The sequence below is a fragment of the Pongo pygmaeus genome, chromosome 4 (genome assembly GCF_028885625.2).
Source record: "Pongo pygmaeus isolate AG05252 chromosome 4, NHGRI_mPonPyg2-v2.0_pri, whole genome shotgun sequence".
In the NCBI taxonomy this organism is placed as follows: domain Eukaryota; kingdom Metazoa; phylum Chordata; class Mammalia; order Primates; family Hominidae; genus Pongo; species Pongo pygmaeus.
In genome coordinates, this window is record NC_072377.2 from 160263036 (window position 1) to 160335124 (window position 72089).

At 38.1% G+C, this 72089-nt stretch overlaps 1 pseudogene; it reads left to right on the forward strand.

Annotated features, from left to right (window-relative positions):
• Positions 1-2762: 2762 nt before the first annotated feature.
• LOC129036262 (peptidyl-prolyl cis-trans isomerase G-like) lies at positions 2763-50762 on the forward strand (annotated as a pseudogene).
• The last annotated feature ends 21327 nt before the right edge of the window (positions 50763-72089 follow it).

A 72089-nucleotide genomic window follows, 5' to 3' on the forward strand; every position in this document is an offset into this window, starting at 1 on the left:
AAGCTGAATCCCTGTGTATCTGATGGTAGTAGCAACATTTGAACAGAACTTCATAATTAAATAATATTTTCACGTACATTATGACATTTGTTTATAATATCAGCTTTGTATTCAGGATACTTCAGTATAATGTTCAATCTCCTTCATTTGGCTGAAGAAGGCCTTCTGGTCTACCTCCTACTTGCCTCATCAATGTTTCTTTCATTTCTCCCTTCCTTGGACTCTATCCTCCAGCTAGACCGAACTGTTCATTACTAAGTCACAAACTGTTTGTTGCCTTCAAGTCTTTGGATATCTCTTCTCTTTGCCAAATCCCCTTTTTGTCCAACCCCTTTCAAGAAGCCTGTCTTCACCCCTACTAGATAAGTAGTCCTTCCTATGTGTGTCCTGAGCACCCTACATATCACCTAGTATCATAGAGCACCTAATCCTATATTTCAGTTCTCTGCTTGTTTATCTTCCTCACTGACTGAAACTCCTTGAAGGCAGGAACCATATTTTCTCAATGTCTATAGCCCTAGGTTTTGGCACACACCTATCAAATATAACTATTTCTTGAATTATTTTGTTGGGTTAGGTAGGGCAGCTTTCATCATTGCCATCTTTCAGATAAGTGAGTGAAAATTCAAAAAGGATGAAAAGTCCTGCCAATAGATATATACCTAAAAGCAAGTAACAGATCTAGAACAGAAAAATCAACAATGGCAATACTACTACAACTACTAATGATGGTAATGATTGTGATAAATTTTACTTTGTAAGAACCATGAGAGTTCTTAAAAGCCGTACACATTAACTCATTAAATCCTCAGATCAACTCTTTAATGTAAATGCTCATACTATCCCCTTTACCATTGAAGGATTTAAGCTTCAGAGAGGTTCATTAACTTGTCCAAAGCCATACAGCTTGATGGGAGAGTCCGTAATTCCAGTACTTGTCCTTCATCTGCTCTCCTTGCTGTTTCTTAGAGATTTTGATTAAATATTCAGGCTGTCTTCCACTGTGCTACATCGAGTAGCAGCCAATTATTAAAAGAATAAGACAGCAAATCAATTGGTTGTTTGCCTGCAAGTTGTTAAACATTGGTCTGACTAGGTGAATTTCAATGAATTGATATATCAAGTCCAAATTAATCCTGTTCAGACTACTATTGATTCTATAGACTCTATATTCTTTCTCACCTCAAGTAACCTAGCTAAATTTAAATTTGCAGGCACAGAATCTAAAGACCTTAGAATGTATGGGGGAAAGTCCCAAATCTTCACTCTTGCCCTGAGGAATATATAAGGGATGTTTCTTCCTGATACGCCTTCGTACATGTCACAGTCAGATGCAAAATTGTTTATCTCGGTGGTCTGGCAATTTACGTAGTTGTAATGGGTTTATATTTTGCTGAGTTGGAATTGACAGGCCTACTCCCTTCCTCCTTTGTGCTCCCCATCCTTGAACACCCACTGCTCACGAAACCCTAATGAAATGGTGCTCTAGTAAGTTAAGAATGTGTGGTCTCTGCCGTTTTCCCACCAGATTAGAAGCCCCTTACAGGGAAGGAGCACATCTAATTCATCACTACTTCCAAAGCTGGGACACTTGCTTGAGCTCAGTATATGTGTGTTGAATAAATGAGCTGCTTTGGCATTGATAGGACGAATCAGCCTGAAAGCCCTTCCTCTTTCTATAGCATTTTCCCTTTTCATTTCAATTGTGTGGGGCAGTCAGTGTTTATATGTATTCTTTCTCCAGCCTAAAGCATCATGCCTCTTTTAGTTGGTAGCATCATTTATGGTATCTTAGATGGTGATCCAAGACTATAACTACTGTGAAACATTAATATCTTATCTTTAAATGATGGTATAGCATTTCCTGAAGATGTTTCAAATGCCTTATAAAATCATCAGATTAGCATGACAGCTTCTTATTGTTTGTATTACCGGGTACCCTGCTTTATATTCAAGCTCTGTTTTTTAAAAAACAGCTTGCTGAGGTATTATTGACATGCAAACTGTGTATTTTTAAAGTGCATGATTTGATAAGTTTTAATATATGTATAAAACCACGAAGTTATCACCACAATCAAGAGAGTGAACAAATCTGTCACAAGGGCAAGTTTCCTTGTTCCCCTTTGTAATCATTTCCTCTTAACCCTTCCCACTCTCTCCCCCATCATTGGGCAATTACTGATCTTTTTCCTGTAACTATAAATCATTTTGCACTTTCTTAAATTTTATGTAAATGGAGTCACAAAAGATGTATTTCTCATTACCTCGCTTTTATTACTCAGTATAATTTGTTTTGCCATTCATCATTGTGTGTATCAATAGTTAATTCACTTTTATTGCTGAGTAATATTCTATTGTATAAGTGATATATCATAATTTGTTAAGCCATTTACTTGTTGGTGGGCCTTTGGTTTGTTTCTAGCTTTTGGCTAGCATGAATAGAGTGGCTGTGAATATATGAATACATGTTGTTATTTTTGGGGGTAAATACCTAGGAATGGAATGGCTGTTATTTTTGGGGGTAAATACCTAGGAATGGAATGGCTGAATTGTATGGTAGGTGTTATAGGTTGAATTATATTCCTCAAAAACAACATGTTGAAGTTCTAACCCCGAGTACTTCAGAATGTGCCCTTTTTGTGAAATAGGATCTTCACAGAGATAATCAAGTTAAAATAAAGTCATCATGGTAAACTCTAATCCAATATAACTACTATTCTTATAAAAAAGGAAATTTTGACAAAAAAGTGCACACAGGGAGGATGCCATATAAAGATAAAGGTAGAGATTGGGGTTATGGTTCTAGCCAAGAAGTGCCAAAGATTGCCAGTCAAGCATCAGAAGCCAGGGAGGAGCCTGGAACAGATTCTTCCTCACAGACCTCCAAAGGAACCAACGTGGAATTCTGTCCTCCAAAACTGTAAGATAATAAATTTCCAATGCTTAAGCCACCCAGTTTATGGTACTTTGTTATAGCAGCCCTAGCAAACGAATACAGTAAGTGTACATTTAACGTTTTAAAAATCTCCCAACTGTTTTCAAAGCAATTATACCGTTTTACATTCTCAGCCCAGTTAGAGTTAATTTTCATTTCCCTAGTAACTAGTGATGTTGAACATCTTTTCATGTGCTTATCTACCGTCTATATATCTTCTTTGATGAATTATCTGTTCAAATCCTTTACTCATTTTTAATTGGGTTGTTTGCTTTATTATTATTGCCTTTAAGAGTTCTTTTTGTTTTCTACATATAAGTTATTTATCAGATGTGTTTTGAAAAAAATTTTCTCCTAGTCTTAGTCTTAAAAATAAGAAGTCCTAGTCTTCTTATTTTTTTTTATTATACTTTAAGTTTTAGGGTACATGTGCACAATGTGCAGGTTAGTTACATGTGCCATGTCGGTGTGCTGCACCCATTGACTCATCATTTAGCATTAGGTATATCTCCTAATGCTATCCCTCCCCCCTCCCCCTACCCCACAACAGGCCCTGGTGTGTGATGTTCCCCTTCCTGTGTCCAAGTGTTCTCATTGTTCAATTCCCACCTATGAGTGAGAACATGTGGTGTTTGGTTTTTTGTCCTTGCAATAGTTTGCTGAGAATGATGGTTTCCAGCTTCATCCATGTCCCTACAAAGGACATGAACTCATCATTTTTTATGGCTGCATAGTATTCCATGATGTATTTGTGCCACATTTTCTTAATCCAGTCTATCATTGTTGGACATTTGGGTTTGTTCCAAGTCTTTGCTATTGTGAATAGTGCCGCAATAAATGTATGTGTGCATGTGTCTTTATAGCAGCACAATTTATAATCCTTTGGGTATATACCCAGTGATGGGATTGCTGGGTCAAATGGTATTTCTAGTTCTAGATCCCTGAGGAACCGCCATACTGACTTCCACAATGGTTGAACTAGTTTACAGTCCCACCAACAGTGTAAAAGTGTTCCTATTGCTCCACATCCTCTCCAGCACCTGTTGTTTCCTGACTTTTTAATGATCGCCATTCTAACTGGCGTGAGATGGTATCTCATTGTGGTTTTGATTTGCATTTCTCTGATGGCCAGTGATGATGAGCATTTTTGCATGTGTCTTTTGGCTGCATAAATGTCTTCTTTTGAGAAGTGTCTGTTCATATTGGTTTTTTTATTTTTATAACAGTCAGCACAGAACCCGTTCTATTGAGATTTGTAATTTTGGCCCTTATGTTAGCATTCATGGGATTCCAAGTGATAGTGACCCAAATACTTTTAGATTAAGGAAAAGCTGTTACTTTATTGAATCAAAGAAAGAGATGCATATCAGGGCCTGGAGCTCAGGACCTGATGGCAATTAGATTCACGGTCTCTTAGTGTCCCAAAGTTTCTCCAATGCATCAGCTTCACTTCCTCATGACATTCCTTGCTTAAGATATGGCCCCATGCCATCAAGGGCCACATCCTTACCCTTTGTGAATACAGAGAAAAAGATAGTATTCTCAGTCAACCTCTTTGGAAGATTCCTGGGAAGCACTCTGAATGGTTAGGTTCACATATATAACTTTGGACCAAATACTGTTGCCAATGCATGTGGTACAATGTAGGATTGTAAGGACTATATTTCATCTTTGTGGTCAGAGTATTAGAGTCTGTTGCTAGAACAAGGTGGGGAGAGGATTTAGAATGGAAGTTCTAGGCAAAGACAGTAGCCATTACAACCAGCAACAGAATCTCCCCAGATCTAAGCATGAGCAGGAATTCAAAATAGAAGCCCTATCATGTACCTTTTTCTCTATTGGGAGTATTGTCGTTCATTAACAGACACTCACTTGGACATTCTCAATGTTTCTGTGTGTGTCATCTCTGCTGTCATGAACTGAGGGCCTGGTTGGAAAGTACTTCTCCATTTCTATTTTTTTCCTTTCCTCCATCTAAACAATGCACATTTTCTTTTATGCCCTTGGCTTCCAAAGTCAGATCTAAAGATGAGGTTACCAGGTGTATTAGTCTGTTTGTGTTGCCATAAAGGAATATCTGAAGCTGGGTAATTTGTAAAGAAAAGAGGTTTATTTGGCTCATGGTTCTGCAGTCATGGCACCAGCATTTGCTTGGCTTCTGGTGAGGACTCAGGAAGCTTACAATCATGGCGGAAGGTTAACGGGGAGCAGGCATGTCACATGGCAAGAGAGAGAAAGAAGAGAGATTCCAAGCTCTTTTAAACAACCAGCTTTCACATGAACTCAGAGTGAGAACTCAATTATTACCATGGGGAGGGCACCAAGCCATTCATGAGGGATCCACCTACTTGAGCCAAACACCTCCCACCACGCCTACCTCCAACATCAGAGGTCACATTTCAACAGGAATTTGGAGCAGATGAAGCATCCAAACTATATCATTTTGACCCTGGATCTCCAAATCTCATGTTCTTTTCACATTGCAAAATTCATTAATCTCTTCCCAATAGTCACCAAAAGTCTCAACTCATTCCAGCATCACTCAAAAATCCAAAGTCTGAAAGCAAGTTCCTTCTACCTATTAACTTGTAAAATTAAAACTAGTTATTTACTCCCAAGATACCATGGCAGTACAGACATTGGGTAAACATTTCCGTTCCAAAAGGGATAAATCAGCTAAAAGATAGGGGCAATAGGCCCGGAGCAAGTTTGAAAATCAGCAGGAGGGACATTAAATCTTAAAGCTGCAAGATAATCTGTTTTGACTCCATGTCCCACATTCAGAGCACACTGATACAAGGGACGGGCTCCCAAGGCCTCAGGCAGCTCTGCCTCTGTGGCTTTGCAGGGTACAGCCCCTGTAGCTGCTATCACAGGTTGCAATTGAGTGCCTGCAGCTTTTTTAGGCTTAGAATATAGGCTGCTCATGACTCCACCATTCTGGGGTCTGGAGGGTGGTAGCCCCATTCCCACAGCCCTACTAGGCCATGCCCTAGTGGGGACTCTGTGTGGGGGTTCCAACCCCACATTTACCTTGAGCACTGCTCTAATAGAGTCTCTGTGTGAGGGCTCTGCCCCTGTGGCAGGCTTTTGCCTGGGTACCCAGGCTTTCCCATACATCCTCTAAAATCTAGGGAGAACCTTCCAGGACTGTTTCATGGTTGCATTCTGTGCATCTGCAAGCTTACCACCACATAGAAGCCACCAAGGCTTATGGCTTGAAGTGGCTTGAGCTGTACCTGGGGTCCTTTGAGCTGCAGCTGGAGCTGGAGCAGTGAGGACGCAGGGAGCAGCCTCTTACAGCTGCACAGGGCAGTGGGGCCCTGGGGTTGGCCCAAAACTCTTCTTTCCTTCTAGCCCTCTGGGTCTATTTTGGGAGGGGCTGCCTTGAAGTCTTCTAAAATGTCCTAGAGACCTTCTTCCCATTGTTGTGGCTATTAGCACTTGGCCCCCTTTTAGTAGTGTGAATCTCTCTAGCAATTGGTTGTTTCACAGCCTTGGATTTCTTTTCTGAAAATTCTTTTTCCACATGACCAGGCAGAAAATTTCCCAAATTTTAATGATCTTCTCTTTTAAATATAATGTCCAACTGCAAGTCATTTCCTTGGTCCTGTATCCAATTATAGATTGTGAGAAGTAGCCATGCCACATGTTGAATATTTGTTGCTTAGTAATTTCTTCTGCAAGGTACCCTAAGTCATCATTATTCTTATGTTCAATCTTTCACAAATCCCTAGGATGTGGACATAATGCAGCCACGTTTTTGCTAAGGTGTAACAAGGGTGATCTTTTCTCCAGTTCCCAATAACTTCCTCATTTTCATCTGAGACCTCATCAGCCTGGCCTTCACTATCCATATTTTTATCAGCATTTTGGTCACAATCATTTGACCAATGTGTAAGAAGTTTCAAACTTTCCTTTGTCTTCCTTTCTTTTTCTGCCCCCTCCAAAGTCTTCCAACCTCTGCCCATTACCCAGTTCCAAAGCCACTTCCACACCTTCAGATATCTTTATAGCAATGCCCCACTCCTCATTACCAATTTTCTGTATTAGTTCATTTGTGTTGCCATAAATGAATACCTTAATCTGGGTAATTTATTTTGAAAAAGATTTATTTAGCTCATGGTTCTACAGGCTGTAGAGGCATGGCAGTAGCGTCTGCTTGGCTTTTGGTGAGGCCTCAGGAAGCTTACAATCATGGCAGAAGGCAAAGAGGGAGCAGGCATGTCACATGGCAAGAGAGAGGAAGCAAGAGAGATTCCAGGCTCTTTTAAACAACCAGCTCTCGAGTGAACTCACAGAGTGAGAACTCATTCATTATCATGGGGAAGGCACTAAGTCATTCATAAGGGATCCACCTGCATGACCCAAATACCTCTCACCAGGCCCACCTCCAACATTGGAGGTCGCATTTCAGCAGGAGATTTGGAGGGGACAAAACATCCAAACCATATCAGAGGGCCACATCCAAAAAGGAAAAAGATGAGTTACAGCAAGGAGATAGCCATTAGAATAGGGAAAAGTGGCAACAGAAGCATCTTTTGGTTTATTATGATTGACAGTCCTGAATAATATATTTTGCTTCTCTAAGCTTTTGGTTTCCCATCTGCCATTTGGGAGTAATATGTTTTTTGCAACTTATTTCTTAAGAGGTTTCTACCTTTATTAGGTTTCAAGTTTAAAACAGAACTGAATTCTGGTGATGGCATTAGATGCCCCCTTCCTTTCCTCTCTCTTCCATGCCCTCTCCCCCAGTGGCATAAAATTAATTCTAGGGTGGATCAAAGAGGTATCTTCTGACAAGCCCAGCTTTTGCAGCCTTATGTGAGCATGGGAGAGTGAGAGTGTGGGAGTTCTGCTTCTATTCCTTGTGGGAACAACTATTTCTACACTTACATAAGGGATCCAGGCTGGCATTCTCTGTGTCCTCAGCTAAAGAACCGTTCCTTGAATGGTGATGAAGGTGAATAAAATTCACTTATAGAGAGGAAAGAACAGGTATCTGTTATTCTGTAATCTTTCCCCATCTTTTACTTCTGTAATACCCCTTCCAGGTCCTAATAGTAAGAAGCAAAAGTGAAGGAGAGGAAAAAAAATCAAAGAACAATGATCATCATGATGGTCATATATTAAGCACCTAACATATTCCAGATCTATTCTATTATTTTCTTGCTTCATTTAATCCTCACAGTAAATACATGAAGTAGTGCTGTCTCCATTTTCCAGATGAGAAAAACTAAGATCTGAAGATATTAAATAACTTGTTATGGCTATATGGCTAGTTATTGTTACAGCTAGCATTTGAACCTAGATGTGGCTCATCCCAAAGCCCCTCGACTTAACACTATGAAATCCTGCCTCTCAGGGAAGGAAAGGCTTTTAGAGAACATGTCATAGTCCCTGGTTCTCATCAACCCCTAATTATAGAGAAATCAGCAGACACTTAAATTGTGTAGTTTACCTTTAGTTGAATGACTTAGTTCTTGTGGTGAGAGAAGTGATGCAGAAATCCCTGGGTAATGTGTGAAATATGAGGATTCCTGGATTTTACCCTGTAAGCTGGTGGAGAGCGTGGTGGTTACATAGAAATCTGGACATTTATTTACTCCTCAGTACTCGTGATACAGATGATTCTTGGATCACATCTTGAGAAAAGCTAGATTCACCAGTTTTGATTATGAGGTCATGGTTCTGAATTCATTTTCTATAGGGCCCAATTTCTGTTGGTTTTGCCTTAAAAGCCTGTGTGTGTGTGTGTGTGTGTGTGTGTGTGTGTGTGTGTGTGTAAGGTGAAGGGATAGAAAGAGAAGGAAAACCATGAAAAGATAGCTAGGTTATCAGGAGAAAGGGATGTGTTATTAGGGAGGACTGAGGAATTGGATATATATTTTTCCTTTAGCCCAATGGCTGTGTTCAACATGTATCCTAGGTGCACATAGCTTCTTGCTTCAAAAAGTCCCAAAGGCATTGACTAGCATTGGTCATTTCTAAGCCATAGATTGCAATTCAGCTTTATTCATCTTCTCAAAATATTTCTTTTGACCACTGGGAAGATGAAGTAATGAAGCCATGCAAAACCAGTACTATTTTAGCCAAAACCAAACCAAATCCCCCCAGATCCCACCCCCCCTGCAAAAAAAAAAAAACAAAACAAAAAAAAAAACAAACCAACCCAGCATAAAATGCTACTTTAAAGGGGGTGTCAGGCATAATACCCTCTACTCAGAAGCACAGGAAGACTCCACTGTTCTCCATCTCTCCTGCAGATGCCAGACAACAGCTACCTGGCCTCCCTCTTCCATTCTTCATAGAACAACAAAGCAATCGTTTTTCAAATGTGGAAGAACTATAACCTCCTTCTGTTAGAGTCCCCATCTAGAATGTAAGCTCCAGGAAGACAGGGAATTTTTTGTTTTTCTGTATTGATGTATTCTGAGTGCCTAGAATGGTGCCCAGTACATGGCAGTTGCTTTAGTAAATTGTTGACTGGCTAATGAAATGAATGCATAAATGAACTCTCTCCATTGGCTTTTGATAAAATCCAGATTTCTTAACATGACCCACAAGGCCCTTTCTAGCCTTCAGCTTCATCTTCAGCTCTCTCTACTTTGCTTGCTACATAGTCTAGCCTTCTTTTGGTTCTTTGAATCCATCCCGAGCCTTTCTGCCTCTAGGTTTCTCCATTGCTGTTCCATGTGTGTGCAGTGCCTTGCTCTCCACTTTTACCTGCAAGCATCTCCTCATCATTTGGGTCTCAGTTTGCTTGTCACTTCCTCCTACCAGAGGCCTTCCTTGCCTTCTGTTCCCTATCTGAATTAGGTTCTCCTGTTCTTTTTGTTTTTTGTTTTTCTCATAGCATTTTTTCCTTCTGCTTTTTTTGGCTCTGAACACAATTTGTATTTGTGTCTATGTTTATTTGATTCTTTGCTAGGTCATTGTCCATCTCTGTCACTGGACAATAGGCTCCATGAAGGCAAGACCTTGTCTATTTAACTCTCTTGTGTATGCTCAGGGGCTAGCAGAGGGTGGGCACAGAGAAAACCTTGAATAAATAAATATTTGTTGACTAGACAGACACATTTTAGCTGCAGAATATTTCAACTAAATAAGTAACTGATAGAAATACTGGGTATCCTGCATTCATGAAAACGAAGCCAAATACTGGCTAACCCAGTTTTGCTAAAGGGAAAAGGGCGAACCTGTCATTGTGTGAGGATGTCAGAAATGATGGAATTGGTGCAGATGTGACAAGTGACCTGTCCTGCTGGTAATTAGTAGCCTGAGGCTAAGCTAGTAGCAAGAGTGGATGGGGAACAATACTTAACTACCCAATTAAAAGGCAGTACGAACTTAAATTTAGAAGCTGGCTGTGGCCATGCCATGGAAATCACACTGAGGGGAACAGTTGGTTGCACAGCCCATGCTCTGAGGGCCATTCTTGCATATCAGACAGATAATTAAAGACACTGTGACTCTGCACATTTGGAAATTATGTCCAGTGGCCCTCTTGTCCTGAGCAGATAAGAACACAATGAGTTAAGGTCTGGGTCATTGATAGGTGATTCCAGGTCAGAAAGGATTTAAACCTTCCTTTGTAAAAGGGAGGAAGGAGTTTTTATTGATGCCAAAAAGCAAGAGGCCTGAGGTGTGGTAGAATATACTCTGAGCTGGGTATTGGGGATCTGTGCTCATGGACCCACTCATCCGTTAAAAGACTCCATGACCTTGGGCAAGACTCTCAGCCTTCTCGTAAACCACTTTTACATTGAACAGTTAGAACTCTTTTGTTCAGAAGTGACTAAAGATGTGACATCAGGTTTTTAGGCAAAAAGTGTCTTAACTGGCTCACATAACTGAGCAGTGTTAACGGCAGGTGCTTCTGGCCTGGATGGATACAGGAGTGTAAACAACTCACCCAGATTTGATTCTCTTTCCTGTCTCTTGGCCCCATTCTCTCTGTTGGCTCTATTCTCATACCAGTTTTCTCCTGGTGATAAGATGGCTGTAGCAGCTCTGGCCTGTGTCTTTTCTGCATGTTGTTTTCCAGAAGTCCTGCGCTTATCCTGAAATTCACTGTAATTGACCCCAGCTCGTCACTGGGCTGGGGGGTCCACTCATGTCTGGAAGGAAGTCCTCTAACTCTACCTGGATGCTAAAGTCATTGGCTTTTGGAACTGGTTTTTCTTAGCCCTGACAGCAAGCCCCAGGAGTTCAACTGCTTCCCCTAGCATATCTGAAACTCTCTAGCCAAGATACAGTGGGAAGGGGACCAGGAGTCTAATAGGATGAATCCAGATGGGGAATCATTTCATTTCTTCACTCTCAGAACTCACTGAGTTCCAACATCAGTGTTCTCACTGATTTTCCACCATGTCACACATGATGGATGAAATTCACGTGGCATTGTGATTGGAATGGTTCAGAGGGTTGGGCTCTGGAGTTGGGCAGACTTGGGTTGAAATAGTGACTGCCCCAGCTAGTTGCTATAGAATCTCAGACAAAGACCTCTCTGAGCTCTGTTTTCCTATTGGATAAAATAAAATACTAATACTTGCTTGACTGTATGAGGATTGAACAACATCATTTGGAAAAGTGCTTTACACACAGCAAACCCACAGAATAAATGTTATTATTTTACTTATTGTTTTTGTATCTATAAATAAGCCTGAACATTTCTTTCTCTTCTATTTAAGAAAACTTGTAAGAATGCAAAGTTACAGGGATAACCTTGAATGTGTTCCCTTTAACAAGTGTTTTTCTCTCTATATTAGCTATAGTTTTCTGGTGATATACCCTTCGATTGTTTCATGTCATGATGTGGTATTTAATATTTATTTTGTAGTCTGACATCTTTTTCTGCACTAGATTGTGAGCTGTATTGAGGAGCAGGACCATGCTTTTTCATCTACCAGTATGTCCAGTGTCTTGCACTGATGAATGAATTCACAATTAAACTCCAAGTAGATTAAAACTTGCCTAAGAGCAAGAACCACATAAAATGTGTCTTAGTCATCCTCAGACACTTCAACACAATGGAAGAGTTATTATCTATTGGAACAAAGTGGGTGCTCAATAAATAATTGTTATATAATTTATGTCTTTATTTTAGCATTTCTATCAATGATCTATTTTATTCTTTTAACGTTTTTAGTTTATATGCAAATATGGAATGGCTATGGCTCGTTTCTTTGTCACATTATTTATCAGAAGAATGCACTCAGAGCTCTAATGTGTGTACCTTCTGTGAGTACCTAGCCAGCAGAGAAGAAGTGGGTGTGGCCCAGGGTGGATTCCCTCAGCTACTGCCCACTCCTTTTCTTGTGTTACTCTAAACAATATGTTATATAGTGTTATATAGCTGATGTGGTCCCTGCCCCTGGTCTGGGGTAGAGCAGGCAGTGGGCAAGCAATGAGCCAACACTGATCACTCAGGTTCTCTCTCCTGGGGGTTGGAATCTTGGAGCAACCCTGCTGCCAGTGCAATTCAATTTCTGGTTAATTGTCTCTTCTGTCAGGTTTGTGAGTAATCCCAGATCCTCCGGTTAAATTTTACTTTCTCCCTTACATGAAGTCAGTGTTAATTCCTGTTGAAGGCCTACAAAGAACCCTGATACAAATGGTACTTTGAAATCTGCACTGAAGTGTAGATGACTATTAGTCCTTTCCTACTTCTCCAGAAACATCTATTTTGAACCCAATACATTTCTAAATGGAAAAGTTTTCAGTGGTGAAAGAGAAGCCATTTCTGCTTAGAGTGGCTACTGAAAAGCATCTTAAGTCATAATATTTAGCCTACTCCAGTCTGGACTGATTCTGGGAAGACAAGGACTTGTGGTCAATAAATGATTAATGAGTGTCAGAGATGACCAATTTTTTGATCTTTGAGCTCTGTATTCTGAGGCCATATCTGTGGTTACAGCACTGCTAAGGTTGTGTCTGCAGTCCTTTTATTTTTTTTTTTGAGACGGGATCTCACTCTGCTGCCCAGGCTGGAGTGCAGTGGCTTGATCTTGGCTCACTGCAACCTCTGTCTCCTGGGCTCAAGTGATCCTCCCTGCTCAGCCTCCCGAATAGCTGGGACTAGAGGTGTGTGCTACCATGCCTGGCTAAATTTTGTATTTTTTGTGTAGATGGGGTTTCACCATGTTGCCCGGGCTGACCTTGAACTCCTGGACTCAAGTGATCTGCCCACCTCAGCCTCCCAAAGTGCTGGGATTACAGCCACCATGCCTTCCCCTCTCCCGCACCCCCCTTTGTTTTAGATAAAAAAGAAATTAGCTCTTTCTTCCCCCTTGGGATGATGAAAAGTCAGGTTAGCTTTGAAACATGGATATGGTCCATGTAATACCCTAAAGTTCCTATAGCCTTAGATGTTATGAACAGCTTCAGGTAACAAGACTCAGGTATGAAAAGCACCCAGCAGTAGACACAATGCTTGAAGCATCAAGAAAGGAATGTTTTTAAAACATACACCATGTGTTGGTGGAAGCCAGAGTTGGAGCCTTTAGCCTCCTGACTTCTCGGCTGGGTTCCCCACTATCCCTAATCACCTCCCTGAACAGAATCAAAAATGTTCTGCATCTCACTTTAAGCTGGGTTTTGAGTTTAGAAACTTTTAATGGAATTAATGGGCAGGAACACCAGTTAAGGCAGATTTTTGACTGCCAACATGCCAGCCTGGCATATTTTCATAGGTACCCAAGTTAAGAGTTTATTTTTTCAATTTGCTATAAATGGAATTAACAACAGGCCACTTGGAGACCTGAAAAACCACAGATGCCAACAGAAGCAGCCACATCTTTCATATTTTATGCTTATTTGAGTCACTGAGTGTGGGAACCATCAAAGAGAAAAGTGTAGGTTGATTTCTATCATCATCATTGTCATTGCTGTTGTTATTGTAAGTGCTATTAATCAAAGCCTGAGAGATTTCAAGTGAAAAAAAAACTCTGAAATATGATTGTGCCCTGAAGTGTCCCTCTTCTCTCCCTCTCCTTCTTTAAGGACTATATTTGAAAACCTAAGCTCATGTCTGAATAAAAATAAGTTAGATTTTAAGGTTCATTTCCAGCAAATTTTAGAAGGAGATATGGTTGGACTTTGTGTCCCCTCCCAAATCACATCTTGAATTGTAATCTCCAGGTGTGAGGGAAGGACCTGGTGGGAGGTGATTGGATCATGGTGACGGTTTCCCCTATGCCGTTCTTGTAATAGTGAGTGAATTCTCATGACAGCTTATGGTTTTAAAAGTGTTTGGCAGTTCCCACTTTGCTCTCTCTCTCTCCCTTCTGCCACCATGTAAGACATGCTTTGCTTTGCCTTTGCCTTCTGCCATACTTATAAGTTTCCTGAGGCCTCCCCAGCCATGTGGAACTGTGAGTTAATTCAATTAAACCTCTTTCCTTTATAAATTACCCAGTCTTAGGTAGTATCTTTATAGTAGTATGAGAAAGGACTGATACAGAAGGCAATACCATTTCTTTTGGCATGGATGGCTTTCAAGTCTTCTCTTCCCATTGGGTCAACCATATTCAAATAACTAGGCTTTGAGTATTTCTAGTCACAAGATACATGAGTTGGAACAGTTCTAGGTGATGTTATAGGGTGTTTACAACAGACCTAGATGAATGAGATATTATAAATTTCAATGTCTTGTGTCTTTGAGAATAGCCCTGGAACATTTTTAAAGTTGTTTTTATTTCTGGAAAGTGGTTTAAATCTCTTCTTTGAAGAAGTCTGTTAGAGCGGTAAGAGGACTTGACTCAGAGTGGGAGCTTGGCTCTGGTCCTTAATCTCTTCTTCTACCCTGGGCAAGTTACTCTTCCTCTTTGGCCTTGAGTTTTTTCTTCTCAAACATGGAGACTCAATAATACTCACAATGCCTTTTAATGTGAGAATTCTTTGATTCTACAAATTGCTTTCAAAGTCAGTTTATAGGTGCAAAGTAAAAATGTGATCATAAATTTAGACCAGTTATATGGGTCATTTATAGCAGTAGTTCACAGACTTTAGTCTGCTTAAGGCTCACTTGAGGTTATTGTGAGAAAGGCAGCTTCCAGGGCCTCATCCCTACAGATTCTAATTTGGTAGGTCTATGGCCAAAATCTTCATTTAAACAAATCCTCTTGGGATCGTGTGTGTGTATGTGTGTTTCTAATGATGGGGAACATGGTGCAAATATGAGAATCTTCGTAGGGGTAAGCATAAGTTGAAAAAAAAAAAACCTCTTTCCATAATTCTTTTTTTTTCTGGAGTAAACTTAGCCATCTGATCCTCAGGAAAAGACACAACAACTACTTTAAGCAGATGTTCCTTGATTTCTGCAGGATCAGATGAGGTGCAGGAGTTGCTGGCACAATAATGAATAGAAATGCCAGCTGATTTGGAAGAGTCCTGGGCCCTTGAAGAGGACGGAATTAGAGGTCAGAAAACATAACTTTTGTTCCTAGCACTGCTATTTCTGTGCTGTGGTCTTGGACAAGTCATATAGGCCCTGTGAAGCACTCTTTGTACTTTCTAATTGGGATGGGCTCTGTGATGCACTCAGGAATCCTCTTAGAAATGAATTGTTTACCTAGTTCAACCATTGTGGAAGTCAGTGTGGCGATTCCTCAGGGATCTAGAACTAGAAATACCATTTGACCCAGCCATCCCATTACTGGGTATATACCCAAAGGACTATAAATCATGCTGCTATAAAGACACATGCACACGTATGTTTATTGCAGCATTATTCACAATAGCAAAGACTTGGAACCAACCCAAATGTCCAACAATGATAGACTGGATTAAGAAAATGTGGCACATATACACCATGGAATACTATGCAGCCATAAAAAATGATGAGTTCATGTCCTTTGTAGGGACATGGATGAAATCGGAAATCATCATTCTCAGTAAACTATCGCAAGAACAAAAAAACCAAACACCGCATATTCTCACTCATAGGTGGGAATTGAACAATGAGAACACATGGACACAGGAAGGGGAACATCACACTCTGGGGACTGTTGTGGGGTGGGGGGAGGGGGGAGGGATAGCATTGGGAGATATACCTAATGCTAGATGACGAGTTAGTGGGTGCAGCGCACCAGCATGGCACATGTATACATATGTAACTAACCTGCACATTGCGCACATGTACCCTAAAACCTAAAGTATAATAATAATAAATACATAAATACATAAATACATAAATATATAAAAAGAAATGAATTGTTTACTCCTCTAGCTTCTGGAAGTTCTCCTGGAAGATGGCCCTCAGCTTGGAGCCCTCTTTAGGGATGGCCTCAGTTGAAACAAACTGCTTTTCCCAGGTCTGCCTCCTTCTAGAGCAACCTATAATACTGATTCATCCATGTAGGGGTAGAAAGGCCCAGACTCCTTGCCCCAGCCAGTGACAATTTTGAAGAGCCAGCCTGGACCAGATGTCCCTGTGGCCCTGACAAAAAAGCCCTGAGGCCTTTGTTGTAACTGTCGCAATTCACCTTCTCCCTCTGCCCAGAACTGCTTCCTTCTTCCTTCCTTCTACAGGTGTTGATTCTGAGAGCACTCCCCTGTAAATGGCTGATGTGCAAATATCTCTCCCAGGAAACCCCATTTGGGACAGCGATAATAATAATGCTAGTCATGATAACAGCAGCTACCATTTATTGCATGCTGACTATAGGTCAGGCAAGATACCAAGTCTTGTATAAACATCATTCTGTTTTCTCTGCAAAACTATCCTGTCAGGTAGGAATTCTCATCTCATTTTACAGGTGAGAAATAGTTTTATGAACTTAAGAGAAAACAATATATGTAAACGTGCTTTGATTATTACAAAATAGTATTACTTCTATTTATAAATTTCAACCAAAGAGATTTTCTTAAGCTTTGCAGCAGTACTCTCTAGATGAAAGCCTTCCAACTAGCTCTCAGTGGGAGAGAAGGCAGCTCTTCTCTCATCCTCTACCACCTGCCCCATTCAACCAACTCAAAGGGAACCCAAGAGGCTGCTTCCTAGCCTATGACACTTTACAAATGCCGTGTATATTGTGATATCACTCTCTTTTTTTTTTTTTAAACAAATGTACTTTGCTTGGAATTCTGGTGGCATTTTTTCTAAATCCAGAAAATACATTTGCATAGGAAAAACAACAGCAACTCTCTGTGTCTCTGTATTCTCAGCCTTTCATGGTCTACATTACAGCTCATGTATTTACTCACCCATCGCACACCTTTCTAGCCATCTATCATATATGAGGAAGTGTGCCCAGCACGAGGTAATCAAAAACAAGACCAAGCTGCAGTCCTTGCAAGAGGTTATGCCCTAGGTGCTATGTCCCAGACCTTGGCTGCAGTGCCTTCTTTGTGTAGCTCAGTCTTCATGCCTCAGTCCCATCAATGCATCCAAAGGTGGCAACAAAGGCCCCCTTTCCTATGGCCTACAGCCTGAAATTCTTCCTATTTTGAAGGACTAAACTCACCCTAGAGTGAAAGGATCCCTGAATTAAGCTAAACATACTTCTCGACTGAGAATATCCATCTTGGTTTTTGCTTAAACCCATGTTAAGGTTTTCTACCATTTCCCACCAAATTCAGTGACATTCACCCTAAGAAAGTTAAGCTCTTGTTTAAAAGTAATTTTTAAAATTCCCTTTCTAATTAACCACCGACAAGCTGTCTGCCAATAACTGTGTTTATTTTTTAGAAAATCAATTGCATTCTCTACAAAAGACTCATCCTTTTCAGTCAATATTCCCTCCATTACACACAGATAACGTTTATTGTGGCAACTTCAGGGACCAGAGTCCAGTTCTTTCATGGGGTTACCTGCAGCCAATCTAAATAGCAGGTGTTTGGAACATCATCTCCCTAAACACTAACAGATTTCACCTTTATCATGTTTCCTAGTAAGTAGATGTGTTGGGAATACTAGGATTTTCTGCCTTCCTGCAGCCCTAAGATAAAGGTGCTGACTATGGGCAGTGTTTGCTGACTCAGCCCCGAGCTGTCTGTTAATACTGCCCAATGATTCCAGCTCAGGGTAGTCTGTGGTATGTGCAAAGCAGTCATTGTTCTTGGCTCAAGGGAAGCCTGAGAAAATGGGGATACTGGATTTTGCTATTGTATGATGTAAGATACATGGAAAGCTGCGACGATTTGTTAAAAATAATCATATGAATCTTGTTTACTTCCAAATTCATTTATTCATTAAACACACTTTATTCAGCCCCTGCTAGGTTCCAAGCACTGTTCTGGGTATAGATAGAAAGACATGAAGGCAGCCTTTCTGAAGCCTACAGTCCAGGGTCAAAAGTAGAGAAACAATACACTAAGAAAGCAATATATAATTGAGATGGATATTATGAAGTAAATGAAAAAATGATCAAAAATTAAGGTGGGTGTGGTTTGGGGGCATCAGGAACCATTTAGACTGGATTATTACTGAAGGCTTTTTAAAGTAGATGATCTTTTTTAGGTTTACTTTTCTCATTCCCTTCATCACTGCTTATTGAGTTACCTGTTTAAATATTTGCCCTCATTGGTCCATAAGCTCTATGAATACAGAGACTTTAGCTAGTGACTGTTGTAGTCACTAGTGCATTTTCATGCACCATGCATACTTGGCACACAGTAAGTCTTTAAATATTTGCAGAATGAATAAATGAATGAATTAGACAATAGCTCCATCCCAAACACGCACGTGCACATACACACACTGACGCAGTAGGAGAGAAGAGGAACAGCATTTTTAGAGCTAAACGGGATAACATCCTGTCCTCCTTAACAGGAAGGATCTTGGAGTCAGTGCTAGGAAATCTCTGAGCTTATAAGAAATGGATCCACATCATTTGTGAAACTGGAATTATCTGATGGGGATTAAAGGTTTTGTCCATAGGACTCAAGAAGTAATAAATCTATATTCTTTGAAGCTTAAGATAGGATATTTGTTAGGCTACTTGCTGCTAGATGAGGCAAGATTGGATTTTTGTGGTCTCCTCTGGAAGATGCCCTCATTGTAAGCTGCTGGAGGCTGGGTTTATTTGCCTCGGGAACATGTAACACAGTGATAATCTCCCATGGTTCTAGAAAGGCTGAAAACTATAGGTAGGGGTTTGATCCACTAATCCATCTTCTATGGCTTACTATTGATTGAATTTGGTTAATGGTGAGATGGAGACTTTACTGTCCTTCTGCAGTAAATTTTGTTATGTCCTGGAAGGCATCACACTCTCTTTCCAGTCAAATTGTCCGAACAATTGGTCTTCTTTTTGGTTACCTCTTGTGCTGGGCACACTTCCTCATGTATGGTAGATGGCCTCAGTACATCTTCCTTTCTTTGTGTGTGAGAGAAAAGAGAGATGCCAGGGTCTGACTCCAGAAACCCAGAGAAAAAGAGTCTAAAATTAATAAGAGGTTATTACAGACAACAACGGCTCTTTGGAATCCTAACAATAGATTTCACTTCTGAGGAGGAACTATTATTTACTTTAGGAATAATAGAAAGACATTCTTTCCACTTGTGAGTTCTGTAGAGTACTATCACATTCCAAGATTGATGTGTGGTAATAGGAATTAAAAACATATTGTATTTACAAAGGATCAAACTTGTTTCACATGAAAGTATCTATATTATTACAATGCCCAAGACCTACTCTCCGGGCAACTTGGACCCTTAGTATCCCAGGGATACTTGAGGTAGAGACCAGAAAAGACTTGAGCTATTTTGTCTCTGAGTAACATGGTGCTCATCATGCCAGAGAATTGAGCAATATTCAGATAAAATCCTGACTCAGTATTACTTCCATGAAGATTTTTTTTGGCCACAATTTTATATTATTTTTACTAATTTCCTTCAAGAGCAACCCCTCATATCTTCATGGTAACGCCTGTAATAAACAAAGCAGATGGAGGGTTTCCGATGCTATCTTTACTAGGAGTATTGTTTTTCCTTGTTTTGGGATGTTACCAATAGGCCAGCATCCTTGGAAATCTGTTTTAACTTTTCTCCCTTTGAGGATCTTTCTCTAAGGAAACTGAAGGTGCTTCTATGATAAGATAACTCTAGACCTGAGCGAGATATCAGTAGAAGGTTTCTAATATATCTGGTTTGGAATAAAAAGAAGGCCGTATGTGAACCCAGTGTCATTTGACTTTGGGGAGAGATGGTCAGTAACCTAGCACAGAATGTGATTGTTAACTGATTAAAGTAGTTTCTGCTCACCTGAGTTTATACTAGACTATTATGCTGATTTATGATTAATACTGGGCCTTAATTCAGACCCAACTAAGGGCTTGAATTACCAATTAATAGGCCTTTGAAACCTTAATTAACTATTATTTCTTAATGGAATCATAGAAACTTAGAACTAAAAGACTATCTGACCCAATTCCTCTAATGTATGGAATTTGAGACCCAGAAAGTAAAAATAATTTCCCAGAACACTTCTTCCATTGTATGTGTCCTATGGTCTTGTTAGTGAAAATGCATCATGTTTAATTTTAAGGTTTCTGTCTTCTTGGAATTATCTGAGTCTCCAAATTCATTTCAGTGTAATTTTTTTAATTAAGAAAGAAGGTAAGCATAAATCAGCTATTCATTGTCTTAGTTAATGAATTTCCTCTTCCAAGTCAAGATATTTATGAATATGATGTTGCTGCTTTTCTTTTACTTTATTCACAAAATCTTTTTTGATGTCGACTTTTAGAAACATTCTGGGATATTAGTTACTGAATATTGGGCTAGACTAACAATTTTAGGGACTCTTTGACAAATCATTCTGACCCAGCCCAGCAGAACCTATGTTCCCCTCTAACCACAAATGCTTTAACAGCAAGTAGGGAAGAAATATCGCTAATAATTCTGAGACCTGATTTGAAATCCATGGTCAGTAACAGAAATTGTATTACAAACTGGGATTAAATTCCTGAACTAGATCACAAAAGCTTACTTAACTCACACTTTTTTTGTTTCTGTTAGGGTTGTTTCTGTGCAATAAAAAGAATATATTAGTCAAACAAATTATAACTTAAATAAAAAAGACTACTTAATGGCTTATGTATCCGAAGAGTCCAAGGATAAACCTAGCTTCAGTAATGGCATGATCTAGAGTTAATGTGACACACCAGCACCTAGTTTTTCTCTCTCCTTGTCTTGACTCTCCTTCTTCTGTTTGGAGTACATTATCACACACTTTCACTTCTAAACGAGGCAAGTTGATTGCAGCAGATGCAGCCTACTTCAACTAGGTTCAAGTGGAAGAGTAATCTCTTTCTTGAAGTTCCCACATGAGTCTAATTGGACAAACTAGAGTCACATGTTCTTTCCTCATCCAATCACTGTGACTAGTGAAATGAAGTGAGCTGATTGGCTAGGGCTGGCTTATGGGTTCCACTCTTGGATTTGGAGGGAATCCTCACTCAAAGTAAATAATTTGGGAGTGGATAAGGGGATAAAGTTTCAAAAGAAAATCAGGGTAAAATAATCAAATAATGAATGGCTGTAGGAAGGCAAAAACATAAACTATACTTGGCCTTATTCCCAAAGATATGGAAGGTGAATTTTTAAAGACTAGGTTTTGATGTCATTCTCTATGTTGTCTATTAATGTATGAAATGAAATTGGCTGGAAACCCGAACACCTTATCACATATTTCCACAGATCCATCTTTTCTCTTTCAGTTGTGAGTCTTTTAGTATCCTGAATTAACTTAGAAAAACAAAAGAGTTTGGCCACTTGAATCGTAGGAATTTGCTTCTCAAAAGTGTGATTCTCATATTAGCAGCATTTGGTTTACCCGGGAACCTTCAGAAATGCAGAATCTCAGGTCCCACCCCAGACCTGTTGAGTCAGAACTTGCATTGTAACAAATACCTAAGGAACTTGTATTTACATTAAAGCTTTTTCATGGCTGATTAAGAGTTTTTTCTTTATCACTGGTTTTAAGCAATTTGATTACCATGTACCTTGGTATCCTTTTCTTCATGTCTTATGTTTGGGGTTAATTGAGCTTCTTGGGTCAACACATTTGTAAAAATTTCAGTCATTATTCCTTCAATATTTTTACAATACCATACTTCCTCTTTTCCTTCAAGTACCTCAACTTACATATACAATCCTGTGTAAAGTTTTTCTGCAATTCATCGATTCTATGTTCATTTATTTTCAGTTTCTTCTTCTGTGTTTCCTTTTGAAGTTTTATTTTGATGTCTTCAAGTTTAGTAATATTTTCTTCAACAGTGTCTAATCCCACAGTTAATCCTATCCGGTATATTTTTCATCTCAATTATTGCATTTTTATTATTTAGTTCAACTTAAATCTTTAAAATATATATAATATTTATATATATAATATATATAGTCATGTCTATAATGTCCTCCTGCCTTCCTCTACCTTCTTTAACATACGCAATATATTTATAATAACTGTTTTAATGTCCTTTTCTACTAATTCTATAATCTGTGTCATTTCTGAGCCTATTTACATTAATTGATTTTTCTCCTCATTATGGGTGCTATTTTCTCACTTGTTTGTCTACCTGGAATTTTTTACTGGATGCCAGACATTGTAGACTTTATTTTGTTTGGTAAACATTTTATATTCCTTTAAATATTCATATGCTTTATTCTGGGACATAATTTATTTAGAAATAATTTTATCCTTTCAAAGACTTGCTTTTAAGCTTTGCTAGGTAGGACAAAGGTAACTTTTTAGTCTAGGGCTAATTTTGTTCTACATCCTTAGAGGCAGAACAATATCTGATGTCTATGTATTACAAAGTTCTTCCTACTCTGGCTGGTGGGAACACAAACTATGACCACCCTGTATGAGCTCCAGGGATTATTTCATTTCCTTTATCCAGGAATTACATAGTTTTCTTACATCCGTGATGCATTCACCTGTACTCAGCTGAACCCTTTGCAGATTTCTGGGGCTCTCTCTCTGTGCAACCATCTCTTATCCAGCTCTGCTCTGCAAATTCGAGCCACCTTGGCCTCCCAAATTTTCATCACTGTTTCTTCAACTGAGGTAGTACACTGGGCTCTGTTTGGGTTCCCCTTTCCTGCACTGTGACCTTGAAACTTTTCGAGGTATTTAGCCAGAGTAGTAATCATAGGACCCACTTAATTTGTTTTTCTTCCTTCAGGGATCACTGTCCTGTACTGCCTGTTGTCCAAACATTTGAATACCAATGTTTCATATATTTTATCAAGTTTTATAGTTGTCTAAGGCAGGAGGGTAAATCTAGTCTGTATATGGAGTTCCTGAACATTCAAGCTTGAGAAAAAATCTTAGAAGACTTCCTTAGCCTCATTGTGTCCACCAAGTTCTATCCAAACTTGCTCAGAGATGGAGTCATCCCCTAAGATTTTATGAGATCCAATACAATTTTTTTTTTTGTAATTTCTTCTCAGATGCCACCCTTTTTCTGAAAAGAGGTTTCTGATGCCTTCTATGCTAGAGTTGATGTACTCTTGGTAAACCAAGATTTATGAGATCACTGATAAGTTCAGTATCCGTCTCTGGAGAACCCAAATACCTTAATAATATATATCACTGACATTCTTTTCTATTGAAAAGATCTGGGAGATAATAAAAATGATATTCTAAAGCAATTAGTTGAGGCAACAGAAAAAACACAAACATAAAAAAAGCCATTAGGCAAATGTGTGACCATTTGAAGCCATTCTGCTTTGAAATTAGGTCAGATAATAGGAAGAGGGTGGAACTCTGGAAATTTTCTGCCCATCACCAATTTGAATATTAGACCAATTCATTATTCATAGAAATCCCAGAAGATGCTCATGCATATCTTTGGGAACAGGTAGCATGAATTTGAAACAAGCTTTGGGAACACAGCCCACTCGTAAATGAGAGACACTTAACTCTCCCATACCCACAACTCTGGAAAATGAAGACTTTGGGTTTCCTTAGCATTTTTGGGTCTGCCCTATATTAATGTCTAAGAAACACCACTTGCGTTTCTCCACCTTTCTGCCACCACTCTTGCCAAGCCAACATCGTCTCCCACTTGGACTATTGCATGGCCCCCGAAGTAATCACCTTGTTCATGCTCTTTGTGTATTTCAGTCCTTTGTCCATACAATCAGCCAGAGTCATTTTTTAAAAGCTCATTTCTGATCCTATTACTACCCTTCTTAAATTTTTCTAATGGCTTTCCAAGGCACTTAGAGTGAAATCTAAGCTTCTTATCACAGCCCGTCTGGCTTCTGGCTTCCTTTCCAGCTCATCTCGTATTGCTTGTTTCCTCTGCCATCCTGGATTGCTTCGTTTTTCTAGCAAGCCAAGTTCTTTCTTACCTCCCTCTCTTTGTAGTTAGCCAGAGTAATCACAGGACCACCCTAATTTGTTTTTCTTCCTTCGGGGATCACTGTCGTTTACTGCCTGTTGTCCAAACATTTGAATACTGTTGTTTCATACATTTTATCAATTTTTAAGTTATCTAAGTCAGGAGGGTAAATCTAGTCTCTGTATTCCATCATAGCCCAAACTGGGAGTTCCTGCACATTCAAGCTTGAGAAACACTGTCTTAGAAGACAGTGTTTGTTGTTCTCTCTTCCCATGTGCACTTCATCTAGATCTTTTCATTGCTGGCTGTTTTCTTACTTTAAATCAGAGCTCAAAATCTTACAGAAGCTTTTCTAACCATACTACCTAAAGTAGCTTTTCTCTAATATCAAATCACTTTATTTTTCTCAATGGAATTCATTATCATTTGGAATTTTCTTGGTTTGTCTATCTCCCCAATTAGAATATAAGCTTCATGAGGACAGGTAACTTGTCCGTCTTGTTCACAGCTATAACCTCATGCTTCGAAAGTGCTCAGCACATGGCAGCCACTTGCTGGATATTGCTGGATGTTAAAAAGAACTGTGAGCCCACTGTGGGTGCAAAAATGTTTAAGCTAATTTATACTTATATTTTAAAAATCAATTTTTGAACCAATTTATGTCAGATCTGTCTATGCTTCTAATCTTGGTTGCTGGTACATAAATATATTAAACATATCTTTGGCTTTCTTTGAGCATTTATTATAGCATGGTTAATGTGCAGACAATTTTAGTGTATTGTATTTTTTTTTGTATTTCAACAAACATGTTTTGGGTATGCTAGACCTGAGAATCTGTGATGAAAATATGAAATTGTTTTTTCAAAAGTAGATTCTTAGATCCCTCCTTCTGAAAACAAACTGGAATGGGGTTTTAGACTCATAGGAAACTTCATATACATAAAGGAATATATAAATATATAAGTATATATTTTTTGAACATATATATATATACACACACACACGTACATTATCTTATTTTCAACCACATCAGGTACATGTGTAACTTTCATGTAATGCTATCTGATGTAATTTTACCTGAAGAAAGCAATACCTTACCTAATACCCCTTTGATGCCTTTAATTGAAATTATATAATCGGTTGTTATTTATGAGCACAGTATTTTAAAAATTTACATTATGAAGTACTGTGGGGTTTGTCAGTGCATACAGAGCATGGTGGGGATTCCCATAACAGGAAATTGATTCAGGGCAAAATTTCATTTAGTTTTTGAAAGTATGTTCCTTTCTTCCGGGCATGGGCTTTTCATAGGGCTGTGAAGAACATTGCACTTACTGGAATGGAGGGATGCACTGCCCTGTTCTAGGGACCTTCATGCTATTTTGAGTATATGTTTTTTCTATTCAAATGATTCCCCAACTGTGGTTGCCTATTAGAATAAAGAATCAACAGGGTCTTTGGTAACCATGGAAGCCACTGGCTCTCGGATGAGTTATTTTTAAATTGCTTCACGGAATAAATTTCTCTTCTTTCCTGAGAGGAAAATAGTGTAATATGATCTTTACAATGTGAGGCCTCAGCCATGGAAACCAGAAAGGGCCATTGAAAAAAGGAGGATTTTATATTGCCTTATTTTATTGATAATCCAAATTTTAGTCCAGATGAGACTTGGAAAGTTACATTAATGGTAGACACTTTACAAAATCTAGGAGTCATCAAACAGCTCTCATTGAGGCCTCAACTTTTAGAATCTTAGTTCTAGCATTTCTTAAATTTGTTTTTCCCTTTGCTAATTAGAGCCTCAAAGGAAAGCCTCAAGTAAATCCTGCTGGTACTTCAGTTGAAGATATTGAGAAAGCAGTTTATGCCTCTGACTTCTGGGTAGATTAAGATATAGTGACATTTCCATAGGTTGCTTAATTCAGACTTGGTTTTCCCTTTTAGCCTCAGATTAGGAAGAAGAAAAAATGACTGTGATGAGCTAGCATTTCTTAACAATAAACTCTTGTCTCAGTATTATTTTGAAAATCTGCATTGATAGAAATTTTTAAAAACAGTAATTATGAGTTCTCCCCTGACCAAAGGACAAATTGCATTTTGCTCCTGGAAATGCCTCTATATTATTAATGCTATTATTGTTATTTATGAAGTGACTCAAGGGTGTGTTCATGAGTGTTGGAAGATGTATGGAAGAAGCAGAAGACCAGATTCCTCTCTAATTAGGTCAGCCAAGGCTAGAAAGTGATTACGTTCATATTATTTCTGCTTTCACCTGAATAGTCTTTTAAATAGAACCTAGAAAAAAATGGAATGTCAGACCTGTAAAGAGCCTTTAGCACGGGCCTCATTTTGCAAAATGAGAAGAAGCCCCAGCCAGTTGTCTCTCGTTTCTCTTGACTTGGGATCCATTGATCTGTCATGGACAAGCCTAAGATCATACCAGGGGACTCAATGTTAGGGGCTTCCCTTCACACCTACAATGAAATCCAAACTCATGATCATGGCTACCAAGTGGGCTCACACCTGCTGTTGCCTCCTACCTCCTGTGCTCCCTCCCTATGCCTCATCCACATGTTTCAGTACACCCATTTTTCCCTTTCCTGAAAATACAAGTTTGTTGAAATGTGTAGGCTCTTTGTGCTTTCTGGGGACCATGCTTTAAAGCCTTTTCCCTGATTTGGAATGGCTGTAGGCCAAATTCTAAGAAGGCCCCCAAGCGTCCCACACTTGAGAGTTTCCCATACCCTATACAATCCACTGTTCTTCCCACACCCTGTATAATCCACTGTTGTGCTGGATCCCTTTGAATCTCAGTAGGGATGGCACCAAGTTTGAGAAGCCAAAGAAGAGACCTGAAGCCAGCAAATGAGACATGAGGTCTTACTGGGGGCTTCCATACAGGGTAGAGAGTCCAGTGGTGGTGGCTGGGCAGGAAAACGGCAACCACTTACAAAAAACATGCAGTTTGTATAGCATTTTCACTTTGCACCCTCCCGCTAACAACTTCCACCTGGCAGCCTTCATTTAACCCAAAACAAAGGGCCCGAATATCTTGTATGGCCCGCCTAACACTGATGGGACAGGGGCTCAGGTGTTCCTCACAGATAAGGAATGGATCCCTGGGTTGGCCACTCCGGGATTCTCTAGCTCAGAATCCCTAACCCCACTCAGGTGCACGTGCCATACAGGGTCATTCTCAAGGTATGCTGAAGTTATTACTATCAGGTGCATTTACCATATACCACTCACACTGACTGCCGGGGGTGGGGGGGCCAGTGAATATGATGCTACATCACTCCAGTGATGTTGTTACTGATCAGTTGACGAAGTTAATCAAAAGAGAGACTCCTAAGTGTGTCTGATCTAATTGAGTGATCCCTTTAAAAGAAGGTGAAGTATCAGAAAGACACTCCCCTGCTGGCCTAATGGAAAGCAAACAGCCATATTGTGAGAGAAGGGGCCATGTGGTACATGCCTGAGGATGGTGTCCATGTCTAGGAGCTGAGGGTGGTCCCCAGCCAACAGCTAGCAAGACAGTGGGCACCGCTGTTAAACAGACACAAGGAAAAGAATCCTGCCAATAACCAATGGGCTTGGGAGAGGACTACTCTGAACCTCAAATGAGATCACAGCTCCTGCCAACACCTTGACTTCAGCTTGCAAGACCCAGAGTGGAGGATCGACAAACCTGCACCAGCCTCCTGACTCACAGAAACTTCAGTAGTAAGACAGTAAGCTGTGTAAAGGTGCTGAGTTTGTGGCAATTTGTTACACAATAATAGAAAACTAATATCTCATCTTTCACGTTTCAGCTCTTACCATTTCTTCAGATAGGCTTTCCTTGAGCCCTCTAATGTTTTGTGTCCCCTGCCCCTATGATCTTGATTTGTTCTCTTGTGAGCACTTAACAGAATCTAAAGCCACCTTATTTGCTTGCTGTTTTGATGGTTGCTGTATTCCCCAGCACTTGTGATGATGTTGCACACATAGTAGGCATGCAATAAATATTTGTTGAATGAATCACTGCATCCAAATTAATTAGTTTTTATCAGCTGCCCATGACTAAACTGCTAAATTATTCCCTGGACCACCAGGTGGCAGATCATTTAGACAGTAAAGTAAATAGAATAGAAGAACCTTGGCCTAGTGACAGAACATCAATTCTCTAATGACAACGTTGCCATCCAGACTTTAATCTAAAACCATCTGCCTTTATTTTTCTTAACCTGGTCAGTTGGACAGCACATCTGCCATTGCTAGTGTTTCTGTAGCCAAATTATATGATTAACTCTTTTAAAACAGGAGCTTAGAAACGGAATGGATTGATGCTATCATCATCACCTACCATATAACCAGCCACAGAGGGTTATCTTTACCAGTCATTTGTTATTGTGATTTTTCTTCCCTGCATAATTTAACTTCTTGAGTGTGGATCTGGTTAATTGTTGTCCAGATTTCAGCTGATGATTTTCTTTATTCATATGTTTGGATAAGGTGTTCTCATGCTTTGGGAGAATGGACTATTATTATAATGTGTCTCTCATCAAAACTTTGCTAGCCTGGAACATACTCATTGTTATAGTATGCACTCAGACTACTGAGTACCTAGCTGATTTGAACCAAGGTTTTTGTTCATAAGGGTTTCAACATGTATGTAGAAATTCACTAGGGTGTAAGAGCCAAGAAAACAAAGGCTTTAATTTGTTTTATATTTTGCTGACCTCTTATCCTCTGTACTGCTTTTTGCATTTGCTGTACTGTTATAATAATGCCAGGCATATAATGGGTACTCAATAAATAGCTTGGAAGAAATGAATGAATCAAGTCCCTTACCATCTTAACTATCACCAAGTCTTGGAAGATCTGTTCTGTAAGAGGTTTCCTGTAGGAAATTTCTCTTTTCCATTTGAAGAACCTAAACATTCAAGACCCATTCAACTGTCATCTCCTTAGGTGGTGAATGTTAGGATGGTTATTAACCATTTACATATCACCTTTTATTAAACATCAACCCTGTGTCTGGTATTATGTGATGTGCTGAGGACACAAAGATAGATAGGACCCCTACCCTAAAAGAATTTACCGTCTTACAATTCTCATCTGTTACTACCCATTGTCAGGATTGCCACCAACTGCAATTCTAGAAAAGAACCTAAGGTTCATTGGAATACAGGGTCTGGACATTCTGAAGACTGCTCTTATTTGAATGTCTGTGTTTGTAATATTGATATTCCTTTCCCTGCTTTTATTTAGTTAAGGTAATGAAGGCTACCTGCTGAAACAGATAAACCTCAGCAGCTTAGCATAATAGAAATATATTTCTCATTTATGTAATTTCCAAATGGGGTTCCAGATCATTTGGCAATTCTGTCCAAAGCTGTGATTTAGGAATCCAGGTTTCTTCCATTTTGCAAGTCTGCAGTATTCAACTTGTAATGTTGCTGTTCAAGGAGAAAAAGGGGAAGATCTCATGGATCGAGCCTGGATGTTCCCACAATCGTTTGATCAGAGCTCAGTCACATGATCACACCTACCTGCAACGGAGATGTAGTAATACAGTGAATAAGCATATGAAGTGCACTCATGTTCACTAGAGTGCAACCAGAAGAGATAATTCCTGTTTATCAAGCTAAAGGGATCTTAATAACCCTTTTTTCTTTTAAAAGATCAGAATTGTTTTAAAGTTTTTTACCTTAAAGAATTATTTTGAATAATTTTTTTCTAGGGAGGAGCATGCTTATTATAATAAACCAAAATATTTACAGAAATTCTAGGCTATTCTGACAAAAACAACCATTTTAAGATACCATAAAAATATAGTGAATGTAGTAAAGAAAATTTAGTAAAGGTATGTTCCAGGAAAAAAAAAGAAACAGGTTTTGTGAATAGTCAGCAAATCTGTCAAACTGATTCTCTGGTGTTGAAGAAATTCCCTGAGCGTTTCTATGCTAACTCTATTATCCATGCAGAGTGATGAAGAGGCCAGGGTCAGAATAACCGGGCTGTGTTTTTCTGTTACTTATCAATCTGTCGACTTTTTAAGGGCACTTTTCCTCTCTGGGTTTCAATAGGTTTACACAAAATGGGGACAAGACATACATATTATATATTTGTCATATACTGTCATATGTTACTTGATGATTTCATTGTTGTGTGAACATGATAAAATGTACTTACACACACTTAGATGGGATAGCCTGCTATACACGTAGGCTATATAGTATGGCCTATTGCTCCTGGGCTGCAAACCTGTACAGCATGTTACAGTACTGAACACTGCAGGCAATAATAACACAATGGCAAGTATTTGTGTATCTAATCATAAAAAAGGTACTGTAAAATTATGGCATTATAGGCTTAAAAAACCACCATCCTGTATTTGGTTAATTGTTGACCAAAACATTATTCTGTGAATATATTTGCTTGGAAGGGTGAATTAAATAATTACCATGGAAATATGCTATGAAGTGCAAATTTCAGTGTAAATAGAAAGCAGTGTCTTTCTTCTCCTCATCGCCATCACCATTAGGATCACGAAATATAAGGAAAAGGTAGGAGGCAAATAAGGATGTCCAATCTGGCATCAGCTTTATTTTGCCCTACTTGTCTCTCACCCTTTGTAGTTGTATTGAAATCCTTGCTGCCTTCTAATAAATCATACCAACAGCATTTATTCATTTCCCTGACAAAGACTTACTGAGGTCTAAAAATAAACAACCATCTTTACCATTGTTTTGAGCTCTGATCCTATGGCTGACACTAGACCAGGTATGCACTTGACCCACATGATCTCATTTGATCCTACCTTACAACTCTAGGAGGCAGATTCTCTTATCACCACCTGTTTTTTACAGATGGGGAAACCAAAGCTCATAAATGTGAAGCTGTGCATTAAAGGTTACAGGCTCAACACTGTTAGTCTGGCTTCAGAGCCCATGCTTGCAACTATTGTCCTCTTGATTCTTCATGTGGCTATTATGTGCTGGGTGCCAAGGGCTTCCACAGTGAGCAAGACAACATGATTCCTGACTTCAAGGAGCTTTCATCCTGGCTCTCAGAAGCCTACAGGCTCTTACAGACAGTTAACTTTTTTAAAATATAGACTTCATTTTTTATTTTTTATTTTTTATTTTTAATAGATTTAGGGGGTACAAGGGCAGGTTTCTTACATGCATATATTGCGTAGTGGTAAAGTCTGGGCTTTCAGCGTACCCATCTCCTGAATAGTGAAACTTGTACCCAACACATAATTTTTCAACCCCCCTTTTTTAGAGTAGTTTTGTAGTGAAATTGAGCAGAAGGTACAGAGAGTTCCCATTGACTCCCGACCCCCACACATCTATAGCCTCCCTCATTATTATTATTACTATTATTATCCCCCAAAAGAGTGGTAGATTTGTTACAACTGATGAGACCACACTGACTCATAATCTCCCAAAGTCCATAGTTTATCTTAAGGTTCACTCTTGGTGTTGGACATTCTATGGGTTTTGATAAACATATAGTGGGATGTGTCAATCATTGTAATACCATACAGAGTAATTTAACTGCCCAAAATGTCTTCTATGCTCTGTCTGTTCCATTCCTCTTTCCTTGCAATGCTCTCTAAACACCTGTTTTCTCTTTCTCAGACTGGTTGGTTTCTCCTTACCCTAAGGACTCAAGTCAGGCATCACCTTCCTTAGCTCTTTCTGACTGTCCAGGTAGTATTTAGAAGGTGTCTCACACATGCTCATAAGCAGAGTCAGTATTGCTTGTGGTTAAATTAGTAGATCTAGACCAAGATTGGCTCAATCCTGGTTCCATCACTTCTAAACACTGTAATTTGGGGCAGTTACTTACTTTACTTCTCTGGGTCTCAGTCTCCACTTGTGTAAAACGGAATTGTTACAAGGATAAAATGAGATGATGCATGTAAAGAGTTTGGCACTTACATGGCAAGTGCTTAGTTAGTTAGCTTTCATTGACTACCATTATGAAGACTGATCAGTGACCATATATCATTCTCATTTCTTCCTCCTAGCCAGTACTGCCTGGCCTGCTGTGAAAGATGGGGATGTTGACTTGCATTCTGCCTTCAATTTCAATGGTCTGGAATTTAAACTGAAAGGTCACTATTTCTGAACCTAGAATTCTGGCATCTTGAGTTAAACTAGGGAATGGCCAAGGCATGATCAAAGCCCCCATTTTTATAATGTTGTACATCTTAATGAACACACCAACTCCACACCCTTCCTACAGAAACAGTGCTGATTTAGGTTTTTAATCAGATTCGCCTTTGCTGATGTGCAGTGAGGAATAATTAGTTGGAGGTCGGTGCAGAGAACTGCACTACACTCAGCCAGGAGGGGATGCTTCCTCTAGCATTTCAATTCCCTTGCTGAGGTAGCTTTCCTCCTTTTTCTTTGTCACTCCGAAGTGAAACCTGATGGGTCTCTGTGGGAAGCCTAGTCATCTCTTTCTCCCACTTCCTCTCCCAGGCCTAAGAAGGTTTGCAGTCCCCAGGTGAGGATAAGGACATGTCTAGGTAACCAATTAGGCCAAACAGAGCATCAAGAGACTTGTAGAATGCATACAAATTTCAGTGGATTAAAGGTCAGTGTCCAATAAATTGAGTCTGAGCCAGGCTTTTTTCCTCCCAGGGTTTGGGATGCGGCAGAGTTTAATCTTGGAGCTCCGAGGGTCTATAAGGGAAGCAGCAGGTATTCAGAATGTCAGTCTTTGTTCCACTACAAAGGCATATGTGCTGTTAGGCTCCAGAAAAATCTTGTCATGTCTAGTGGAAGCATTGGTTGCCTCTTTCTTCTTCCCTGTTGTGCTTAGAAGCCCCGGTGCCTGTTCATACACGATGAAGGTGCATACTTTACTTCAACCAGAGTCAGGAAATTTAGGGGGAAAAACAAACCTTGGTTGTTACGATCTGAAATTTTAAAGTAAACCCAACAGGGAATGTGGCAACTTAAAAAATGCAGCTTCATTTCTCCCATTGAGAGGTGGGGTCTATAACTCTCTCCCCTTAAATCTGGGCAGGTGTATGACAGATTCGACCAATAATACATGGTGATAGATGATTTATGAGACTCAGTCATAAAAAGCATGCCGTTTCCGCCTTGCTCTTTGAACGCTTGCTCTTGGAGCCCTATGCTGCCATGTAAGAAGTTTGACTGCTCTTCCACTCACCACATTGTGAGGAAGCCCAAACCGCATGGAGAAGCCTCATGATGTCCCAGTTAGTTTCAGTTGAGACTAGCTCCTGAGTTATGCCAGACTAGGTGTCAGATATGTGAATGAAGACACTTCCGGATAATTCTAGGCCCCAGTGGTTGGAGCTATCTCCAGATATCTTAGTCATACTTAGCCACGCATGTCTCCCAAATAGAGGTCCCAGACACTGGGGAGCAGAGACAAACTATCTCTATCTTTCTCTGTCCAAATTCCTAAACTGTAGAATCCGTAAGTGTAATAAAATTATTGTTTTATGTCAATAAGTTTTGGGGTGGTTCATTATATAGCAGTAGATAGCTGTAACAGTCAGTTTCACGAAGCCATTCCCCCAAGCAAGTGTGAGTAGGAGAACTAGTGTAACTGCCAGCCCAGTTGGTAAAAGGTGATAAAAATCATGTTATCAGTAGAATTTAGAATTATAAGGAACCCTAAATTCTATCTAGTAGATCCAAAGCATCTAGTGTATCTAAAGTTTGCTTAAATGCTTTCAATGATAGGAACTCATTATTTAATAAAACATCCTCTCCTGCAGAGGTACAACTGATTGGATTGGAGAGATATTTTTATTGCTAGGTAGATACGGTTGGTGACAGAACAAATATAGATGTCTAAGATAAAATGGTATTGAGGAAAGGTTCCACCTATACAGGTTGGAGCTTATGAAAAAATGGCAAGAACCATGATACCTGCTGTTTGGACTATTCTGCTGAAATTTGTCACATGTTGGCTTATTTTTTTAAGGCTTTTGTAACGTGTAGAGTACATCTCTTTCCAATTCCACCTCATGATGTATTGAATTCCAGTGGTAAAGGAGAGGGAGAAATGAAAGCTAACCTGGGTAACAGTGTTAGAAATATAAAGGCTGGCATATAGACTCAAAGAGAAGAAGTCATAGTTCACAAAAAGTGGAATATAAATAAACGACACAATGCAGCTACAAAAAAACACTAATTCATTCTTCAATAGGCAGCAAGGTAGAGCAGTCACAGATGCTAGTTGTTTAATTGTCCAGTAAATGAGTCAAACTCCATTTGCAGAATTGCCCTCAATTCTGGGAAGTCCAAGAGAGACATGGACCCTAGAATATTTTCAGAAAATGTCAGCAAAGGTGGAAAGAAGTCTAGAAACCATGTCAATTACTTCTCAGCCTTTTGGCTAAGATCAAGCATAGAAACTATGTCATATAGAATATAACTGAAGGATCTAGGCATATTTAGCAAAAAGTAGAAAATAATAAGAAATGATATGATAAACATCTTTAGATATTTCAAGTGTTCTAAGCAGACAAAAACATAAACTTTCACAAACGATTCTTAGCTCATTAGTCCAGGCCCCTGTCCTTGCCTACCTTGACTTCTGCATCAAGCTTCTCTCTGGTCTCTCTGATTTCTGTCTTGCCATCCACAATCAGGTTTCTACAAATGCAGATGTGAGCTTTTAAAGCTGCAAATCAGATCACAACACATCTTTTAAAATATTCTCTAAATTGCTCATTGGTCTTAGAATAAAATCCACTTTCCTCACCATGTGCTATAGTGGTCCTCAGCTCTATCAGAGCCAATAGCTTCATTTTATGAACAAATATTTTCATTTACCCACTTTACTCTCATAATGAACTTTACAGATAATATAACCTATCTGATCACAAATTCAAATATAGAAATAATGTCCTAGTTTCGTATAATGCAGAATAGAGGGAAAGTGGTTTATAATAATGCAATATATATTCAGCATGTACATACATAGGCATAATTACACTAGAAGACGTGAGTAAATAAATACTTGCATCTATAGGTAAAGTCATGAGGAACATGTGAGCAACAAATGCAGATTGATACAGGTGTGTTTGTGTTTTGATTAGTAACTCAGACACCTCAAGCAGCATTGCTATGGTGACATTATATCCCAAAATGTTTTTGGTAATGTTCAGAACAAAACTATGTTTACTCTTCCCTCAGTTTATAAGGTATTTGTGTTTTTGGAAGAGTTGGGGACTAATATATCTTTAGTTTAAAAAATGCTCTGATTTAAAATGAAGTTAGATTTTAGGATCGGATAACTATCAGCTGGCATTTTATCTAAATAAGTATTTAGAGGGACATTAGATAGTCATATGAGATGAATCACAACTCTGATATGTAGACTTTCCTGTGTGCTACAGGAACCCTTGTAGTCCTGTTTTGTGTTTTCTCAATGCCAGGAAGGAGTTTCTGTTGTTGTCACTGACAAACAAAAATCCCACTCTGACAGAGTCCCAGAAATGCCCATAGGTATGGCTACCCTGACGGCTCTCAGGGAGAACCTCTGGCCTACAATATCTGGCTCCTGACTTCTTTCTCTCTAGTTGTAACTCCTACCATCCTTTCCTCACAAGCTCCAAACTTACTGCCTCCTTCTCACTTTCTTAAAAGAGTGAGTAGTTTACTTTTCTTTTTCTATACTTTGAACTGTTGTGTCTCCAAATCTTTGCCTGGTTTGGTTTTCTTGTTATTCACACCTCAGCTCAAATGTCACCTCCTGAGAGAAGCACTCCCAGACTACCTGGGCTCAATGTAGCATCCTTGTCCACATCACTATTTCTTTACTCTATTATACTTTCTTTGCAGCATATTTGATAGCACCTAATACTATTTGGAAAAAAGTTTTAAAATTTATTTACATGCTCAATATTATTCCTTTCTGTCATTAGAATAGAAGTCCCAGGAGGTCAGGAAGTCTTGTCTGCTACCAGATACATTCTAAGTGCCAATGTCTAGCACACAGAAGGTGCTTACTAAATAGATTTTTTGAATCAACTATTTGACTCCTCCCTTGTACCTTTCAAGATAACACCTATATTCTTTAGCATGGCACTTGAGGTCTTTCAATATCTTTCCCAGCATATATTTCTCTCTCATTTTCTCCTTTCACTCACCACTTCTCTCCTTCTACTATAGTCTCTCAAATATGACATGTCATTTAACGTTTCATTTCTTTGCATATTGTGTTTTCTCTGCCTGAAATTCAGATGAGATAAAACTCCCTTGATTTCTCTCTTCCTCCCATCGTGTAGAAGACTACATACTCCTTTCTCTGGAACGGCCTTGTGACTATGCTTATCCAAGGGGATTGCCTTTGTTGGTGTGTACATCTCTCTCTGCTATAGTTTGAGTATGGTTTGTTTGACATTGAAATTTGATCCCCAGTATTGAAGTTGGAGCCTAATGGGAGGTGTTTGGGTCATGTAGGTGGATCCCTCATGAATGGCGTGGTAACATCCTCATAGTAATGAGTGAGTTCCATCTCTGTTAGTCCCCAAAAAAGCTGGTTATTAAAAAGAGCATAGCACCTCCTCCCCCTCTCTCTCTCATTTCCTTTCTCACTGCACGCACTGGCTTGCCTTCCACTATGAATGGAAGCAGCCCGAGGCCCTTATCAGAAGTATATGCTGGTGCAATGTTTCTTATACAGCCTGCAGAACTGTGAGCCAAATAAACCTATTTTCTTTATAGATTGCCCAGCCCCAGGTATTCCTTTATTGCAACACAGATGGACTAAGACACTCTCCAACTGGACCTTGAGCATTTTGATAGCATAGCCCCCTTCTTAATCATCTTTATATGCCCAGTGCTGAGTATGATGACTGATGTGGAATAAGTTACAGAATTCAATTTTCACTATGTTAGAGTTGGATTATTATCTCAGATAGTTGAGAACATTTGAGATCTCAATTTTGTTATCCATTTCAATTGAATATTTTTTACAGTATCATATCAACTGTAAATTTGGTAAGTATGCCTAAGTGACACAGACTTCAATGGGCACATAAAAGTATATGATTCCCTTGGATTTGCAATGAATGACAAAATGATTTCTAGATGGTTTTTGTGGTTACTAATAATAATATTTCTTGAGGGTGGTATGCTAGGCACATTTCTAAGCATTTTTCTCATTGAATCCTTCAGCAATTCGGTGCTTAGAGTTACTGATATTTTTCAGACTGAGTGAACTTCACAAGGTCACAGCTGTTAAGTAGAAGATAATTAACCTTGATGTATCTGATCCCAGAGCCTAGGTTACTAACCATTATGCCAAGTCTTTTCAATGCCATTTTATATACCTGCATTTCTTAGACCCAACTATCCTTGAATCTGGCCAAAGTAGAGTTAATGGAGATGTTTTAAAGTTAATCCTATTTTCTCAGGATAAAGAGGATTTTAATCCCTCCTCCCCCCAAACAAAAAATATTCTTCTGTTAATAATTGCTTTTTCTCCCCTTTTCTCTCTGTCAGGGAAGGTCAGTTTATTATGGGTCATTGTGGATGCAACCAAATTAATGACAATTGATGTCAGTCCTCTGCTTCTCATATTAGTGGCTCTGTATCAGCATCCACTCCCCATGCAGTGGGCATGCCCCCTCCATCACTTTTTCCCCATCGGCTGAGGTTTTGCCTTAGCCAGTGAACTTTTAATCACTCTGAATTGCTAATCACCATAATTCCTCACTGTTCAAAGCTGCAAGTTCATCATGTGAATGGACCCAGTGTCCTTGTTAATCACAGTAATCGCTCACCACTCATGAGCTATGAAAAGTAGTGACAAGTATCCTCATCACACTTGGTTGCTCACAATCTGAGGGAGGCTGATAGGAGTTTCATGATTCACCCAACACAGGCTGTGGGGCTAGCAATGGAATGCCTGCCAGAACTGCAAGTTTCAGATCTCTGTTTATAATTATCATTTGCCTGAGTTGGCAAATGCTCATATCTTCATCCCCATAGTTACTGATACTAAAGCTTCCATAGCAGGGTTCCCTTGCAGGCCTCTCCTTCCTTTGTGTCAAATGACCCATCTTGACTGGCATCCAGCCTCCTGGGATTCCTGGCCAGGACGAACTTTTGGTGCAAAATTAACTAAGGGTATTTGTCTTATACTGGAATTGTTTTAATAGCAGTAAACCAGAAACCGATCCATCTGGTTTAATTATAGAAGGATTTATCATGGGTATACCTTTTCCCCAAGGCCTAGAAATTTCACCACTCTTCTAGAGGGACATGAACTGTACTTGAAAGGCCACTAGCTGTCAAGGCAGTTATTCTGTTAATCCTGTTTCCCATGCCTTCTGTATAGACTCCTCTGGATCTATGTGTTCTACTATTTCACTTTTCTATCTTGTTTTGCTTTGTTATCACCTCTTTCAGCTTTGTTTTGGAACATAGACCATAAATGGCTTTCCCAAAAGGGCAGTCTTGGTGTACATGTCCTGAGCAGTCCAGGGTTTTCTGCTAACAGAATATACTTTCTGATTTCTAGTTCCACATTCTCATCCCACAGCTCTTCAAACTGTTCTATTATGAACTCCACACTATAACTTCTCCCAGATTTGCATGTCAAGGTGCCAGCAGACTAAAGGGCTTCATTTTCATCAAAATTAATTTTCTTAAAACAGCTATTTTAAGGTGTCAAAAATAAACATTTCTGCTATTATTATACCATTTCAAAAAGTCTTTTAAAATGGTCCGAATGGGCCAAAGACCATCACAGACTCTTCACCCAAAAATATATACAAATAACAAATAACATATGAAAAGATGCTCTACATCATATGTCAGCAGGAAAATGCAAATTAAAACAACGAGATACTGCTACACACTTATTAGAATGGCCAATATGTGGGACACTGACAACACCAAATGCTGGCAAGGCTGTGGAGCAACAGGAACTCTTATACATTGCTGATAGAAAAGTGTTACAGCCACATTGGAAGACATTTTGTCAGTCTCTTATAAAACTAAACATACTCTTATACAGTCTGCCAATTGACCTCCTCTATATTTACCCAAGAGTTGAAAGCTTATGTCCACAGAAAACTTATGTCTTACACATAGATACTTTTAGCAGCTTTATTCATAATTGTCAAAACCCAGAAGCAGCTAAAATGTCCTTCAGTAGGTGAATGGATAAATTAACTGTGGTATATCCAGACAATAGAGTATTACTCAGGGCTAAAAAGAAATGAGCTATCAAGCCATGAAAAGATAAGAAGGAAACTTTAAAGGGTCTTACTAAATGAAATAAGCCAACCTGAAAATATTACGTACTGTATGATTGCAGCTATATGACATTCTTTAAAAGGCAAAACTATGCAGATAGTAAAAAGGTCAGTGGTTGCAAGGGTTAAGTAGGGAGAGAATAGAAGATTTTAAAAATAGTGACAATATTCTGTATGACACTGTGGTGATGGCTACATGTCATTGTATAGTTGTCTAAACTCATAGAATGCACAACACAGAGTGAACCCTAATGTAAACTATGGACTTTGAATGATATTGATGTGTCAGTATAATAATGGCTCACAAATGTACCATTCTGGTGGTGGATGTTGATAATGGGGGAGGCTATGCCTGTGCTAGGGCAGATGTTATATGGGAAATATCTGCCCCTTCTTATTAATTTTGCTGTGTACCTAAAACTGCTCTAACAGAAAAAAAGGCTGAAAAACCTAAAAAAAAGTGTCACAAGCTCATTATTTTCTTTTTTATTTTAATTTTTTTAAATTTTATTATTATTATACTTTAAGTTTTAGGGTACATATGCACAATGTGCAGGTTAGTTACATATGTATACATTATTTTCATCCAGAATAGTTGCCTTGGATATTTTTGAAAGTCATCCCTCTTTCTGCATGTTCCTTTCTTTATCACTTCTCCTCTCTCCCCGTCTTGAGAGAGAGAGAGAGAGAGGCAGAGAGACAGAGAGAAAGAAAGAACATACATGCACATGAGTGAATGAGAGAATCCAGATCCCTAAGAGAAATCAAAGCCCTGGGATACTGGAGTGGATTTTTTTCCCTTTACTTAAAACATTGGTTTCTCACCTCACCCCCCGCTTTTGAGAACTCCGTCCCCGATTTTCCTTTGTAGAACTGTCTCTTCCCCAATGTTCATATTCTTGATGGAGCTGTCAATCAAGTTGCCCTAGCCAAGAGATCGGTAAGAGAACCAAATAAGGCCAACTCATTTCTCATTTTGAGGACTCCAAATATTATAGAGTTCAGTGATGCCAGGATGAAAAGATGATTGGAGCTGATTCTTTGTAGTGTTGTCACCTTAATTGTTGATTAGTTCCTGCTGCTTGGATCTCTGCTTCTTTTTTTCCCCTAAGATTGGCTCTTTAGAGATTTTTTAAGTTCTCAAATGATCCTATGTCCTACCACTAAAGGTGTTTTGCTTCAGTTAGCCAGAGCCAGTTTTACTGCTTGCAAGAAAAACAAAGAAACACACAACTGATCTGGCTACTATGCTACAGAAAGTCTTGGTTGCACAGATTTTATGTTGCTTGATCCTGTAAGCGCAGCTTCTCTGTTATGTTCCCGATGGGATGCTGAGAATTCAAGGGCAGGATACAGTGGCTTAGTGCCCTATTTATTTTAGGTAGAATTGACAGAATAGGTCACAGTGAAATTATAGCCCTATATGGTCATGGTTCTACAAACTTTGGGCTGGGTTCTGGAGATATATCTCCTAAGTTAAGTTTAATTAGCAACAACTCAATATCAATCTGCCTTTGGATATCTGGAGCATGAATCTCACAGCTTGGATTCTTCTCCGGTTTTAGTTCATTAGCAAAGATTCTGAGTTATCTGTGGTATAAGGTTCAGAAGTGTATAAGGTAAGAAGAGAGCTTTGAATCAGTTTGTTAGCTGAGGGACACAAACAGGAAAATCTAGTTTGAAAAACAATGTAGTCCCCATCATCCCTGGGTAACTTCCTAGGGCCCTCCAAGGAAACCCCATTTTGCTCTCTCCCTCTTTCCCCTACTCTTCCCCTCTCCTCTTCTCCCTTAATCCTTCTTCCTCAAGCTTTCAACTCTCCTCTCCTTCTCTTGCACATATGTTGTACAACTATTTTCTACCCTCTTTATCTCTCTAGCTAATATTAAGCAGCATCTCTTTCTCTCAGGTGATTCTAAGCAAGGCTTTCGAATCAGACAGGACAGATATTTTATTTCACCTATGCCACTTGCTAGCTGTGTGACCAAGGGCAAGCTCCTCCCTCAGACCCAGTTTTCTCATATTCCAAATGGAAGGAATAAAGGTGTTCGTGTGAGGTTTACAAGGAAAACACTTGATGTCATAACTAGCCCATGGTGGGTAACTAAAGATTGGTAAGCTTTGTCTATTCGATTTAATTTCTAACTTCTATTATTATTGTTATTTTCCTACTGTTATTTTTCTTCTAAAAAGGAAAAATTCCTTCTCATTGTCAGCACCTGTTTATTGTGCTTGTCTTTGAGTCCATTCACCTCTCTTCTCAGTGTTCAATGCCTTCCCTTCCCTTATCCCATGATAAGACCACTCACAGGGAACCTAAATTATTAAAAGTTATTCCTAGCAAATTTTAGTAACAATGGAGAAATGTTAGCCTCTAGGCGAGTCTTAGTGGATTTCCCTTTATACTGGTGAAACATAATTTTAGATTATTTTAGTAATACTTTTATGGAATGTTTCCCATTTTCTAAATCTCACTTCTCATGGTCTTTTGAGAATTCAGGTAAATTTCAAGATAAAGGCTATAAAGGAAAATATGAGCCCGTAGATGTTCCAAACAAGGATGAAATCTCACTCAGCATCTTCAAACAAGTTGTAAATATAGTAAGATTTTTAAAACTGAGACCACTATGGATAAGAATATCTCTATGCATTTATAATAATAATAATGAATTGAAGCTAAATTATCAAACTTTTTGAAAATGCATTCTAGATATTATTTTATTAAGAGGAGAATATTAACATTTTTTGTGTGTGTGTGTTTGGAGTCTTTTTAAAAAACAGTTGCATTTAATGGCGATCTCTCCCATCCCTTAAATGTTCAATTGTTATTGTATTTGATAAGTTGGTGTTGAGAAAACTTTTATTCTTTTTACCTCAGCAATGTGTGAGAAATACTATTTGTTTAGTCAAAACAGTTTCAATTTGGCTGTTTTCCTTGACTCTGATTCCACTTTAAGATGTGTGCTCTAGTTTATGGGCAACATGCTTGCATATTTCTTACAGATGGACTAAACTTGGGAGCTCATCAATAGTTTGGACTTGGAAGTACAGTAGTTCTAATGGGAAAACCTTGCTTTGCTGAACCGTTAATGCTCAAGGTTTAAGTGTGAAAGCCCAGCTGTGCTTAATCCACTCCCCATTGCAATTTCCAACCGAAGCTTGGAACATGCTCAAAGTCAGAAGCTAAGCGGAGGCAGGGATCTAGTGACTTAAGAGGCTGAAGAGATTTTCTCTCTCTGAGTCAAAATTTTTCTCCAGACTGTTGTGGGATTTGACACTGGAGTGTAGCATTCCAATCTCTGTTTAATACGGGGACTTTGAGTGTATCCACATTCTCTATCTTAGTTCTGCTTCCTTCTTACCATGTATGACAATGAATTCTATCTGATGGGACCCCAGGCACGTTGCCTGATCACCTTCCTCAAATAATGCTTGACAGTTCAGTTCTCTGGAGTTTGCATTCAGATCTGTTTTACATCAAAATGCATTTCTCTGACATGTATAATCCTCTCTAATCTTGAGAAGAGAGCTTGGTTTCTGTTCTTCTCCCTAGGATTTCTTTCTGTGTGTGTGAGGGGATGGGAGATATAATGTATCTTACTTTGAAGACGAGAATTGGAGAAATATTGAGGAGACTAAACAATGTTATTAGGCGGTAGAAATAAAAGAAAAGATAATATAGGGAAGTAAGTGAAGAAAATAAATTTAAATATAGAAACGGTATAGAAAAGGAAATAAAATTTCCTCACTGCTATAGTTAAGTGTAAGTCCTAATAAATGGGATAAAATTGGCTGCAATTTTTCTTTTTGAAATCTCAACTTGTTTATAAAACACAAACTCATCAAAAAATAGTGAAGATGTTCTGTGTAAATAAAGGGAAAAGTGTATACCTCTCTTCCTCTTTCCCCAACCCTATCCTTATTCCACTTCCAGAGGTGAGCGATGTTAATATGATGTATGTTCTTTTTTTAAATTTTATTATTATGATACTTTAAGTTTTAGGGTACATGTGCACAACATGCAGGTTTGTTACACATGTATACATGTGCCATGTTGGTGTGCTGCACCCATTAACTCGTCATTTAGCATTAGGTATATCTCCTAATGCTATCCCTCCCTGCTCCCCCCACCACACAACAGGTGAGTGAAAGAACATACATCACAATATGATGTATGTTCTTTCACTCACCTGTTGTGTTATTTGGATGAGCCACTGAACTCCTTTAAGCCTTAGTTTTCATATCTGTAAACTGGGGATAACACTAGTTACTTATAGCATTGTTGAGAGGATTAAAATAGGTAAGTCATTTGTATAAATATGTATGGCACAAAGTAAGAGCTCAGTGAATGTTGGCTATTATTTTTCCAGGCACATATAAGTTTATGTATTTTATAACAAATGAAATGGTCCTCATTATGCATGCTGTGATGTAAATTACTATCTTTGAAAATATGCTGGAAACATTTAAAAATATTTATATATCTTATTTTATTTAAATGCATGCATAAGATCACATCATAGTTAACAATGTTTTTTTTTTGGCTTGCTTTCTGTCTTCATGCCTTCTCTATCCATATTACCTATCTTGAGGAAATCCACATAAAGGCTTAGTAGGTATGTGTCTATATTTTCCTTCAAGCTCATATAATCATAGACAAAAACACATATGCATATTCATAGAATTTTGTCATTGATTTATAAAAATAAGATTATAGTATAAAAATATATTTTTACAATATTTGCAAATTATAAAATATCTTTTCCTGACCCTTCCTTTAATAATAGAGGCTGGAAAGCTTAACATTTGAAGTCACAGTGAACATCTTTGGTGCTGAGTTGTAGGGTAGGCAAATGTCCCTGTGCTGGTCAACTATACCCAAGAGGAAATCTATGGCAAGGATTTCTAGGAAAGTTTTCTTTCTTAATAAGTGGGATAAATTTGGCTGCTGTTGTTGTTGTCCCTTGATCCATCTTGGAAAGTGGAAATAAAACCTGAAATGACAATATCATCTTTGGACCATGATGGGACACATGTGAAGATAAAAGCTATAATATTAATGGTGGCATGATGGAAATATCAGGCTGAGTGCCTGATAGCATTTTCAGTGGCTGAATTAATACCGGCAACTGCTGACCTTGGGATTTCCAAAATAAACCCCAATTTGCTTAAACCATGATCAGTGAGTTTTCTTTTCTTTACAGTCAAACACATTCTCGACTGATATGCAGACTTTTCTGGATCTCATTTTCGTCAGTGAAATCTTGTTGAAGTTCTAATTGATTACTTATCATGGTAGCATACTATTTTATGGTGTGAATGGTTACAATTTTGCCAGCCTTTCCTCAACTGGTGGATGTTTTTTGTTCAGTTTGTTTTATTTTTTTCCCCCCACTTCAAACAATGTTGCATCAAACATCATTAAAAATATATCTTTATGTAGTGAAACTTTTATTTTTATGGAACAAATTCCCAAGAGTAGAATTACTGAGTCAAGAGTATATGTATTTTTAATTGTAATAAATGTTTCTAGAATGTATTCCAAAAAAAACAGGAATAATTTACATTTTATCAGAAGTGTGCAAGAATAAACTTTTCCTTCCCAAGTCTACACTAGCAAGAATTGTTATTGGTCTTTTGCCAGTCTAATGTTTGTAAAATCGTAACTCATTGTTGGATGAGTTGTTCACATGTTCCTGACTGGTAGAGATTTTAAGCCTTTTTCTATGTTCTATTGGCTATTTGGGTTTGTCCTTTGTGAATTCCTATTCACAATCTCACATACTTTTCTCTTGGAAATTTTCCTTCTTGTCAATGTAAAAGAGATTAAAAATACATTACAGGCACCCATTTTCACTTTTCAGCACTGGAATTTGATTATAGTGTTTGCTATGGACTGAATATTTTCATCCGTCCAGATTCCTAGGTTGAAACCAAATCTCTAAGGTGGTGATATTTGAAGATGAGCCCTTTGGGAAGGTATCAAGTTCCATTAAGAATGGGATTTGTTCCCTTATAAAAGAGACCCCAGAGAGCTTGTTCATCCCTTCCACCATGTGATTATACAGTGAAAACATGGCCCCTGTGAACTAGGATGTAGGCTTTCACCAAACACCAAATCCACCAGTGCCGTGATCTTGGTCTTCCCAGCCTCCAGAACTGTAAGAAATAAATTTCTGTTGTTTATAAGTCACCCAGTCTCTGGTATTCTGTTATAGTAGCCTGAATGGACTAAGACAATGTCTTTTGCTATAAATGTTCGAACTTTTATATGGCTAGAAATGGTTTTTAGAACACTTTATTTTCTAGTTTTAGATAAAGGAATCTGCTTTACCATGAGATTATATATGAAGTCGCCTACTTTTTCTTGCAGAATTTGTTTTTCTTTTTTCCCTCTCTGTTATATCTTTACCTTGTAATTGTTAATTAGAAGTTCATTTTGTATATGTATTTTATTAATTTCTTCACAAAAACCCAACTCCTGGATTCATTGATCTTTTGAATGGCTTTGTGTGTCTCGATTTCTTTCAGTTCAGCTCTAGTTTTTGTTATTTTTAATCTTCTGCTAGCTTTGGGGTTGATGTGCTCTTGCTTTTCAAATTCTTTCAGTTGTGAAGTTGTGAATTTGAGATCTTTCTAACTTTCTGATGTGGGCATTTAGTGCTATGAATTTCCCTTTTAACACCACCTTAGCTGTGTCCCAGAGATTCTGGTATGTTGTATCTTTGTTTCATTATTTTCAAAGAACTTTGTGATTTCTGCCTTAATTTCATTATTTACCCAAAAGTCATTCAGGAACATGTTTAATTTCCATACAATTGCATGGTTTTGAGTGATTTTTTTGTCTTGACTTCTATTTTTATTGTGTTGTGACCTGAGAGTGTTTGGTATGATTTCAGTTCTTTTGCATTTGCTGAGAATGTTTTTATGTCCAGTTATGTGGTCGATTTTAGAGTATGTGCCATGTAGATCCTTTAAATCAGATCCTTTAATTCAGAATTTGTTTGTTATCTGTGTTGATTGTTTTGTTTGTTGAAGAATGTTCTATTAGATGAAAATATCCCATTTTGTTTATCTATTGTGAACCCCAAATATCTGAGACAGGTCTCAGTTAATTTAGAAAGTTTATTTTGCCAAGGTTGATGATGTGTGCTCGTGACTTAGCTTCAGGAGGTCCTAACATGTGTCCAAGGTTGTCAGAGCACAGCTTGGTTTTATACATTTTAGGGAAACTTGAGACATCAATCAACATATGCAAGATGAACATTGGGTCAGTCTGGAAAGACAGGACAACTGGAAGCAGGGATGGGGCTTCCAGGTCACAGGTAGGTGAGAGACAAATGGTTGCATACTTTGAGTTTCTGATTAGCCTTTCCAAAGGAGGCAATCAGATATGCATTTATCTCAGTGAGCAGAAGGATGACTAAATAGAATGGGAAGGCAGTTTTGCCTTATGCAGTTCCCATCTTGACTTTTCCCTTTAGCTTAGTGATTTTGGGGCCCCAAGATTTATTTTCTTTTCACAATATGGATCTGTTGAGAGACATTTTAATTATCTCCAATGATTAGCAATTACAAATAAATTGGCTATGAACATTTATGTATGATGTTTTGTGTAAATATATTTTTAATTCTGTTAACTATTTAGAAGTAGAATTGTTGGGCAGTACAGTAAGTTTATGTTTAACTTTTAGGAGACTGCCAAACTGATATCCAAGTGGTTGTACTATTTTATATTCCTACCAGCTGTGTTATAAGAGTTCTATTTGTTCTACATCCTCACCAATGCATGCTATTTTCAGGCTTTTTAATTTTAGCTATTCTAATGGTTAACACTATTCCAGCTCCCTTGCCTGCTTTGTATTTCTGCCAAGTATAAGTGGTAGTGGCTGACTCTCTTACTATAGCAAGCTCCAAATGAATAGGCTTTGGTTGTTCTCATTTGAGTAGTCTTCATCATTTATTTAGAATTTTCATTAATTATTCGAAAGTGTTTGCATTTCTGTATCAATTTTAAAATCCATTTTTCTATTTCTATGGAAATCCTGTTTAAATTTTGATTAGAAATTCATTAAAGTTATAGATTTTCTGTCTTTTTAAAAATTCTTAAATTTTTATCTTTCTTCCATTTCTGAGGCTCCTTTTATTTGTATTTCAAATGCAAATATTTTCCACATATATACTTACAATTGTTATATCCCCCTTGATGAATTGACCCCTTTATCATTATATAAGGACCTTATATCTTTTTACAGTTTTTGTCTTCAAATCTACTTTGTCTGAAAAGTAGATATACTGCTTTTTCTGGTTTCCATTTGCTTGAATTGTCTTTTTCCATTTCTTCATTTTTAGCCCATCTGTGTCTTTATACATGAAGTAAATTTCCTGTAGGTAGCATATAGTTGGGTCTTGTGTGTGTGTGTGTGTGCACGCGCGCATGGGTGTGTGTGTGTTTTATTCAGACTCTTCATGTCTTTTGATTAGATAATTTATAATTTACCCCATTTCTATTCAGTGTTGTTATTGATAGTGAAGGAATTGCTACTGCCATTTTATTTGTTTTCCGGTTGTTTTGTTGATCCTGTTTCTTTTATCCTTTTCTCCTGACTTCCTTTGTATAAAAGTAATTTTTTTCTGACAGTATGTTTTGATTTCTTGCTTTTTATTTTGTGTGTATTATATGTTTTTGTTTTGTGGTTAATGTGAAGCTTGCAAATAACATCTTATAATCAATTATTTTAAACTGATGACAACTCGGATTACAAAGAATAGAAAAAACAAGCAAATAAAGAGAAAACTAAAAAAAAGAACCTCTAGAATTAGGACTCAGCTGTCTAGGAGGGAGGCAGTTAGCGTGCTTTAGCTCCTTTTCTGGAGGGGGTAGATATGAAGCGGTTTAAAGGACTGGACCAAAAGAAGAGGAAACTCTACCAGTGCGAGAGCCAAGGGATCAGTTGTCCTTGGTTTTTTTTTTTTTTTTTGGTCTTGTCTTCATTTGAAGATTAAGTATTGGAGCCACAGGAATAAAGCTTCAATGTCCTCGAATATTTTTTTTTGACATTGCCATTAACAACATGCTGGAAGAGTTGTCTTTGAATTATTTTCTGATGTGTGCCCCAAAACATGTGAGAAGTTTAGTTGTCTTTGTACAGGTCAAAAGGTGACAGGGAAATCAACTCGGAGCCATTACATTGTAAGAGTTGTCTCTTTCACAGAATTGTCAAGGATTTTATGGTTTAAGGTGCTGACTTCAGTGAAGAAAATGGACGAGGAGGGGAATCTATCTAAGAAGGATTTTTTGAAGATGAGAATTTTGCTGGTAAAAACAACAAAGAATTTCTCTTGTCAATGGCCAACAGAAGGAAGGATACAAATGGTTTACAGTTCTTCATAACAATGAAACCAACTCTTCATTTAGATGGGCATCATGTTTTTGGACAAGTAATCTCTAGCCAAGAAGTTGTAAGAGAGATAGAAAACCACAAGACGGATGCTGCTAGCAAAGCATTTACAGAGGTACAGATACTCAGTTGTGGAGAGCTGATTCCCAAATCTAAAGTTAAGAAAGAAGAAAAGAAAAGGTATAAATCATCATCATCTTCCTCCTCATCATCTAGTGACTAAGATAGCTCAAGTGATTCTCAGTTCTCACCTGATTCCTGTGATTCCGAAAATGCCTCTGAAGAGAAATCAAAGAAAAGAGAAAAAAACATAGGAAAAATTCCCGAAAACACAAGAAGGAAAAGAAGAAGTGAAAGAAAAGCAAGAAGAGTGCATCTAGTAAGAGTGAAACTGAAAATCTTAGAGCACAACCCCAGTCTACTGTCCATCCAGAAGAGATCCCTCCTATACCTGAAAATAGATTCCTAATGAGAAAAAGTCCTCCTAAAGCTGATGCAATGGAAAGGAAAAGCCAGAGAGAGAGAAAGAGAAAGAGAATGTAATCCATCTAACTCCCAGCCTGCTTCATACCAGAGACGACTTTTAGTTACTAGATCTGGCAGGAGAATTAAAGTAAGAGGATCAAGGTGTTATCAAACTCCTTCCAGATCCAGATCAAGGGATTGTTTCAGACTTAGTGAGACACCTGTACATTGGAGGCAAGAGATGCAGAGAGCTCAAAGGATGAGGGTATCAAGTGGTGAAAGATGGATCAAAGGGCGTAAGAGTGAGTTGAATGAAATAAAAGAAAATCAGACAAGTCCAGTTAGAGTAAAAGAGAGAAAAATAACTAACCGCAGGAATGTATTTGAGAGTCCAAACAGAAAAAATGAAAAGGAAAAGAAAGTTAAAGACTGTAAATCTAACAGCAAAGAGAGACATCAGAAGAAATTCAGAAAAAGATGATAAATATAATACGAACAAAGTGAAGAAAAGGGCCAAATCTAAAATTAAGAGTAAGAGCAAAGAGAAATCAAAGAGTAAAGAAGGAGATTCAAAACATAATAGACATGAAGAAAAGAGGATGAGGTCAAGGAGCAAAGGAAGGGATCATGAGAATGTTAAAGAAAAAGAAAAGGAGCCTGATTCAAAAGGAAACGATCAGGAAAGGGGTAGAAATAAAGAGAAGTCTAAACAGAATCAAAGAGTAATGAGCATGATCATGGTAAAACTAAGGAAAAGGATAGATGTGCACAATCCAGGAGTAGAGAATGTGATATAACTGAAGGTAAACACAGTTATAATAGCAGAACAGGAGAGCAAAGCAGAAGTAGGGACAGAAGCAGAAGAGTGTGATCAAGAAGCCATGACAGAGATTGCAGCAGAAGCGAGGAGTACCATAGATACAGAGAAAGGGAATACGGGAGAAGAGGACAGTCACAAAGCCGAGGGAGAAGAACACCACCAGGAATATCAAGAAGTAAACATAGGGGGAGAAGGAGGAGAGACTCACGGAGCTTAGAGACAGAAGAAAGTAAAAACAGAAACAAAGAAAAATACAGAAACCAAGAAAGTAAGAGTTCACACAGAAAAGAAAATTCTGAGAGTGAGAAAAGAATGTACTGTAAAAGTCATGATCACAATAGCTCAAATAATAGCAGGGGGGAAAAAGGCTGATATAGATAAAAGTCCCTTCTCAAAAATAAAACAAAGCAGTCAGGACAATGAATTAAAGTCCTTCACATTGAAAAATAAGGAGGATGAGAAGATCAGATCCTCAGTGGAAAAAGAAAACCGAGAATCAAAGGGTCAAGAAAGTGACCATGTACATGAAAGAAAAAAAAATTTGATTATGAATCAAGCCCTGAAACAGATGAAGACAAAAGTGGATGAGTGAGTTATATAAACTTATTTCCATTCTGTTTTGAATTTTAAGTTTGAGAGACTTGCTAGTGAATCTTCTTTATGTTGTTTCCCTTTTCATTGTTTTTGGGTTGTTTTATGCTTGCCCCTTTTTTTAAAATGTGGATTTCGTTGAGTTGATCTTTTGATAATCTGCAATCTGGATAACTTGTACTGCTAAAGTTTTAATAAACTTGAAATGCGAAAAACAAAAACAAAACAAAAAATCTCTACAATTTAACTCCATCCCTCTCACTTTTTGAATTGTTGTTCTCTCTATTTATATCTATCCTATGATCTAGCAATCCCACTGCTGCATATATACCCAAAAGAAAGAAAACTGGGATATCAAAAAGATACATGCACACCCATGTTTATTGCAGTACTATTCATAATAGCCAAAATATGGAATCAACCTGTGTGTCCATTAACAGATGAATGGATAAAGAAAATGTGGTACATACCCACAATGGAATATTATTGACCCATAAAAAAATGAATCCTGTCATTTGCAGCAACATGGATAGATCTGGAGAACATTATGTTAAGTGAAATAAGCAAGGTGCAGAAAGACAAATATGGTGTGTTCTCACTCAAATGTGGGAGCTAAAAAAGAAATTCAACTCATGGAGACAGAGAGAAGAATGATGGTTACCAAAGGCTGAGAATGGTAATAGGGAGAGGTGGGATAAAGAGGGAATGGCTAAAGTGTACAAAAATACACTCAAATAGAATAAGATCTAGTGTTTGGTAGCATAATAGATCTTATTGTTAACAATATTTTATTGTACACTTCAAAATAACTAAAAGAGTGGGACTGAAATGTTATTAACACTAAGAAATTACAAATCCTTGAAGTGATGAATATCCTGATCATCCTGATTTTATCATTTCATATTGTATGCTTGTATCAAAATATCACATGTACTCTATAAATATGTACAACTACTATGCATCCACAATAATTAAAAAACACATCTTCTAGAGCTCTTTTCATTTGTATGTTAAATCTCTCATAGTCCTCCTCCAATTCATTTTCATCTTTTTTGTCTTGTGATTTTTATCTTTTTATGTATTTCTTCATACTCTAAATTTTTTTAGGCTACTAAATCATGTCTCAGCAGTGATCTTGAACATCTTCTCCCTTAATTCATCTCCTAAATAGTTTAGTTGGAAACTATTTCTTTTATTTCTGGAAAGTACTCTTGAGGAATGGGAGTAGAAGGTAAAGGGGGTATACGCAGATATCCCTAAGCTCTTATTTTTTTTTTTTTCTTTTCAAATTGTCGTCTGTCTCTTCTAGCATCTATCAAAGGTTGGTTTTGTGTTTTGTTTGTTTTGATTGATCTTTCTGTCTCTGGCTGCTATGCTGCTCTAAGGTATTGTTAACCTGGAGTACATCTCCCTGCTTTCCTGTCTCCTGTACTCACTCAGCCTGAAGGGTGGGAATGCTTCACTCACCTGTTAACATTTTTTCGAGGAGCCTGAGAGATCTGATAGACACTAGGGCCTCTGTTTATTTGTCCCCTGGGTCCACAGATCTCTGTAAGCCAAACATTCCCAAGATCCACATTTTAGTTGAAATCCTTCTCCCAAGGCTCTCTCTCTCTCTCTTTTTTTCTTAAGAGAAGTAAACCTTTATTTCCTTGTTCTGACAGTAGTCTTAATATGTCTCTCTAGTACATAACAAAGAAAGCCTTCCCTTTTATTCTCCCAAAGAAGCAGTTACACTCTGGGGCTTATATATAATTTTAACAAAGGCTGATAAATTGTGCGCACCCTGGGTCTCTTACAAATTTGCACTCAGCCACCAGAGCCCCAGGCTTTGATATAAATGAAATAAAATGATTTGAATTGAGGAGAGTAAAGGAATTGCATTCAAGCCACCATTTTCTCGGAATTTTTTTTTAAGTGCTACAGAGGAACAGAGTCAGTTTTAGATTAGAATGTAACTCAGAGATCGTCTAGTCCAGTGCCTCCTCTGATAAGTCTATTTCCTGTAAAATATCTTCAACAAGTAGTGGTCCAGCTCTGCTTGAAGATCTCCAGGGATTCTGAGCTTGAACATTCTTTCTCAAACCAACTCCAAATCTCTCTTTAGGTTCAGATTATCTTATTTTCCCATCTCTTAGGACCCTAGAGAAGTTATCTTCATATCTTACCCAGAGTTGGATAGCCTATTTTTCTTCCTTTTTGGACATTTTCCTGCTCATTAAAATTGCTATAGTTTCAAGAGAAGATAAAGAACATTTGTAAACTAATCAGCTTACTAACTCCCTGGACTCTTTGATAAGTTTTGACAAAGGAGGAGATTGAAGTAATTTAGCAAAACAAAGATTTTAGATTCATCTTTTCTCCTTAGATTACATTGACTCACTCTATTGTTTTCCTGTCTCTTCACTGAAAGTACTACTTTTTTTCCAACACGAAATGAACTTTATAGTTTATTTCCGATTATGAACATGATTCAAGCTTATTGGGAAAAATGAACAATAAAAAAGTATAAGTAAGAAACAAACAAAAACCCCCAAACTCAAAATCTCAACATTGTGAAATGGCCCTCTTCCCAAATATTTCTCAGTGTGTTTGTAATTTCACATAAGTATGACATGTTACACGTGTTATTTTGTAATCTCCCTTTTCGTTTAACAAAATGCCATGAGTTTAGAGCCATACAGTTTTTAGTGGCTATGTAAAATTCCTTCGTATGAATGAACTATGATTTATTTACTGAATAATTTAATTCATGGTGGCCATGCTTGGTTGTTTTTAGGTTGTTCTTTCATTCTATGTGAACACAACAATGCTTCCCCAACCTTTTCTGTACACATGTCTGATTATCTCCTTAAATTACTAACATTGAGAATCAACAGGTCAGAGAGCATACCCATTTGAAATGTTCATGCATATTGCCAAACTTTCCTTTAGAAAGGTAGTACATGTCCACCAAAAGTGCCAGCACTGGGCGTTGTCTGTCTGTTTCAGCCTGGTCAATCAGATGACTGAAAAATTATCTGTATTTTCTTTAGTCTTAAATTATTTTTTTCTAATTATTATAGTTTTTGAATTCTAGATGAAGTTTAGAAGAGCTTTATTTTCTGGAAAAATTTTTTATAGGAGTCAGTATAATATAATATTGTCTTAGGGGTTATTTTGTTTTATTTATATAAGTCTTATAACCTTCTTTAAAATTGTATTTCTGGATATTTTATGTATGCTGTAGTTGTTATTGTGAATAGACACTTTTCCCACTATATGTAATGTTCCTTTGGTGAGACAAAACATATCTTTCTTATAATTCTAAAAAGTAATATGTGCATTGGTAGAAATTATGGAAAATATGTTAAAAGCATGATGAAGAAGAAAACCACTTAGAGAAAAAAAATCATTGTCATTATTTTGGTACCTTTTATTCTGGTCTATTTTTTTTCCTTTCTTATATATCTACACATAATGTTATTTTCTTTTAAATTTTGCATTATAGCATAAAAATTTTCCTCTCAATTTCATTAACTTCTTGCAGACATACGTAATTTCTATAATACTTATTAAATAAATGTTAGTCATGGCATAAATTTTATATTCTCCCAGTGTTCAATAGATAAATCTTATTTCTTGACATTAAAGACCATGTTTTGTATTTCTTTTTTTATTGGTCCTAATGTACCTAATGCCAACATAGATACATAATAAGAGCCATAAATTGTAGCTTACAGTGAAAAAGAGATTTTTGACTCTGCCCTCTGTTTCAGCAATAATAGGCTGTGTTGTCTCTAACAAGTTATCTCTCCTCCCTGGGCCTTAATTTTCTTATTTGTAAAATAGCAAGTTGGATAATTTCTTCTTCTTTTCCTCTTTTTCACTGTCAGCATCAGTGTTCATATTTATTATTTAAAACATGCAGTCATTGTGTTAAGTGCATTGCTTGCATAATCTTAGTTATTATCAACTGTAAGCTGTACAGATGGGGAGAGTGATGCCTGGGAAGTCTACAGTCACACAGCTAATGTATGTTAGGCATGAAACATGAATTTATCTGTCTTCTAAGGTCATACTCCTAACTACTATAGACTGTTATGATGGCCAAGTTCCCTTCTGATGTTAATGGTTTGAAAGTTATGGCCCTAAATTAGATTTTGATATCACTTTTAAACTTTAGCCTGTTTATGTAGTTGACAGAAATGGACCAGAAGTAAATAACAATGTCTAAACTCTAATCTTGGTTTACTATTGCTATTGCCAGGCAATACTTATTTTATTATCAGAGTTTACTCTGTGGATAGCAGCAATCATTTGGAAGGGCTACTGGATTATTTCAGAGAATCTATGAGGTAGAATAAATTGCCTCATGAGATCCCTATGGCTATAGTTTCAACTATAAGGTGTAAGGAAGGAAAAACTATTTCTCTACACATTTAGGTTTTTATAACTGGGGTCAGATAATTAAACTCATAAAAGAACAATTAGCAAGAAAAAAACACATATATTTTATTGATGCTAATATTTTTAATTTTAGGTGCATGAGGGCTTCACAGAAAAGAAGTGAAAAATCCAAAGAGGCAGTTGTACTCTGGGGTTTATATACAACTTTAACAAAGGGTGATAAGTTGTGAAGAGCCTGGAAAAAGGAAAGGAGTTTGGACTTCTAGGGTCAATAGAACATATATGGGGGAAACTAATGGTAGATAACAGTTCTTTAGCAACATTTCTTTATATAGACTCATTTTGGCACTCCTCTTCCTGATATGGGAAAGAAGGGACACCTGTTTAACAAGGAAAATTTATGCCCTACTTTTAGGCAGATGGGGAAGGACAGAGAACTCTTCCTATGTCTGATTTGTTTCAGTTGCTTCCAGCTCAAAATCATTATTATGTCAAAGTGGCATATTATAGGGTGATATATACTAATCCCCTTTTAAAGGAACATGGAATCCTAGTATCTAAATGTATCAAAAAACTAATGTTTATTCCATCCAACTTTCTACCTGATCTTTGAATCCTTCCCACAACTAATCACCTCTCTACCTCTTTTCTTTGTTTTCTGTATGTTCTTGGAAATTTCCTCTGTGTGTTTTCTCATTGTCTTTCCTCATAGTCTTCTCCCTTCTTTTCTCTTTAATGTATATCAAATGCACTAAAAACATCTTTTGACCTCTTAGTTGGTTGTCTTCTAAGCTCTTGGAGAAAATGGTTGATATCACTTATCTTTCTATTGTTTTTCTGTCAGACAGCTCTGCCTGGGAGCCCAGCTACATTTTACAATATTAATGATGTGCTGTAAGAACCTAATATAACATTTTATAACCCTATAACAAATCTTATTATCAGATGACGATGAGGTACAGTACATTAAATATTTATTATCCTTGGTTTACTTAAAAACTTTAAAGGGGATAAGGCACAGAGGCTGCTTCAGACTAATTACTGTTCTAAATATATAGCTTGGTTTTCAATATTTAATGGGGACCTCATAAAACCATGATTGAAAACAATGCAGTGCATCAATCAGATGCCCTGCTGACATGTACCATGAAAAAATACCCTGTTATTTTATAGACAGTGCTGTTATATTTCTGCAGTAGTGGCAGCCCTGTCTCAGAAGGTACACAATTGTTCTCCCAGTAGTCAGCTAGCACCCCTCATATTACTCAAGTTGAAGGTTTTACTTCTGCTCACTGGCAGTCTAGATAGTAAAAGGCAGAGCTTCTGCCTTCAGCATCTATGAACTCCTCTCACCAGCATACCTAAGCTCTTATATGACTTGATATTGCTGAGTAGGACATTCCCCTGGAGGCTCTGTTGTGGGATAAGAGAAAGAAAAGGCAATACCATAATCATCACTGTCCAACATTCCCAGTTATTGATTGTAGAGATCAGGTATGGCATAGGAGAAACATAAGAGCCTTGGTTCAAGTCTCAGTCTAATTTTTAATTACTGTGTTCCCTCAAGGATGTTATCTGATTACTCTTTGGGGTAAGATGGACAAACATAAACATCTTGTCATAAAGTAGGAGTCTAGCCAATCCTCTGACCACACTCACCTACAATTCTCAAAGTCTCTAACAGCTGAGAGAGAGAGGGAAGAAGAAGTAGGAAAGCTCTTTTGAAGAGTTGCAGCCAGGGACTGAATCTTCTGTGTTTTCCCAGAATCTCAAATCTTGAGCCAGTTTTAAGGTGTTTGTAGACTCAGAGTGTTCCCTGTGTATAGGGCAGAACAGAACAATTCTTTAAATACTAAAATTGTTTAGTATTTAACTGAAGATTCAAATATATGAGAAAATTAGCCTCCTTAAGTAAAAATCAGCAGAGAAAGCATACAAAATTCCACAAAGACTTCAGATACTGGTATTAGCAGAGACAGATCTGGAAACAAAATTGATAATTATGTTTAAAGAAATCTAATGCAAAATGAAGTTATTTGCAAGAAATAAGATATTGCAGGAAGTGATTTAGTAGATTTGAAAATGAACCAAATGAAATATATAGACACAATTCATTTTTGGATTAACAAAAAGCTTTTTGAAATGAAATGACTGAACTTGAAAACCTCATGAGGTTAATAGCAGAGTTGATATGGTTAATAATACAATTGATTAACTGAAAGATTGGACAGAGAAAATTATCTATAGTGTAACACAGTAAAAAAAGATAGAAAACACAGAAGAAAAGGTAAGAGACATAGATACAATGAGAAAGCTTAACCTATATTTAATTGAAATTCAAAAAAAAAGTGGAGCAACAGAAAATAGGAGTGGGGGAAAATATTATAAAGAATAATGGGGCCCGGGTGTGGTGGCTCACACCTGTAATCCTGGCACTTTGGGAGGCTGAGGCGGGTGGATCACTTGAGTTCAGGAGTTCGAGATCAGCCTAGCGAACATGGTGAAACCCCATCTCTACTAAAAATATAAAAATTAGCCTGGCATGGTGGTGCACACCTGTAATCCCAGCTACGTGGGTGGCCAAGGCATGAGAATTGCTTGATCCCAGGAGGCTGAGGTTGCAGTGATCTGAGATCATGCCACTGTACTCCAGCCTGGGTGATGGAGTGAGATTCTATCTCAATAACAACAAAAAAAAGAATGGGTGGTCTTAAAATTGGTTCATATTCTTTGGTACTCCTCTTTTTACTGGATGGAGCCTAATTTACCTCTTTTTTGAGTATAGACAAGATTTAGTGATTTTCTTCTAATGAATAGAATGTGGCATCAATGATACTATGTCCAAAGCTACATCATTAAAAGAGTAGCTTTTGCCTACTATCTCTCTATCCTGGAATTCTTGCTCTGTGGGAAGCCAGTCATCATCTCATGAGGCCACCATGCTGTGTGGAGAGGCTCATCTGAAGAGAAATGGAGGCTTTCCACCAACAGCCAGTACCACCTTGCCAGCCATGTGAAGTACTCACTGTGGATCCTCCAGTGCCAGTCAATCCTTCAGTATTGACTGAATACAGCCTCAGCTGATGTGTGAAAGCAGACTATGAGAGCTCCTGAGCAAGAGCTGCTCAGCCAGGTCACTCCCAAATTTCCTTTCCACAGAAACTGTGAGATATAATAAATGTTTATTGTCTTAGCAGCTAATTGGTGAATTTTATATGCACTAATAGATAGCTAACAGAGAGAATGATTCAGAGTTTTTAAGCACTGATATTAGGTATTAGTCAACAAATTCAAGACACCCAAAACAGTTCAAGAAGGATAAATAGAAAGAGGCATACTGTAGTGAAAATGGAGAAAATGGAAGAGAGAAATCTTTGAAGAAACCAGAGAAAATAAATGGCTTTCAAAGTGAGTGGCTGCTAAACTAGGGGTGAGCAAGCTTTCTTTAAAAAGGGCCAAGAAGTAGTTGCTTTGTGCTCTGAAGGCCATGTGGTCTTTGTTACAAATACTCAACTCTCCCATGATAATGTGAAGACAGCCATAGCCAATATGGAAATGAATGGGCATGGTTGCTGTACAGTAAAACTTCACTCAGGTAGGCTGTAGGCTGGATTTGGCCAGGGCATATAATTTGCTGACCCCTGTCTAGAATGAAAGCCAATGTCTCAACAATAAAACAGAAGCTAGAAGCCAGAGGATCTTCCATGTGATAAAGGAAAGTAATTGTTAATCCAATATTTTATGTTAAAATATCTCTTAAGAATAAAGATATTTAACACTTTTTTTTCACACAATCAAAAGTGGAGGTAGTTTGCTACCATCAGGTCCTCACTAAAGGAAACTCTAATGAAGAAACTTCAAGTAGAAGGAAAGTGGTTGCTGGTGGAAAGTCTGAGATGCAAGAAAAAAATAAAGAAGAGATATTAAAATTAAATTAATAAAATAGTTATTGCATAAGAAATGCATATAAGCTAAGATGCTAGTAAATAATTACTTGAATTGTCTGTAAGGAAGAATAATGTCTGATATTATATTTTAAAGTTGAGGATTCATATTGTAATTTCTAATGTGCCCATTTCAAATGAATGCGCACGGATGTAATGAGCCACAGATATAATCTCCAAAACTGGTAGAGGTTAAGAGCAATGAAATAATAACAGTTACTCTAAAAGAAGACAAAAATGGAGAGAAAGAAGAACCTAGAACAGAAATACAAAGCACAAAATGAGACAGTTGATATCAAACCTAAATATGCCATTAACTACCTATGTGTAAGTGGAAAAAACTCCAGTTATTAGAAACCAATTATCAGATAGGATTTTTTTTGAAAAAACATACTTTATAATGTTTATATGAGTGAGATCTAAAACATTAGAATATAGAAAAAAGGGGATGAAGATGGATATACTATGCTACTATTAATCAAAAGAAAACTGATGTAGCCATATTAATATCAGACAAAGTAGAATCTAAGACATAAAAGCATTATTAGAGATAAAGTAACTTCATAATGGTAAAAGATCTCATTCAACAGAAAGATATATTTGTAGGCTGGGTGCAGTGGCTCACATTTACAATCCCAGTGCTTTGGGAGGCCGAGGTTGGAGGGTTGCTTGAGACCAGGCATTCCAGAGTAGCCTGGGCAACATAGCAAGACTTGTCTCCTAAATTTTCTTTTTTTAATAAATGAGCTAGGCATGGTAATATACATCTGTAGTCCTAGCTACTTGGGAGCCTGAGGTGGGAGGACCGCTTAAGCCCAGGAGTAAGCCCAGGAGTTTGAGGATGCTGTGAGTTTCCATCAGGCCACTGAACTCCAGCCTGGATGACAGAATGAAGCCCTGTCTCTAAGAAGAAAGATATATTTGTGTGCTTCTAATAATATGCCTCAAAAAAAATGAAAACAAAAACTGACAGACTCCAAGGAGAAATGTACAAATCTGCAATGTAAAAAATTTTAACAAACATCTCTTCATAATTCATGGAACAAATGGACCAAAAAATCCAGAAAAATGGAGTTCAGTTGAAGAATGCAATAAACAGCAAATCCAAAGAAAGTAGAAGGAAGAAAATGGAAGTTAATAAAATTGAAAACACACAGATAATAGTGAGAATCAATAAAGTTAAAATTTGCTTTTCTGAAAAAAAAAACCCAATATAATTGATTAACCTCTGGTAAAACTGATCAAGGAAAAAGAGAGAAGACACAAATAGCTTATGTCAGGAATAAAAAAGGAACATGATTACAGAGCCTTTACATACTTTTTTAAAACAACCAGAAGATATTACAATTTTATGCCAAAAATTTTGAAAATTTAGAGTAAATGAAGAAATTCCTAGGCAAATACAAATTAATACAATTGACACAAGATAGATAAAACATGAAAATCCTATAAATAAATAAATTAAATGTGTTTTTCAAAATATCCCCTAAATGAAATCTTGAAACACTGATAACAATACCTGTGAGTGCTATGTAATGTCCAACAAGAAATAATTCTAGTCTTACTCCAACTCCTCCAGAGAATTGAAAAAGAGAATAGACTCCCCAGCTCATTTTATGAGGTAGCACATGACAGTATAAGAAACAGACCAGTCTTGATTATAACAATAAAGACAAAAATCCCATGCAAAATATCAGCAAACTGGATCAAGCATCACATAAAAAAGATGAAAACCATTATATATTATATAGCAATTACTTGCTGATTTAAGGAACTTCAGGTTGTATTTAGGTTGTAACATTAGAGAATTAATCATGCAATCATTTCAGTAGATGCAGAAAAATGTTTAATAAAATTTAATACCTATTTATAATAAAAACTCTTACCAAATAAGAAATTGGCAGGGTCCTAATTTGATAAAAAGTATTTACAAATGACTTACAGCAAGTATTATGTTCAAGGTGAAATACTGAAACTATTCCTTTAATATTGGCTATATGATGAGGATGTCCATTATCAACACATATTCTTTATAGAAATGAAGATAAAATTGGGGGTAAAGACACAAGGAAAGGAAAGGAATAAACAAAAACTTCATTATTTTTAGATGATATAGAAAATTTAAAAGAATCTATAGCAAATTATTAGAGATGTTAAACAAACTTAGCAAGTCTGCAGGAAATGACACCAATGTACTATAACATTCCACTACAGTGTTATATGTGGGGTTCAAAAATTCAATCAGTAAAATGTGAGGGTTCATTTCTGGTGAGGTTAGTGTAAAGTAAAATATTTCAAGCCATCCGTGCTGACACACAGAGTACAAAAGTAAAGATGAAACTTATGCTGTACCCAGTTATCCATACAACGACCCAAGAAAGTCACACATGATTACAGAGCGAAAAACAGTCACTTTCTGTGTTCCTCCAGTCTCTAGAGGAGAAGAACGTTAGCCAATATACCTATGGGAGAATGGAGGCCAGAGAGGACTCAAACACCAATGGCTTTATATCCAAATTTGCATTATTACAGAGCATGGTATCACAGAGTTTTACTGTAAAACTCCAGTAGTATTTCCATAAACTAGAAACAAGTAGAAAGTGAAATTCAAGAACACATATCGTTAGAGGAGCAAATATATCAAGTATCTAGAAATAATCTAATGAAAGAGAAAGAGGTGCTTTAAAATCTCTTTGGGGAGGACTACACTGTTGGGGTTAAGGGCAAGATTTCAAATAATGAACTTAAAGCAAGCCAGCTAATTAAGAGGATTGGATGTGCAGGACCACACAGAGACAGCTGTAATTGTTGTGCTTGTATAGTCTGCCAAAATGCTAGTACCCCGTGTGTGACCAGCCTGGAGGACAGATGTGAGCTGAAAGGCCACATTTGGCCAATGAAGTCTAGCCAGAAGGAAAGGTCTGGATGTCAGCCAGGCTTTGACACCTACAGATGCTTAATCAGATGGCACCCACACAGAGAGGGCCCAGAAATGCCAGCCTTAGCCATGCCTGATTCCAGATCTTTAGAGACTCGAGTCAAGGAGAAAGCCAGGTTACAACTCTCTGTCATATTCTTTCTTCTGGAAAGAGTTTTTGAGGCATTATCATCCCGAGGCCAAGTTTGTGAGAGTAAGATAACTGATAGTCACTCTGAAGTATACTGATTGCATTAATTCGTTCTTACCCTGCTTTGAAGAAATGCCTGAGACTGGGTAATTTATAAAGGAAAGAGGTTTAATTGACTCACAGTTCCACATTGCTGGGGAGGCCTCAGGAAACCTACAATCATGCATGGCAGAAGGCAGAGGAGAAGCAGGCACCTTCCTTCCAGGGTGGTAGGATGGAGTGAGTGCAAGCAGGGGAAATGCCAGGTGCTTGTAAAACCATCAGATCTCATGAGACTCCTTCGTATCACAAGAACAGCATGGGGAAAACCACTCCCATGATCCAATTACCTCCACCTGGTCCTGCCCTTGACCTGTGGGGATTATGGGGATTACAATCCGAGGTGAGATTTGGGTGGGGACACAGAGCCAAACCATATTACAGATGCTGGATGAAGAGATAGCTCAAAGGCCAGAGATCCACTGACCTGATTCTACTTATTTTGGAGTAAGTAGGCTCACATGGGGCCAGAGGCAGGTGCTTAAGAGTGTGAGTCTCCCACCATAGGACAGGTCAGATTATGCCACCACCAGTATTCTGAGAAGTTAATGTGGCATTTGGTGGGAAATAATGTTTCTCAGCCTTCCAGACTAAGGAATCATTTAAAACTATGAAACCCAAGAGCTTTGGGGAGAAAATTTCGGAGCTAAGCCAAATAAAAGTAAACCAAAGAAAAGCAATAAAATCACTGATAATATTGGTAAATTCAAGACTCTTGGACTTGTGAAAACTCCTTGTCATATTGAATTATATTTGGGGTAAACCTCTATAAATCAGACACACAAACAAGCAAGCAAGCAAGCAAGCAAGCAAGCAAATAAACAACTATCTTTTCTCCATTTATAAAATTTCAAACTGGCACTTTGGCTAGCAGAGCAAGTTAGCACTCTCCACAAAAGGGAATGGGCTGTTTTGGAAAGCATTTGTTGCAAGACACTGAGTAGATTCACGTTGAAATGAGAAAGGCTAGTTTCCTAGGATGTTGAATAAGGGATTCACACCCTAGAGTTGAACTACCTAATGTACATGCTTCTTCCCGATGCTATGGTTATGGTCCCTTGTCTTATAGATGAGGAAACTGAGGCAAACACAGGAAAAGAGACTTAGCTAAGGTCATCCAGGGAATGAGTGCCAGACCAGAGCTATCTTCATCTGATGTCACATCACACACACACGTTTTCCTGACGAAGTACCTTCAGAAATAACCCCAAATCTTACCCTGGGAACCCTGAAAGGAAAAGGTCTAGACTTCACTTATTAAAATTATCAAGAAAGGTGAAACCAAACAATAGAATCCGAACCCATTTAAGATAATATGAAACTCTGTCTCAAATAATGGCATAATTTGAAGATTTGGCCATCTATTGAAATAGTTCTAAAAATTTTGACTGATTCATTCCATTGAACATTTCCAGAATACTTTGAATTAAATATTAAAAACAAAAACAAACTTCAATTCCTAATGCCTGAGCTGTTTTAATCTCATAACTCTGTTTCAACTACTCTTGGCAATGAATCACTAAACAGGGCATTGTAAGGACATTTCTAATATCCTTTAATTAAAACTCACAAGGGTTTGTATGATGTAATTCCAAGGAAACTAATTATTCCCAGGTATTCCTTTGCCAAGAAGCCTTGCTTTGGAGATGTGCAGTCCTGTCCCTGAACATTACCTGCCATCCTATCTGAAATGATATCTATCTATCTTCTACCACCACGGAACTCATCTGTTAGCCTGAGGTCCCCCACAGCAAAGCCTGAGACACAGGCTTCCTTGGGAGTAGTTTATTTGGAGGTATGTTCCAGTTATCAGAAATGAGGGTGACCGGGTGCTACGGACTGAATGTTGTGTCTCCCTAAAATTCATATGTTGAAGCCTCATTCCCTGTGTGATGGTATTAGGATATAAGGCCTTGGGAAGCAATTAGATCATAAGAGTGGGTCATAAGGTCATCTTCCTCAGTGGGATTAGTGCCCTTATAAGCAGAAACATGAGAGTGCTTGCTGTCTCTCTCTCTCTCTTCCCTATGAAGATATGGCCAAAAGGTCGGCATCTGCAAAAAAGGAGATGGAACCTCACCAGACACTGGATCTGATGACATGTTATCTTGGACTTCCCAGCCTCCAGAACTGCGATAAATAAGTTTTTGCTATCCAGTTTCTGACATTTTTGTTATAGCAGCCTGAGCTGAGTCACTGGGGAAGGAGAAAGAGAAAATGAAGCTATGTTATGAAATTGGCCATCATTACAGGTGACTGTTGCTGTTTTATGGGATATTTTGAGAAGCCATGTAAAATTGTCTTAGAAATGTGCATTTGGAGGGAATAAAGAAGAGTCACTTTTGCCCATCAGCATCTGTCCTTTTCAGCCAAGGGTGGTCCTGAGGAGTAATAACTTCTCTGTACTCCTGGGCTGTGCATGTGTGAATGCCAAGCCCCAAAGCAGAACCTGCCCAAAGCTGGCTGGAACCTGCACAGAACTGGCTTTTGCCAAGAGGATTTGCAATGCTGCACATGAGGCATACAAAGACCTTCCTTCAGGGCTTAGATTAAGCTCCACCCATACGCACCTCCCTGTGCCTGCATCATTCCACCATCCACCTTCTTAACACAAACCACTCACTTGGGCACCTGCTTCTTTACTATGTGCAATATTATTTCATAGATTTGTAGCCTGGTACCAGTGCGGTCGTGTGTACCTGGGATCTTGGGCCTTCTCTGTGCCCCACTTTCTCTACCTGCACAATGTTTAGGTGTGAATTAGCCCAGGGCTACAAAATCAGGTGCCAATAGGAATTAGACAGCTGAATAATGACTACAGCAGGCTAGGCTTCTTTCACAACAGTGTCTGCCTTAAGTTTTATTTTACTTTTTCGCAGAGACATACTTTATTTGGGTGATAAATGCACAGAAATTGCCCTCACATCAGAAAATACATTTTCCCTCTCTCATCTTCCTTGGAAAACCAAGCTCTCCTGATCTATCTTATATTTTCCTACTTTTGATAGCAGCATGTTTACAGAAACCACTGCAGCACAGTTTCAAGAGTAAATGACAGCTTTCCCTTGGCTTCGACATTGAGGAGACTTCAGAGGTCACAGGACCATGAAAACCCTTGAAGAGGGCAGCTGATACTCAGATTGTTGCCACTGGACCCAGGGTTATCAAAACCTTCAGTTTTTTTTTTTTTTTTTTTTTGAGAAGACAGAAATCTTGATTGCCATCCATGATTTCCTAATTTTGAAAGGTGGATATCTCCTTTAAATTAATCTTAAAGACTAAGCATGCCAAAGAAAACTCTTCTTTGGATTTGTTTTGATTTCCAAGCCACCAGTTTGTGAACTTGGAATAAAGAATCCCTAAAAGCCTTTCCAGAATTAATATGCTATGGTTCATACTTTTGACTGCTAAGAACCTCTTTTGCTACCCACTCACTTCCTGGTCTGCATTTAGGCAGTCTCAGAAATCGTCCAGAACTGCATCCCTATTATCACCCTTAGCCCATTATTCTGGGTGGGCTCTATCCCCAGCTTGTAAGCAGGCTCTCTGCCAGATCTAGTACAAAGTCTTACATTCTAAGAATCTCTGAGATTCAAAAAGAATTGACCATGAAATGAGACAACATTCACCTACCTAAAGAGGCAAAAGAAAGGGCATCAGAAATGATGGAAAACCTAATTCATGTGCTAACCATAAAGGTGTATTACTGCAATGCCAGAATAAATTGTACCTTCTGGTGGGGAGCCATGAGCCACCAGAGGGACAGACTCTAAGCTACTGCTCCAAACACAGTCCTTTAGCCCTTGCCATCTGGATCACTTATGTCTCCAGCAATTTATCTGATGGGTCATTCTACTTTGTACCTTGGGAGGACTATAACATGCTGAAACTGTGAACACCTATCGTTTGTAAGTAAGTATTTAGAGGGGCTCACAAGACATCTTCTTCCCTTTTATATTTATTTTATCACATATAGAATACCTGATAAAATTTTTTTTTCAGATAAAACAGTGATGAAAGAAAAAATACCATTTCCCCTTTTTTATTTTTATAGAGAAACATCTTAATGGTTATAAAACAAGGATACATTGCTTCTTAGCCTCTGCTGTTGGGGGATGGGCTGTGAGGGTTTTCCATTGTAGATACATTACTTGTGAAAACAGTAATAATTATAAAGCAGCCAACAGTTTGGAAATACGACCATGTTCCTGGCACCAAGCTAAGTACTTAACATGTGTCATTTCATTTTTATCTTCAGAATATCCTGAGATAAGCATCATTATTGTTCCCATTTTATAGGTCAGGAAACAGAAGCTTAGAGAGGTGGTGACTTTCCTAGATATTATAGCAACTTAGTGGTAGAACCAGAACTATACTACACTACCCATCTCTGCCTGTCCACAGATAAAATAAGTAGGTTGGTATTTACTCAAGGTACAGAATACATGGAACATATAGCAGCTCTATAAGTTCACCCATTCATGACATTTGTTGCTTTGTGACAGAGCCATATAATTAATATGTTCCCTGGACATGTCTTCCTGCAAGATCTTTTCCATAGAAGCCTTTTATGATTGAATAGTTACTGGACTAGCTAACTGGGGCATGTTGGATCAGTCACTCCTAGAAATAAGACACTGAAGGACTGGCTTCAAGGCACTGTCTTGTTCAGAGTCTCAAAAATGGTTTGTTTTAGTAATTATGAGAATCTGTTTCTCCCGTCCTTTCCCAAGTGCTCATAAGCAATATTGTATAAAGAAGAACTGAAAAAAATACAATTTAGCCAAAGACAATTGCCCAGCAAAATGGGAGGACTTCATAGCACTAAGTATATAAATGTATCTACCTATTCATTTGTTAATTCATCCATACTACCCATAGCTATTTTCCAGTTTTCAGCTATGTGTACCTGTAATGTACCCAGCCTGTGCCTTATTTCTTTTGCTTTTGATGGCTGTATCATCAAAAAGCATACCATCCTTTCTTTTTCCTTGCCTCCTACAGCATGACGCTAGGCTGGACATGTATCTTCAGTGGGAGCTGAGCTCTAGGTATGACCATCAACTATCCAGAGAGACTGTCAACTATATAGAGAGTCTGTCCTTGTCAGTCCATCTCCAGGTTTATCTCTAGGTATCCTGCTGAGCTTGGGGTCCCTTGGAGGCAGTGTAGTATAGAGGTTATATGAATGAGCTTTATTATCAGCCAGCCTGGGTTCAAATTCTGCTGTTTCTAACTTCATGATCTTAGATCTGACCCTTAACTTCTCTGAGTCTCACTGTTTCCATCCGAAAAAAAAAAGGAATAAAATTTGATAGAATTCTTGGGAGAATTAAAAGAGGTTATTAGTATGAAACCTCTAGCATAGAACCTGGTCCATATTATGTGTAGAAGAAAAACATTTGTTTCGATATTTGCTGTTTTTTTTCAATTGCTGTCCACATACTCAGATTAAATTTTGAATCAAATATTATATTGACTGTGTGCAGCTTACTTTGCTGATTTTGCTTTCAAGGCATTTGCATATACTTTCTGTCATTCTGTCCCCTCAAGAACTCTTTTACAAAGACTGGCTAGATAATTAATCCTCATTTTATGCATGAAGAAATACCCAAGCAAAGATGACCAGTGCCTCTGCAGAAACAGCCTAGTGCTTTTTTTTTTTTTTTTTAATTTTTTAAAATACTGACTTCCCAGCTATAGAATTTCAAAAAGAGATGGGGTAGAAATTACCTGGGCCTTATTACAGATGGTATTTGTCAACTGCAGTTGCGAGGATTGGTCAGTCATTTTGGGTGCAAATGTTCTTCCTTCTGATCTAGAATGTGGTAGAATGATCTTGGTTTAAACATAGAAGGAGTAACCACAGAGGAGATGACGTCTTTTTTGCTATGTAAATCACAGTCCACTCTAAGACCACTTGACTCATAATACTTCTTTAACCTCACACTTCCTTGCTCACCACACTGCAATGGATTATCTCTGTGTTCAGCCCACACCTGCCTTTCCCTAGCTAAGGTTCAAGAAGTTCATCCTCCTATTCTACCTTCTATCTGATTTTAAGTCTCACTGAAGATCATCAGCCTGCCTCGCTAAGCTTTCCCAGCATGCCCTGCTTGTCAGACCTTGGGGGTCTCGGTTTATGGTGTTTCTAAAAGTTGGTGCAAAAGTTGTTGCAGTTTTTGCCATTGCTCTAATGCACCAACCTAATATCTAGGATGCTCTCCCTCTCTTGCCTCTTCATTATTCAGATTACACATCCTTTATGTTAAATTGAATTAGAGATGTCAGAAATACTTATTGGATTGCTGCATACCTTTTCCTTAAGACCCACCTCCTCTTTTCCTAATAAATCCAACTTACATGAACCTCTCCTTCCTTTGGTCTCAAACAACAAAATTATTTCAAGTGCTTATTGTAGATGCAAAGCATTGGTGATGGTTTTCTTCTATTCTTTTGTCTCTGTCAAAATTGGAGGGATTCTTGCCTAAGCATAGCACAATTTCTCAACCTTTTCTCAATCCATTCTTTCAACTGCCTCCAGAGTTTACTTTTAAGGAAAATAAGACCCTGTTTTTTCTCTAACTGAAAAACCTTCTATGACTCCACCACTGCTACAAGATAAAGTCCAAATGCCTTAGCCCAACATTTAGAGTCTGCCAATGACTGGCTTTCATCTGTCTCTTCACCGTTTTGTCTTCTAAATCCACCATTTGCACTTTCTGTTAAAATCTTACTGGAATAGGCAATGGTCTCTGAATAAGCGCCATTTATTGTTTTTTATTGTCTTACCATCTCTTTCTTTTTTAGTTATATTATTCTTTTACTTGAGTATCTTCTTCACTCCACCACTTTTCTCCTCATCCGGATCACATTCACTTTAAGGATGCAAGTGAATTTTACTTTCTTCATGAACCTTTCTAATCTCACAGAGTTACCCCTTCTTTTGCCCATTCTTTGATTATACTAGGTACCTCATTGTAGTCTTTTGCTCACTCATTAGATTGGAAACATCTTTAGGATCTGGGCTCTATCTTATTTCTATTTGTGTTACTTACAGCACTAGGACAATCCCTGATTAAGTTTCTAGTGGCAGGAGAACTCTCGAAGGAAGGAAATTCCTACAATCAATGCCATTCAGACTGTGAACAGTTAACAAACGTGAGATGTGGATAGCTGCTGATTAGATCCGCAAGCAACAGGCTACATGGGCCCTTCTATGTCTCCATAGAGATACACATTTATTAACCGTGCCCTTCAAAAGAGTGTAAACTTCAGAGAGTTCTCAGTGAATATTTACAAGACATGCACTGGAGCTCAGAGGAGTTACTTAAATCTTTTGCTACTTTTCTCTTACCTATCCTCTTCCTCCTCCCTGCTGCCTGCTGCACCCCAAACTACCCAACCCATGGAGCAGCCTTGGGCAGGCAGGAGACATCAAAAACCTAATGAATCAAGTATGCAGAACAAGTCAGCGTTTTTTAGCTCTTTGTTAGGGAAGATCCTGGAGGGAAGTGTTTTGTATTACAAACAATGAGAAAGTTCATGCAGCCTTGCAAATTAGCACAGGCTGGCCTCAGCTAAATCTGGTCTTGAAGAAGTTGGGCAGAAAATGGATTTAAAAAAAGCCATGAGCACATGTATACATATGTAACAAACCTGCACATTGTGCACATGTACCCTAGAACTTAAAGTATAATAATAAAAAAAAAGCCATGAAAATGAAAAATGAATCTTTTTATCTAATCACCATGTGGAGCCCAGCAGGAAAACTCATAGTTATTGGAGAAGTCTTTTATATAGATTGATATTTAGAGCAGAGAATAGTGGAAAAGTTTAGGATGTGGACAGGGTGACATATTTGTGACCTGTTGTTATGGAGGATAATTTGGAGTATTTTCCCAGAGCATGAGTCAATGACTTGTGGTTGGTTGGTTGGTTGTTTCTGGAAACTGTTCCTTCTTCTGATTAATATGAGAAAGGCCCAAATTCATGTTGGTGAATTCCCAGCAGCAGTCATTTTGTACCATATGACCATCCACCTCCCGTCCCCTGCCCTGGCAGAGTTGAAAGGACTCAGAGTGGGCATCTGATTCAAGTTAGACCAGTCAGAGTTCCTCTCCTGGTAAGCTGACATCAAGATTTACCTAGAGTCAATCTGTCTAGGGGCTAACCATGGAATGTGAAGGCCATTAATGGCTATAAGCTTCAGTGTGGCCTAAGGAGCAGAGGAAGATATTCCACAGCAAGAGAAGGATGAAGATGACACTCAGAGAGGGGCAAAAATGAGGAGAGAAGTGCTCCTTAGAGCATCCTGATACTTCTACTTCCTTCCCCAAGTTTTACCCATGGTTTGACTGCAATCGTGATGAATATTTCCACCACTAGTGGCTCCTTGTTTAACATTCAAGCTAGAATCCTTTTTCAATAAGGTCACATATTTTCCACCTCATTTTGTCTAACATTAAGGAAATTATAGTGATCAGAAGAAAGTTATGTAGCCATTTAAAAAGACGCTTACAAAAGGTTTCTAATACTCTGGAGAATACTTACGTTATAATGTCAAATAAAAATATTCAGACAAAACATTGTATATTTATAGTATGAACTTAACCACATTAAACCTTCCATAAAATTGTGTGTAAAAATGCTTACAAAAATAACCTCCAAATATTAACACCGGCTGTCTCCCTGTTATTTTATACTTTTCATATTTTTCTAATTTTTTTCCGATAAGTTTATGTTTCTTTTTATAATAGAAAAGCCTAATTTTATTTGGAGACATATTTTTGTAGTGTCTTGGTTTATGCATTATCAGCTAAGCTTGGAATTTAAAACAAATTTAACTAGAAGATCACAGAATGCTAATATTGCAAGGAATATTAGGAATTCTTTAGTCCAGGGTTTAAAAATATTTATTTGGGGTCACGGATCTTTTGAGAATACGATAGAAACTCTGACCTTCTTTTCAGAAAAGAAATATATGTATATGTTTATATATGTCTCTTCAGATGCTTGGTTGCAAGATACAGAGAACCCTGTGTACAGGCTTAAACTATAAAGGAAATTTATTGATTCAAGTAATCAAAAAGTCCAGGAGGATCTGGCTCCAGGTGAGGGTTGATCAGGTAACTCAACAATGTCACAGAGGCTCAGATATTTCTTCTCCATTTCTGTTTTTCTTTCCCCAAGTTTAGCTTCATTCTTAGGCTGATTCACCCTTGAGCCTCAGGAGGGTTTTTATAAGCTCCTGGAATTTTACACTTACTCATTTATACCCAGCAGGAAAGAAGAGTCTTTGTTTCAGCAACCCCAGTAAATATTATCTGATTCTCAACCTGACTGGTCAAGCTGAGGTTAAGGCCCACCCCGAGTCAATCACTGTGGCTAGAAAACAGAAAGTGCTTAGCGTAGATCATGCATTCCACCCAGCTTCCCCACCCCAGATTCATCCCCTAGTAGAAACTGGACATAGTGTCAAGGTGTTCTAGTTCATGCTGCGCTGGGATCTCAGGCTAGATTTTTGTCTATTCTAAGGACAACGGAAAGGCACAGAAGATTTGTAATCCTTCTAAATCACTCTCAGTGACACCCAGGTGGATGGATGAATGGAGTTCTCAAAGTTTTGTAAAATGGTTTTTGTGACTGTGAAAAATGAGCTCTGTTGAAGGTTAAGGACAGCAAAGCCTTAGCAAGAAGCTCACCTCTGATGTTCTGGCTCCTAAAACCATTTATCTGGATGAAGCTCTGATTTGTCATCAAGCCAAACCCACTGTCTGCTGATAAGTTCACATGTACGTCTTCTGGAGAGATGGGGCCCCTAA